This window comes from Lichenostomus cassidix, chromosome 1Aa (genome assembly GCF_008360975.1).
Source record: "Lichenostomus cassidix isolate B80296 chromosome 1Aa, HeHo_3.0, whole genome shotgun sequence".
In the NCBI taxonomy this organism is placed as follows: domain Eukaryota; kingdom Metazoa; phylum Chordata; class Aves; order Passeriformes; family Meliphagidae; genus Lichenostomus; species Lichenostomus cassidix.
Window position 1 is genome coordinate 21,099,596 of NC_139480.1, and position 60,948 is coordinate 21,160,543.

General features: G+C 38.5%; 4 protein-coding genes across 8 annotated transcripts; 2 read left to right on the forward strand and 2 right to left on the reverse strand.

The window, feature by feature from the left end:
* Window positions 1-2,637: 2,637 nt before the first annotated feature.
* LMOD2 (leiomodin 2) lies at window positions 2,638-29,081 on the reverse strand. Its single transcript, XM_085042108.1, has 4 exons — window positions 28,841-29,081; window positions 8,561-9,456; window positions 3,409-4,755; window positions 2,638-3,060 (listed from the first exon to the last, which is right to left on the reverse strand). Exons 2-4 carry the CDS (start codon window positions 8,831-8,833, stop codon window positions 3,034-3,036), a joined length of 1,647 nt encoding a protein of 548 aa, XP_084898234.1. The 5' UTR covers window positions 8,834-9,456; window positions 28,841-29,081; the 3' UTR covers window positions 2,638-3,033.
* On the reverse strand, window positions 19,098-20,472 carry ASB15 (ankyrin repeat and SOCS box containing 15). The gene is given in 7 exon segments (XM_085080030.1): window positions 19,098-19,253; window positions 19,817-19,865; window positions 19,867-19,975; window positions 19,978-20,016; window positions 20,019-20,146; window positions 20,148-20,222; window positions 20,224-20,472. Coding segments are annotated over 7 exon segments (756 nt in total). The 5' UTR covers window positions 20,424-20,472.
* Window positions 29,082-29,096: 15 nt separating the features above from the next.
* NDUFA5 (NADH:ubiquinone oxidoreductase subunit A5) lies at window positions 29,097-33,717 on the forward strand. The gene is made up of 5 exons (XM_085042119.1): window positions 29,097-29,210; window positions 30,202-30,246; window positions 31,787-31,903; window positions 32,874-32,939; window positions 33,495-33,717. The coding sequence occupies exons 1-5, from the start codon at window positions 29,136-29,138 to the stop codon at window positions 33,594-33,596; spliced, it is 405 nt and encodes a 134-aa protein (XP_084898245.1). The 5' UTR covers window positions 29,097-29,135; the 3' UTR covers window positions 33,597-33,717.
* A 148-nt stretch (window positions 33,718-33,865) lies between these two features.
* Window positions 33,866-57,250, forward strand: IQUB (IQ motif and ubiquitin domain containing). 5 transcript variants are annotated; one of them, XM_085042070.1, is made up of 12 exons: window positions 33,866-34,222; window positions 38,379-38,590; window positions 39,422-39,544; window positions 39,650-39,825; window positions 40,066-40,221; window positions 42,118-42,328; window positions 46,044-46,219; window positions 50,563-50,733; window positions 52,137-52,313; window positions 53,716-53,964; window positions 54,379-54,564; window positions 56,761-57,250. In XM_085042070.1, the coding sequence occupies exons 2-12, from the start codon at window positions 38,413-38,415 to the stop codon at window positions 56,920-56,922; spliced, it is 1,965 nt and encodes a 654-aa protein (XP_084898196.1). In that variant the 5' UTR covers window positions 33,866-34,222; window positions 38,379-38,412; the 3' UTR covers window positions 56,923-57,250. The 5 variants fall into 5 exon arrangements, with proteins under 5 accessions (XP_084898196.1, XP_084898203.1, XP_084898187.1 ...); XM_085042077.1 differs by lacking the exon at window positions 33,866-34,222 and adding an exon at window positions 37,751-37,827; XM_085042061.1 differs by lacking the exon at window positions 33,866-34,222 and adding an exon at window positions 37,863-38,154.
* Window positions 57,251-60,948: the final 3,698 nt, after the last annotated feature.

Consider the following 60,948-nt stretch of genomic DNA (forward strand, 5'->3'; position numbering starts at 1 on the left):
CCTGAGCTGCCTCCTTTTCTCCAGGCTGAACATCCCCAGCTCCCTCAGCCACTCCTCATATGACTCATTCTCTAGACTCTTCACCATCTCTCTTGTTCTTCTCTGGACATGCTTCAGAACCTCAAGGTCCTTCTTGCACCGAGAAGCACAGGATTTGAAGTGCAGCACTGTAAGTTGTTCCATGTTACACACAGAACACACGGATGATGGATTTTGATGTGTTTGTTTCTCTGACTGGTCTTTCAGAGGAAATGGATGGCCACCTTCACTGCAGGAGCCTTATGAATTGAACCAAGGAGCATACCTGCATCCTGGGGCTCCTGTGTCCAACTCTGATGGGAGCACAGCACAAGATGTGCAGGAGATGACCCCAGAACACTTTTCCTACAGGTCAGTGAGGCAGTCAGGCCTCCAACACAGATCATTTGTCTCCCTGTGACCAAAAAAAAAGTCAAGTGAACCGAGCTTACAAGCAGCACTTGGGCCCCAGGGGAAATGCCCCAGGGGTGTCTGTTCCCAAGGCAGAAACACATTTTGGCACCTCCTGCCTCCTGCCTCCTGCTAAACCATATTAATTTCCAGAAAGGCAGCAGCACTGTACCTCCCAGAGGGGTTTGGATGGTTGTCATACAGTGCTTGCTTGCCTGTTTGAATGGAAAAGGGATTGCTCATTGGACACGTGTGAGGGAGCTCAGCACCACAGGCAGCAGAGCTGACAGCCCAGAGGGAAGGGGACTGGCTTCCCTTCAGCAGGGCATCAAAACCTTAACAAGGTGTTTGGGGGGGCTCTGCCTTGTGGCTCTGCAAATAGGAGCCATGCCTTGAAATGCCTCCAAGCTGTGAAATGTATGTAGGCAGAAGGTAATTGCCCAGATTAGACTTTGGCTAAGGCACAGGACTTGACACTTGGTGAGGGAGTGTGCCGCAGGAGCTTCGATAACTGCACGTGGCTGCTGCTTCCGTGACTGTACGACACCTCAGAGCAGGGCTCACACCTGAGAGGGCTGGTGGCCACTTGACAGCCACCACAGGCAGCAGCACTGGACAAATCTTCATAGGAGCTGTGCCCATCATCCTCGCCTTCTGAAAAAGGGTACTTTCAATAGCTCTACCCACTCTACTTCTTTCCTTAAAAATATGGTAGTGCTTTTTAAAAAACATTTTCTTTTCTTGTCCAAATCCTCTCCATTGTGCTTTTCCTGAGTTGCCTCATTGCCTTTTATTTTCCCTTGCAGCTGCTTAGCTGCTTTTGCCATTTGATTAATCATCCAGGATGTTTCTCATCCTTCACAAGTTTCTGTGGACAAGGTCTGGGGCCACAGGTCTACTCCTCACTGTGGTCTGCATTCCAGTATTGCTTCCATCCTCAGAAGATCCCAAGCCCAAACTTCCATTTGGTCATGGGAGACTGACCATAGGTTGATTTTTATTCTATGGGAGCCTATACAATTTTAAAGGCAGCTAAAGACCAATTGTGCATACCATATTTCCTGTAATAGTGGGTCTAGAAATACTCATGAGTTGTGATCCTGAGCAGGACGAAAAATGTTAGAAAGTGTTTCAGTTAGTTATAAATTGCTTTTGGTACGCTCTAGTCAACAAATACAAATAAAAAACAGTGTCTTCACTGTTTTCTTGCCATGGCAATAACCTTTCTGACAATTCATTAAAAAATATGCTCTCCATTAAGCTTAATTTCCCTCCAGCAATTTGATCCTATTTCTGGGAAAATCTGTCTCATTAATATCTGCAGGTACAAGCTTACCCGTATTTTTTCAGTACCACTACTGAGCAACCCAAAGTAATTCTCTTTGATATGGCTTTATAGAAAGGAAATACTAATTCTGTTATTTATAGTTGCAATGAGCAAACTAATTAATACTTAGTAGTGCTTATGAACATATCTCTCTTCTCACCTTTCAACATTTTGGCCATTACTCAGTTTTCTTCATGTTATCACTGCCTTCACACTAGCTGAAGCACCCAGAACCATAACTAATCTGACAGAGGGAGATGTCTAGTGCTACATGAAGAAGGGCTATTTGTGCCATTGCCTGTGATGTGATACCTCCAGTCGTGCACCTCCAAATGATGTTGGCTCTGCTTCCACTGTATCATATTGACAGTTCACACCCTGCTTGTTGTTCAACTGATACCATAGGAAAGCCTTTTTCCACCTGGATAGCAGACTGCTTTTCAAGTTTCTCTGTCTGACTGGATGTTTGCACTGGGGTTAGATCTGAATATAGATAGCACTTGTACTGAATGGATCTCACTTGAATAGCTCTGCTGCATCCTTAAAATGTTGACATTAACTTTCAGCCTATAAGTCAATGTGAACCACAGCTCTATTCATCTCCCAGTTCTTCCCTTAGGCCAAGGTTTAGGACCTGGTGTGCAACACTGGTGACCTGACACAACCCATAGCTTAGTTTTAGTTGCATATAGCCTTATGAACCATTTTTTCTAATGTCAATAGCAAACTGCACTAACATCTGGGCTCAGATACTATCCTCCACATAGGCTCAGGTGCAGCTAAGAAAGATCTCAGGTTCTTTCCCAGGAGACTTCCCCAATGCTCACGGACTTGATGCAACCAGCTGGTGGTTTTCACTCACAGAAATCCAGGACTATGTGTCTGCTTGAAAGCTTCAAACCACATTTATTGTAAATTCATGAAAAAAAAAAAAAGAAACCACAGGCTGGTAAACTATTACATCTCAGTGTAAAGAACTTGTCCAGTGATGTGCAATCAGATATTGACAAGAATATCTAAATAAGCAACAACTTCTCAATATAAATCTCATTAAATAAAAAAGAAAATTATTTCCATATTTACAGATTACAAGGCAAATGGATCATTAAAGCATTATTTTGTATTTAGCGGGTTTATTTCTTTGAAATAAAAGAGAAATGGCTTGAATCTAAGAGTGTACTTTGGAAGCAGCTTTCTAGAGAGTCTATGTTACCACCAGTGAAAGGACAAGCAGCCTCCCCTTCATCACTGCTCTGCTTCTTCTGTCATCCAGGCTTTCACCGAAGGGCTTCTGGTACCTCCACCTATGAAACAGGGGCAGGAAGGGCATTCATTACATTTTCTGTACAGTATAGATGGCAACGTTCCTGAAATTCCTGCCCGACATACACTACCAAGTGCTGTGTGCTACACATCATCTCCCATAACAAGACTGAACCTGGGAAAGTACCCCACTTTCTGTCAAAATCACAGTCAGACAGAAACCACTGTGCTGTGGAAAACCTAATCAGAGGGAAGCCTCCTCCCAAGTGCTTTATTATGCTCACATTTTTAAGATTTTTATTTTTTTACTAAATGTGTGTACTAAAATTAACTGAGCTTGTGCTATATTTGGGCCACAATCAGTTACTGAACTAGGATCTCTTACATACCCGCCGTAACTGCTTCATGCTGCTTGCCCGAATTGCTTCCATAAGGTTGTCATGGAGTGACCTTTGTGGGGTGGATGGTCGGGTGGAGGGTCGTGAACCTTCCTCTGATTTTCTGTCTGAGACTGATTTTAGAGAATCTTTAATTTCTTTCAATATGTTGTTCTCATGTTTTCTGCTCTTTTTGCCTTTTTTCTTTTTCTGTCCATTATCTAAGGCTTTTCTAGAGCTTTCTTGCTGTTTGATGACTTCAGCTATATTCCTGGTTGGTGCCTTCTTCTCTGGAATAAGCAGGGGAGGGGGAGGGGGGGGAGGAGGTGGGGGTGAGGGTGGAAGGGGAGGTGGAGGTGCAGGAGCTGAGGGCTGACATTTCACTGGCAGTGCTTTCTTAGGGAGCTTCGGGGAAGACCATGGTGAGCTTTTAGGAGACACATAAGGTGAGGACCGAGGTGTCCCCTTCTGCAAGACTTTGGTCTTTGGATTGATGGCTCCGTCACAACCTGACTCTTGTCGCTGCTCCTGCATACGCTTTTGCCTTTGTTTATCCATATTTCTTGTCAGGATACTTGTCATGCTCATTCTTGGGCCAGCAAGGTCAAAGTGGTACCCCAGCTTTACCAGAGTGGTGTTCTCTTTCAACAGTTTGACTATGTCCATTTCCACCTGGCTGCCCATGATGTGCCTTTGATTGTGGAATCGCAGTTCTGTTAGAACCTTGTTGTTCTGCAAAGCTCTCATGATGGCCAGCACGCCTTTGCCTGTGATAAAATTTGACTCAATATTCAGACTAGTTATATGCTGATTTACCTTTAACATACCAGCAATAGCTATTGCCACATTGTCATCAGCATGGGTGTTAGCCAAGCTGAATGACTTAACCACTGTGTTGTCCCTCAGGGCTTGAGAAAATTGTATAAGCATCTGTGAAGTGATGTTTTCAATGTTGTTCAGATTGACCTCTGTGGTGTCAGGGTCATTGCTCCTAACTTTTTCCAAAGCATCTTCAATAACTGTTGGATTTCCACAAGGGTGGATGGCACTGCTTTTTGAGCTCCGATTATTGCTATCTTTTCCATCATGGCCATTGAGGAAGTTTTCATTGTCCTTTGCACCATTACACTTTTTGTGTCTGATGTGGTCAGAATGCCTGCCATTCTCAGGTCTTTCACCAGCTGCAGCATTCTGCTCTTCCTCATTGTCATCATCACTCTCATCTTCATCTTCCTCCTCATTTTCTTCTTCTTCATCATCATCCTCTTCAGTACATGCCTCCTCAGACACTTCACTGTTGCTTTCTGTGAAACATTCTTCTTGAAGTTCTTCGGAATTGTCTTCTTCTTGCTCGGAATCCTGAACAGGAATGTAGGTGTTGGTGTTAAACATGACTGAAGTAATGTAACTACTGCCTTTTAGCATAGGAACAATTATACTGCAACTATAATAAGTTAATGTTGAAAGCTAAAATCAAACAGATGCAGTTAGGAGAATAGAAAATGTTTCACCTAACACCTTTTTAACATTATTTCTTTTACATTCTTTAGAATATGCTTAGCATAAATTGCAACCACTTTACCAATGTCAGTGATTTCTGCCAAGAGAAAACTTGATACAAGGCATTACAACATGGACATATTTCATGATTTCTATGTGTTGGCATTTACACGAAGGGATATAATTTGGATCTTTGACAGCAGAAACATAAGACAACAATTTCAGAATGGACATGAGCAACAAGCTTCTTCATTTCATGAGGATTAAACATCTCAGACTCCTTTGCTTATGTTAGTATGTCTAAAAAATTAAAGGTTGCCATGATTTAAAATACAAATAGTGTCTGCATGTTTAATCTTGTACACCAGCATGCAAAACAATACAGAATTACAGAAGTCATGTCAAAAATACTCTGGATGTACTTCACGGGCTGTACATACTAATGAACTATTTGTGAAGAAAGCATTCAGAGGCATTCCCACAGGTAAGGTGTAACCACAGGTCAATAACCCCTGAATTTCTTCATGTTTCTTCAAGAGCTAAGACGGTGCTGTCACAGGTCAGCTGCCATACTGCAAATTGTTATAACTCCTCGTCTACAGAGCAAATGCATTGTTTTTCTGAAAGACAAGGTTATTTTAGTGTGTTTGGTGGGTACCAGGAAGGCAAATTTGGAACCATGCCCCAATGCTCTGCTTGTTGCCTTTAGCAGTTATGGTGGCAAAAGAGAATTCTCTGCACAGGAGCAGGAAAAGGTCTTCACCCCAGGAAAACCTCAGTCTCCACATGGAGAACTCCAGTAGCATGGTGGGGATCTATGGGGTGTGACTGAACCCAGAATCTACAACCAACCTTAAACCTCTTGTTCAAAAAAGATCTTCCATGTCATGTTTTGTCTACAGGAAAAACTATAGGTATATATTTTTCTTTACAATTGAAAATGTTTAAAAAATTTTGGACGAATTATAATTGTTTTGTATGCACTACTTTAGCAACATTTATATTTTTGTCTTTGTAAAACACTAGAGGGTATTTTCCAAAGTGAGTACACTCTGTAGAGACACAGTGATACTGTTTCTGGAAAACAAGTGTTACTAACAGGCCAGCCTGTTTTCAGACAGCCTGCGCAGTTTTAGGTTTGCTTAATTATCCAGCTCTGAAAATAGAGAATTGTTAAAATGCATGCTATTGTTTCACAATCTTCAACGGAATTCTGTATTGGGATATATGAAAAAAAGATGCTAATTGTAATGTTTGGAGAACTGTGACTCCTAATGAAACACGACACTGAGCCGTTTCCACCTGATGTTCCTGAGCATCCAGTACGTGGGGGGCTTGCAGGGTCTGATTGCATTGGCCTGCACACAGAGATCTTGTGGGATACAGCCCCACTGCTTCTCCTGTAGAACATGTGCAGCAAGGCCCTTATGGTGACAGATACTGTGCTACCTACAGGCTTATGTGGGACTAAGATTTGTATCTGTAGCTTCTATCCATGTGTAGGGTTTTAAGATCTGAAAGCACTCGCTATCCAAAAACCTGTTTTCATGGCTTTGCTTTTACATCTCTAGGAATATATAAAACAGATGAGCAGAAGGAGGCGCCTTTAAATGTGCTGTTAATATGTTTAGTGATGCTAGATTAATAAAAAAAAACTTGGCCTTTTTTTGAGTGGCATTTCTGAGGTCAAAGGTGAAATTTAGTTTCCTGTCACATACATTGTCTGGTGTCATAATAAACTGCATGATAATTTCAAAATTGAATATTCTTTTCCTTGCAGGTGAACAGAGATGTATTCTTACTGTGGCAGCACTGTGGTGCAGGACTGCTGCAGGCAGCCTGCGAGGCTTCACCTTACTTTGTAGGAGTAATTTGATTAAAAGTTAGGACTAAGATAGTCAATGCAGAGGTAAATATCTCTGGAGGACAAGTTACTCACCCTAAAAGGCTATCTGCAAGTTGTTTGCCTTTTGGAGCAGCTGATCACTCACCACTAACTATAGAAGAAGCATGAATATTCATCCATGATAAAGGTGTATAATTTCCAGACAGTTGAAAGCAAGAAGAAAAGTGCTTTCAAGGAGCTTTCTTACTGCCCTTGGGGAAGAAAGCCTTTGTGCCCTCTATATCAGCATATCAACCTTTTCTAATTTAAGGATGCATTAAGAAGTATTTTTTCAGACCAAAAAGTATAGAGCCTTTTGCCAGGACTTTGAGGTTTAGCCAGTACCCATCATTAATGCTGTATGTACATGGGAAAAGAGAAAAAAAACAAAGACCCTGCAATTATATAAGATACCAAACTAGACCTGTTCAGCAGGTTTTTTGGAACTGCCCAGGTTTCGAGTTCCAGGCTAAGCTGGAAATAAACATTAATCTTGCCATTGACTCTCTAGGACTGACAAACAGGGGGTGAAGTTGATGCCTGCAAGCTGATACTAATGGTCTGATGACAGCTACTGGTCTGTGCTCTTGCCTGCAAAGACGTTATACCACCATTCATGAACAAGAGAAAACACATGTAAAAACATCCTGAATATTGAAAGGTAATTTAATCCACCTGACATTCCTCTAGGTGGATATTTTATCTAATGTATAAACTGCAATTATTTCCTTGCAAATGACCCAAGCTCCAGAATCAAGGCTGTTAGAGGTTATGAGTGCAGTTGTCTTTGCCTTTGTTCTATCTTTCTGCTAAAAAATGGGAAAATGTGTCCCTATAAAAAGAGTGAGAGCTTGGTATGAAGCACTGCTCAAAAATCCCCAAGTCCCCACTTTGCTTTGAAATTACATGGAGCCATCATGAAAATAGAAGTTGCTTTGTGGTTTGGCTCAGTCTCACAAATACTTTTAGCAAGGATCAGGGGTGCCAACATGGACATCAGCTGAGACTGAGAGTGCTCACTGCTTGCCAAGACTGAGCCCTTCACTCCAGGCCAGCTGTACTGTTCATTTGCAGTTCAGGAACTGGCCTTTATTATTAACATTTTTATTTTGGGGGATGAGTTGCCTAACAAACACTACTGGCTGTTTTTTTGGGAATGCAGTTAAATTGTCTGACTGATGACTCTCTCCCAGGCCACTTTTTAAATAATGTACAGTTGCCCTCTGACAACAGTTGCCAGAAGACTCCTGAACCATGCCAAGGATCCTCAGCAGGGACAAAGCAACACAAGCTGCTGACTGCAACACAGCTTTCTTCCAGCGACCACAAAGCCTGGCATCCACTTACTCAACTTCTGACATAACACATTCAAAATTATCTTCCTGACACACTTCTCAGCAGTTAGTACTGGCTATTTTTTAAGGAAAGGAAAAGGCACTTTCTGTAGCTTTCTTAAAACGTCAAATGCTATCCAAAAGCCCACATTTCTACCTATTAATAATTTCTAACATACCCTTTAAATTTTTTCCTATTTTAATCACTAATGATAGTTTTTATGGCACTTTCTTCTGTCCTAAATGGAGCATTTAAGGTACCTCCAGAGAGAGCAAAAACTCTCTGAGCTAATACTCAGCACTTTAGCAGGCGCAGAGGTATGGTTAACAATGTTCTTTAAAATGCTACAAGAGACTGAAAGGAAATTAAATGAGTCAGTTAGATCATGCCAAGGAAGCATAACCCAAATATTTACAGGAAACAGCAAATGGCTCAGCATCTTACCTTCTCGCATGCCCCCAGCCTCTCTTTTTCTAAGAGTTTCTTCGTCTCCCTCTCCCAGTAGGCCATCAGCGCTTCCCTGCTGAAAGTCCCTGTTGGTGTTTTCTCCGTCAGGCTCTTCTGCCGTTGTCCCACTGGAAGGTTGCGGTCCGGCTCTATGTCCTCCAGCTCCCGCTCCAGCTCCTTCAGCTCCTCTTCAGTGAGAGAAGCAAGGAGCTCATCTTCATCTATGTCTTCATATTTACTGAGCTCTCTTCTATACCCAAAGGTAGACATGGTCCTGCTTGGTCAGGCTGGTACAAAGCTAAAGTGACCAGGCATTCAAGAAGGCTAAAGCAAGCAAGCTGTGTCTCGTGTGGTCAGCAACTGTTTCCCTGCATAGCCAGAGGCACCCTTTTAAGAGTAATCATCGGGGGCTTACGACAATGCATGAAGGGATGAAAGCATGCTCCGTTTTAAGCATCAGACGTCAGCTAGACATCTGAACAGCAAGAATGTCCCAACACTAATGTTTGCAGGTCCCTTAAAGAGGGGGATTATTGACACACTGGCCATGGCCATATTTAGAGCAGGCAGCTAGTGGGAGAATACCAGCCTTGCAGACGGGGGGGCGGCACCAAATAAAACCCTGGGTGCACTTACACTGGCATCATGTCCAAATTGCAGTAGGGAAAGAACAATGAAAATCCATTTAATCCTGAGCTGTCACAGGGGCTGGAAACAAAACACCCTTGCCGTTGTTCAGTGACTTCCTCTCACTTTCACGGTTTTCTAGTGGAATGCTGTTATCCCGCCAAGGTGTTTGCAGGCAGTTGGGATCCGTGGAAAGGCAGCCAAGGGGAGGAGGTCGGCATGCCAGCACCTGTAGGGAGCACTGCTCCCACAGTGTCACATGTTTCCTGCAACAGATCACACAATTGAATTATTTATTAACTCCCTTATTTTCTCTAAGACTATCAGAGCGATAATCAGCTTGACATGTCCATTTGGAGCACCTGTGAGATTTTTTTTCACATGGAGAATTGTGCTCTGCTGGGGGAAAAGGACAGAGTCACCCAGAGATTTAGGGGTAATGAGCTCTGGGTGGGCAGGGGGGCTGTGCCTTCATCACTTCTGACAGGCTGAGGAACTGAAGGCCTCTAGTGGCTATTCTATTAATGGCTGTTGCTCACTGTCACTGACTGATGTGCAGTTGGAGAAGTGCCCTTCAATTCTTTATTCTAAATGTATAGGTACATTATAGTTTCTGCTAATAGATGATAAATTATTCTGATATTTTTATAGACAGGTATCTTTCAGCAGGAAGAAATTACAAAAAGAAAGATTAAACTTTCCATTATTAATTGTTTTGCTGTTGTGGTTGTTGTTTGTTTTTTCTTTTTTCTATTAGCAGTGAATGATGGTGAACTAGCAACATTTTCTGAAACGTGCAGGCCAGCAATATCTGCCAACCTGTGTTGTAAGAGAGAAGGAGGAAAGGGGAAGAGAGAAGATTTTGGTACAGGGAAGTAGGAACGCATCTACAACAACATATATCAACCTTCTAAAATAATAACACAGAGTGTTTTAGACAGTCAATATTTAATGGAAATGTAAGTGAACATAATTTGAAGTATTGCTCTTCTCCAACATCATCTCTTTTTGGTCTGTATGGATTGGACACCTGAACTATGTATGTTGTTTAGCCTAATTGTGCTTTCAGTTTTATTATTATGCATATTGCTTTACTGACAGTCGAGACAGGAGCTTGAACATGATTTTCATAAAGATTTGATAAAAAAATTACATTTTTCCTTTGATCATTTGTTTATATGAACTTCATGCAGTTATCTTGATCAATAAATGGTATGAAAGCTTGTAACCTTAGTCTTTTGTAACCGACAAAGTACATTAGATAAAGGAGACATAAGAATATTGTACACCTTAAATGAAAAAAAAATATTTGCAGGTCATTTACATTGACAGAACCTTTGGATAAAATCAAAAGGAGGCAGATGCTTGGCTTATGGAGCTAAGAGCATTACTGTCACAGGGTAAGGTACCACGATGGGCCAAGTGCACACACAAGTCAGTGGGTCCACAGGAGTTCTGTTCACTCTTTCACCTGCACCTGCAGAGTGAAGCCTGCACCAAATTCTGTAAAATGTGAAAGACTAGGAAAATATCATAAGTACCTTTTTTCTTTTAACTTTGCATCATCAGTGCTTTTTGGTAGAGCATTAATTATATGTATATAACTGCACTCCAAGCAATTTTATTTCTTCACTCTGTCTAGGACAATGGTTCACATTGTTATCATTGGAGTTAGTGAGAGAAGCAGCACAATAAAGTTATCTTTCTTGAGTGCATTTTTGCAGACAACATTTTGTTGCAAACACTTTTTGATGGAGTTAGGAAATTTTCACTGAATAGATTTTCTGTTGGAAAATGCTAATTGAAACTGAAATGCTTTTAGAAATTTTCTGTATTTTATTAGTATAATGTTGATATGTACAACACTGATCTATACACTATTAAAAGCAAAAATATGCTGTTAAAAATTAAATCTACTCAAATACACTGTTTCCCAGAAAAATCTGAACTTTCTGTTTTTCCTTTTTTTCTCAGGTACAACAAAATTTGTAAGTTTTTCAATTTTCCTGAGCTAAGAGTCCATAATACAAAGTCCAAACATACAGATACCTGAACTGTCTATTTGAAGTTTTCTACACGTAAACCAAATTTTCCAAATTCTAAGTAACTTCAAAAAGCAACATGTATTATTCACTTCTAAGATAGTATTCCAAAAGAAGATTTAATGAATATTTAATGAATATTACCTTCAGTGCTACTCCTTGCTGAGGTATGATCCAATACTGGGCCAGTGGTGACGTTTTTCTACACATAAAATGCCAATGATGCCCATTCTAGCCATAAGATAATTTAAAGATGTTACTAAAGAGGGACAAGGTATTTCTTGTACCTTTCGCCCCTGAAGCAGCGGGAAAATTGGCAGTTGGGTGACATTATGAGAGGTTTGTGTCCCTTCTTGATCCTCTATGACACTTGTAATTTAGGACCTGTTCTTTACAGGGGAAATGGCCAAAGATGAAAACCCATGAGCACTTTCTAGGACAATTTTAACAAAAATAATAAGGCTGAAGCACATGGCAAATTACATACACAGAAGAAAAAAAAGATGCTAAAACTTAAAGCTACATACTCACAGGTCATAAAATGTGGAATAGTATTTGTTGTTGCCTGCTGATGAGAACTGAAACACTGTCCTTAGTACCACAGTTCTGTAATCACATACTTTGATCCTAGACCCATGAGTACTCAGGGCCTTTACTCTTTTTCATTGCATGGGAAAGATCACACATATTTAATAGCCTTTCAGGTTTTTATTTTGCCCCTGTTCTTCAGCACAGTAAGGCTATCAATGGTTTTAATTATCCAGTAGCCTTTTCAGAGGACATTAAGGTGTTACCACTTTTTTAAAGAAGAAGAATAGAGTACCTTAAGACTGAAAGTACCCACTAGTTTGGAATTTTGGATTCCCTTTTCGGCAGCATTTGACATTATGAAAGCATTTCAGCTTTTCAACGGATCAGGGTTCAGCTCCTGTGAGTATCAGCCATGGCTGAAGCTTCCCACCACTACAGCATTTCAGATCATAGGTTCCAACTTCCAAGAGGAACTCTTGCAGCAAAGACAGGAATGATTCTGTTTTCCTGTTATTAGCATTCTTGCCTGAAACATTTTGTTCCTGTTTCATAGTCTCCTTTCTCAGGCACTATACATGTTCTGATTTCTGGAAAAAAAGATAAAAACCAAAAACCCCAGCAGCCTGAGCAAACTATTCTGTCTCCCAGGCTATGTTCTCAATCACATCATTATAAATAGTTGAGGGAGAGTCCATTGTGTGTTAGTGAGGTGGCACAGTGAATTTCCCTCCATCACAGGAGGCAGTGAAAAGAGCATGAACCATATGTAGTACAGGAGGCCAGATTTATAATGGCTACATTGTCTGCTGTTTATGATGAATCCTCCAACTGGACATTGTTTAGAAAGGAAAAATTTCTTTATGGAAAGTGTTGTCAATTATTGGAATGAATGGTCCAGGTAGGTAGCCAAGTCACCATCTCTGCACATATTGAAAAGATGTGTAGATGTGGCACTTAGGAACATAGCACCTTTAGTTGTGGTCTTAGCAGTGTTCTGTTAACATTCACACCTGATGACCTAAAAGATCTTTGTAATGATTTGATAAAATGCTTTGCCACCTCCTAACAGAAAACCCAAACTCACCTCCCTAAACCCCTGCTGAAATCCTGTAGTCAGGAATTAACCATTTCACCAATAGGTCATGAAAACTCATCACTCATTTGAGAGAATTATTAGAAGTTTTGTTCACTTCAGAACCTGAGCTGAGACAAAATGAGAACTGGAAGCACCCATTTTATAGGAAGAGGATTCACTCTGTCATTGTAGATCTTGGCACCCAGGTTCCTGGCTTTCAGTGGCTAGGTATCAGACAAGACTTTCAATTTTCCTAACCAATTTTAAAACCAAGATCTATTTTCTTGGTTTTAAAAGAGGAAACCCTTCTAAGTGTCCTTTTTTCCTTTCCAAGCAATAAACTATTTCAATCAGCAGCCTAAGGAACTTTGTTCTGCTTCTCACTTTTCTACACGTGGGACAGATTGGCACAATCACTGAAAGGACACAAGCAGCACGTGGCAGATGGTGCTCACCCCTCAGCAGGACAAAGCCTACAGTTAAATGTATATTTCCACTCAGATGAATGCAGGGAAAACTACAGGCAGGCAAAAAAAGGGCCGCACAACCTTGTCCTCAGGCACGGGACAGTGGCTATTTCAGTCCCGGCTCCCGAGGACAGCCTGTCAGACAGATGCGTTGGCTCATACTGAGCTCAGTCCCACGCTGCAGGAATGGGTCCAATTGCCATAGAGCACATTAAAAACAATGCACCACAGCACGTCTGGGCTTTCCCCATGTCTCCTGCTGCCCTTCTGCAGTGCTGCTTACTCCTGCCTCCCACCACACTTTTGCAACCCTCATTGCTCGACCAATTTCCCTCCTGCCGTCCACTCAAGCAGACTCTGAGGCACCAGCCCCTGAGCTCTCCCACCTCCCCCTTTCATGCCTTATTGCTACTGTGCTGCCTTCTCCATCCCTGGCCCTGCAGGCCCCCCTCTCCTGCCTTCCCCGCAACCCCTCACTGTTCTCAGCCACCTCCACAGCCTGTTTGCTGACCTCTCCTTCCTACTCCTCCTTGCACGTCCCCTCTGTCCTGCCTCCATGTTCCTCACTGCCTGCTTTTCCCCTCCCACTATAGCAGTATGTATATATATCTATCTCAGTGTGTGTCTAAGTTTTTGCGTGCTGCGTGTACAGGCCTAGGTTGAATGCAGAATTCAAACCATCCTGGAGAGACACAGGGTCAAGCAGCCTGGCAAGTACACATGGCCACGAGGCAGACTGATGGGACAAGCTGCAGCTCTTTCCCTCGGGAGACTCGCACAACTTGTGAAAATCGTGCACACGGTACTGTTCCTGAAAAGGATGTGTCATCACCTACATTTAACAGTGCTATCAGCAGAGCAAATGGGATGAAGCATGCACTGAAGGCATGTGAAGGAACAATTTTCAGCTGCTTTTCTCTATGCCAGATGATTCTGTTCAGTCCATCTCTCTGGGTGATGCTGTAAACAGGGAGTCACACAGAGGAGAAAGATGTTTCCTGTCATCCATACAACAAAAAGTGGGTAAGTGCAAAAGATGACCCTGATTCAAAACCAGTCTTTGCTTGGGAATCAGATTAAGCATCCTAGCTTAAAGACAGATTTCCCCCTTGAATTCACTGCAACACACTCTAGGCTACCAGGAGGAGAGACTCCAGGTCCAGGTTGTAGCTTATCCACTCAGATCATCACAAACAGTATTCAGCTTTCACTCAAAAACATGTGCATGTGGGCTGCCTTATTGCTCAGATTAGTTTTGAAAACAGCTTTCTCAACAGTTGCTGGGGACATAACTGTACACCATATACCAACAAGCCACAGGGCAACCATTAATCTAATGTATTTCAATGGTGGGGGTGCTTGGGCTGCCTTATTTATGAAGACAGAAGGGTAAGAGGGAGTGAAGAAGTGAATAGGCTCTGATAGCGCTGCTGATGCAAAGACAGTAATGATGCATCCTGGGAGGGGAGTCAAGAGGTCAGCCTGACCGCAGGGAAGGACTGGGGGAGGGAAATACATCTGAGTGCAAATAAGAACATTCCTGAACTAACAAATTTCTCAACCTTTAATTAAAAGAAAGAAAACTAACTGCTCACATTGCACAGGCACCTTTGTACATGGATCGTGGGAGTCTATTTTATTATGCAGAGAGATGCAGCTGGGTGCCAAAGGTGTAACAGATCTGGGGTTTATTGTTCCTTTTGCGTACCTGAATCACACTAAAAAAACGAAGACAACGGAAGACAAACATAAATCTTATTGAATAAATGTCATTCCCATTCCCCGTTTTCTTTCCTTCCTACACAGCCAATACTTTTTAATCATCTTGTGGCAGTACAATGTCATGTTCTGTAATAACAGCATGAGATGAACCTGCTTATCTTTGACAGCACAAACTATTCCTTGCCAGGGTTTTGCCCAAAGCAATTGCTTCTTCTCATCTCTGCAGACTGGCCATTTCCTCAATTGTGCCACACCAAAAAGATAAACTGCTTTGTACGCAAGGATGGTCTTAATGCTCTTGCTTTCATATAACTGCTCTTATTCCTCAGGAAGAATCTCAGTCTGCTTTACAAACATTGCCAACAGATTTACAAACTATATATAGAAATCATTTCACTTGCTACTGATGTACAGACATAGGGTGACCACAGCAGCTGTTTGGAATTACATCGCAATATTGCTCAACATGTTTGGAAAGGAAGTAGAGGCCGCTGTATTGCAAAGAAAGTAGCAGAGGAACTGCTGTATGCACAAAAAATGTGGGGTTTGGAAGGGCAATTTCAATGGGATGCAGTTAGCTTACTCTTTAAAATATGAAGCATAATAAAATAGGTAAAATCTACCAACATAAGAACGACATTATTTGTGGGGGCATTTGCAAATACACTGTAATATGCATGTCCATATCAGGTAGTTATTGAATTATAAGTGATTATGAAAACTGCATGGATTTCATCCTTCATTAACACCAGAGTCCCAGACAATTCTCTCATATAACTTAGCCAAACCTATGGTTTGTCATTCAGTTTAAAAAATGGCTCTATTTCTTTATACACAGAGAACGAAACAGGTACTTACGTCTATATTTAGCATTTCCTTTGTCACTTTTTAATAGTGTGTGAAGTTTTTTTTTTTTAAAGTAGATGCCAGCAATACAAACAAGTTATATACTTCATAGGGAATTAAATACAAGCAGCAATACTAACCAGATAAATTCTCTACTTTACTGTCTTTAATTACATCAGGGGGTTTTTTGTTGGGTTTTTTTGGGGGGAGGGGATGTTGGGGTTTTTCTTTTTTGTTTTGGGGGTTTTTTTTTGGTTTTTTTTGTTTTGGTTGGTTTTTTTAGATGTTGTTTTGGAATAGTTTTGTTCATTTGTAAGGGTTTTGTTTTGTTTTTTGGGGGGGAGGGGTTGTTACCCCATATTAATGATAACAGGAGCTCTGGGCATATCTACCTTGCACAGAATATGTCGACAAATAGCAATGGGTTTGCCCAATTAAATGTAGAGATTTCTTCTGAATATTTGAATTTTGAAAATTAAATGTAAATACATTTTACATGTTACCAGAACTACACTGTTATACAGTCTTATGACTACTAACCATTCACTAATATATTTTTATAGCTTTTTAGGAGAATCCCAGCTCCCTCAGCCACTCCTCATACGACTTATGTTCCAGCCCCTAGGAGTGATGGAATAGCAAGAGATAAGACTTGTTCTACAGAGATAAGTGACCACAAATTTATGTCCATACAAGTCACAGCCAAACCATGGATATTTTAGAAGAGTTTTTTTCCTGCCTCAAGTAAGGGTCAGAAAAAATCCCTTTACCCTACCCTGAGGCAGACACAAAAGAGCCTGTGACTTTGTGACTGTGTTTTTCCATGCGTGACTCCTGTACTAATGGCAATAGTCTGAGAAAGGGCAGCTCAGGCACTAGGAGCCCATGCCAGAACACACACTGCTGCAGTGAAACAGTGAAATTGCTGCCCACCTCCCCAGGCTCACCCCCACCTTGATACCCAGAACTAGCTCTGCTGTGCCAGCTCCCAAAATGAGATGGTAGTCAGTGCATGGAGTTTTGTGGATGACCCACACAACAGTATGGCTTCCACAGGGAATAGCTGGTCATATACAGGACTCATGGCTATGGTTTGCCCCCTCTTTCACTGAGCTCTGAAAACACTCACAGCTACCAAGTCCATCCCACGGGTGCTGAAAGGGCTGATGTAACCACTGCTGAATGTCTGGCTCCTTGGAGAGCTCATCAGCCTGGTGCAGCTGCTTGTGTCAGATTTTATGAGAAACAGAAACCAAATTATACCTCTGATTTCAAATATTGTCCCCAAATCGATAGGAGTCCCTATCCAACAGCATGCCTGAATTAGAGCCAGGGCATTTAATTACTTGTAGACAACATTGCCTGGGGGTGAGCATGCCATAGAATTGGGTTGCAGTGGAGCAGCCTGTGTGACACACCCAAATAGTCGAGAAAATTAAATCCTAGTGTTGCAAGGGTTCAATCACAGTCCAAGCAGGGAAAATAAAAAGTATTTTTTCCCGAGGAATTTATTCTTTCAACAGGTCTGATTCCTTTGCCTCTTTTCACACAACCAGCAGTTCTGGCCCAGTTACATTTTCTGCTCCTACCACCACCTCATCAAGGCCATAGAAGTAGTATTAAATGGTCTGTCTGCAAAATATGGGAGTCAAAAGAGCTGTGTTCAATTCCTAGCTGTGCCATAATCCTGACCTGGGGAAAACAGCTCTCTCTCCATGACTCTCTCACCTCATATTTAATTTTAAATAAAGTTTTGCTTCTCCCTCCATTCAGTTCACAGATGCCTTAAAAACATGAAAGACACTTTCTTATATTGCTGTAATTGCTTTAGTATTTGGGGTGGGCAGAAGTCTTCAATAAACAAATACCAATAGTGAAGGACAGAAAATCCTTAAACCAGTATCAGGGCATCTCCTATAACAGGCAACCAAACAACAGAAAGGGCCTGGCTGTACTGATTAAAAGACAAACACAATCAATACCATGTCTTTTTAGCTTACCTAATGATATTCAAAGGACTAGTTCATGGTATTTTAAACACTTGGGGCAATGCTCAGTGCTAGATCAGAATGCTTTGATGCTGCAGGCAGTGTAACTATTGCCTGATGCATGTATGAATTTCTAAATATAAACCTCTGCCTGTGAACTAAAATTACTAATGGAATTTGGCTCTAGCCACAGAAAGGGTTTAAAATCTCCTGTCTAAAGCCCTATTTGATCATGTTTCCTTTGCAGGTTGCAGTATACTGTATCAGATATGCAATCACCCAGACTCTTACATTATGGTCACTGTATTCATTAAAGCAACCACAACTTAAGACTTACTATGATTAAGCCCGTATTTCTGATTGGGAATTCCCACAAAGAAATATTAGTTTATAAGTTATGAAGCATACCCACATTTTTCCTGGTATGTCTAGGATGTACTGGGCAGTGCAGCTTCGACCTGCAGTCAGCCATAGTTGTGGTTCAATGCTGGCCAAACGCCAGGCACACATGACAGCTGTGCACTCGCTCTCTCCTGCCACAGCTGGGCAGAGGAGAGGGAAGAAATTAAACAACAGGGTTATGAGTCGGGAGAAGGACTGGGAGAAAACACTCCAAGGGCAAAACAGGCTCAACTTAGAGTTACAAAATGAATTGATGACTAACAGAGTCAGAGGAGGATATTGAGAAGTAAAATAAGCCCTTAAAACACCATTTCCACCCCCAACCCCTCCCTCCTTCCCACTGGCAGTGCAGGGAACAGAGCATGGGGGGTTTTTTGGTCACTTCATCACTGACATCTTCTTCCACTGCTCAGGGAGAGGAGTCCTTCCCCTGCTGTGCCATGGGGTCCCTCCCACGGGAGACAGTTCCCAATGAAGAAGAAGAAACTATAATTAAAGTTATAATTAAAGTCCTTGGTATTTCTTAACCAAGGAGATATGCTGCTTGATTTCCTGGTTTATTTGCCCATCAAAATCTACTCTTTGTTTAAAAGAGCCTACCTAAAGTCCTTTAAATTTTTCAAGCCTTGAAACATGCACACACAGAAGCTGTACCTGGAAGCAAACGCTTTGCCAAAATACCTAAAAATAATTTAGATGTTTAAAGAATTTTATATAGGACCATTATCTTTAATGTACAAAGTATGCTACAACACTTTGGATGAATGTGACCTGACATATGCAATTAAAATTTCATATAATAAATCATAATATTATTAATTGGAAGTTAGATATTTATGCAGTCTGCGGTATCTCTGTTCACTCCTCCTGTGTTTCTATGAAAAACTTAATTCTTGTGCTTAGAGGAACATAATCCATGTAATCTATAAAAACACAAACCACTTTTCCAGCTAAATGTTTCAATCACTGAACAGCAATAAACTCCCAGAACTGAAAGAGAGAACACATCAAGTCATAATTTTAAAATCTGTGCATAAGAACGTCAAAAGAACACATTTTAAAGCAATTACAGAAGATAATTTAAACAAAGTCCTAGCAATGGCCTTCAACAGTCAAATTGATATCTAGGTAGGTTACTTTAAAAGCCATTTCCTTCCAGGTTTAACTTTTGTGAACCCTTCATTTATGCAAACAGGTCTGAAGGAAAAAATTATTGCTGTAAATTGTGGCACTGTTTTGTTCAACAGAAATATTTCTTTGGAAGCACATCTACTCCACTGGTTAGGAAAGGAACAGAAATTTCAGAATCCTGCCTCATGATTTCTTAACATTTCCTTCCTAAATCTCCAATATATGAATGCAAATATAAAATCACACTATGTACATCCTTTTCTCTATCTCAGAGTAGAAACTGAGAAATGGCTATTTTATTTTCAGAGTGTTTTCAAAAGGGATTTTGCCAGTATGTTAATCTTAATTCTACGCAATAAACTAGCATGTTTAAATCCGGCTAATGAAAAGAGCCAAGTGAAGCAAGGAAGGTGTGTATTTACTAGTTTATCCTTTATTGAAAAAGTAGTCCAACTGGGGATAAGCTGGTCACAAAAAAGAATTTTCAAAGATACCCTGACTCATAAAGCCCAAACAAATCTCCACGTTATATCCATGACTGAGCAACAGCCTCAGCATCATGTCACCATTCAAAGAATACCAAATGCACTGGGAAAATGCATCTCATTAGGCAACAAAATTAGCAGTTGACATCTGCTCCATAAGATAGCAGTAGCTTTACAATTCCATGGCTGTCAGCTCCCACTGCCACAAGAACACAGTTTAAAGGATCCTTGTTTGGATTTGCTCCTGCTTTGAGCAGTATTTTGGTGTAAAAAAATCTCGTGAGAAACAGCACAATAAAGTGCAGTTTTCCTACTGTCATTTAAGGGTGTGAAGTTATGTGTTCAGACAAGAGACATCCAAACCATTTTCAATGATGAGCTCTAGACACTGGTTCTGGCCGTCTACAGCTGAGAGAACAGTGCTTAACCCACTTTCCTGGATTTTAGTTTGGGATGTGGCTGCAATGAGACACTTCCTGGCCCTAAAAAAACTGAACAAAACTAGGCAGGTGTAACTTCCCTGTATGAAGAAAATAACCCTCATCCAGCTACATTCTGAATTACCAGCTAGACATTTTACAAAACACAGAAAAACCAGTTTTGAGCACTGTCAAACAGGATGCTGTATTCAAATTGTTTCAGTGGTTTTCACTTAATTCTAAGGAGTGTGTTTTGCATTTTGATTTGTTTATGCTAAGAAAAAGTCAATTAAATCTAATCTAACACAGGTACTTCTGAAACATAAATAAGTATAAATATAAATATAAATATAAATAAATATAAATATTTGCAAGTTTACTACAGCCATCTTCTGTGTGACCTTGTGCCACACTGTTTCTTAGAGAAACAAACCCAGAGTACTTTCCTCCTAATTTTCATATCTATTTAAGTTAAAACTTTAGTAAAAGAAGAATTATTTTTTGTGGCAAATATAAAACTCAAAGGCAAAATAAGAGGTGTACCAGATGCAAGTTCAAGTGCTCCCCTGAGTGGGCTCTGCTTTGACTGTAAGAGTTATAACTCAAGACTCAAACTAGCAAATTTCAAAAATACTTCATTTCATTAATTAATACCAATATAATTCCATCTATAGAAGGAAGGATAGGAAGGAGGGAGGAAGGGAGGGAGTATTAACATTTCTACTGAAGCATCCTCTCATCAGTTTTAAAATTAAAAGGAGTAACTAAATCATGAGCATCATCTATTAAGTGTTAAGCAACTGATCCTTTTTCACAGAAAGTAGGATTGAAGTATATAATGTACAACAATATCTACATCCACATTTTCAGTGTTAACTGACAGAAAAACATAAATAGCATCACATAAACAATACATTGATGAAAGACCTCACTTTCAGAAGTTTGTATCAAGAAATATTTAGGAAACTAAATTGTCATTATAGGGCTCTGGTTAACTCTTGGCAGGATTTATTAAAAACAATGGCTGAAAATAGCTGGAGTTTCACAGAACAGACTTACAATTACTGAAAACAATTGAAAGCAAGACATTTCAGAAGAACCCCTTATAAGTGCCTCAGGGCCTTAAAATGGTAATACAGTATTTGCATCTGATGAAAGTTAATGGAAAGTCATATAGCTGAATATTTCAATACTGATAATTGCATTATATATTGTATTTTCTCATATTAATTTCACAGATTTATTATCTTCTGAATCATAAAGATATTTTGATATTTAACAGAAACTGAAAGCTAATAGAGCTAAATTATTCATGTATAGTAAAACTCTACCAATAGCATAAAATCTTCCAAAGAAATCACCTTTTATTAGAGTGGGGTATTACAGTGCAGTTGAAGCTTGTTTTCAGCACAAAATGGGAAGGAAATGAGATGAGAGGTTTTTCAAAACACCTACCTACTCCTCAAGATACCATCTGATAAAACCAAAAATCTCCACTAACATCCAAATCCCCAGGAAAAGCACATTCCAGTTAAAACAATAGCTTATTCTTGTACAGTAAGATAGTCAAATAGAAACAGGTTGATAAAGGTAGCACCTGAACATACTGAAAATGTACCTTGAACAAAAAAATAGGTTCCCTTTTCTTAGAGACAGCTCATTAGCCACCTAACCCGTAAGGAGCATCTTTAAGTTCAGCTCATCAGCTGAAGCATGAGGAGTGCTGAACAGAATGCTGGGTACATTTCCTCAGCTGTTGGGCATTTAGTTTCATTTAAAATAATGACCAGCACCTGAAGCACACAAGCCAACAGGAGTACTGGGGTGAGTAGTGAACAGAGAGGAACTTCTGCCATTCATGTTGCTTAAACCCAGAGAGACAAGGCAGTTATCAATTAGAAGTGGATCTTCTCCTTTATAATTTGCAGTATTGGGATAAACACCCTTTTCCAGGATCATCCACACATCTTCCACAAAGCCAGCTTTTCCTGACAAAGTTAATGCTATTTCTCCATTGCATGTTTTGTATTCCCACACTGATTCCCACATAAGACGCTAGAGGTAAGACAGTGAAAAAAGATGAAACAAAATTAAAACACAAGGCTGTTAAAACATACACACATACCAGAAATCCTTAAGTGTTTAGTATTCATGAAAAGTACTTGTAACTATGCTAACCTAACTAGTATTGCCAAGCCCACTGAATAGTAAGTTTTGCTTTGCCTGTGAGTTTTTGAACAAAATGTTAAAAAATGGCTCAAGTTATTCACTGGTGTAAATTGATGCAATTTTTCCAAAACCAGAAAATTTGCCTGAACATTTAAACAACATAAGCAAGATGCTCCATAGAGGACTTGATTATACTTTTTTAGTAAACAGTTCTGGCCTATTGGTGTGTTTATTGTTCTATGTTTCTTTGCTACTCCCCTTATCCTATGGGATATTTTAAACTTACTTGCTACCTAAAGTGACTTCAAATATTTGTAGAATTGGGCAAGCTGCAGCCTCAGGCAGTGGAAATCACTCTCTTTGATCAGTTTCCCCCAAAGCACATATCAGGTTCACAGGTTCTTGAAGCCCAGATACTTGACTTCAGAAACTTGAACAGATAAACATGATGCAGCTGAAAAAAAAATATGCCAAAAGCTCAGATTTGCAAAGGGACTAATTTACTTTATTTTAGGGTTTTTACCTTGCTTCATGGATGTTATAATTTTCCTACTGTTCTCACTAGGTGATACAATGAAATGGTCTCATCTCGTGTATTAATTATCACTTTTAATGATCCTTAATATGTTAAAAACCCCCCAAAACAAACCACAAACACTCACAAATATTGCTTTATCTTTATACTGGCAAGGCACAATCTATTAAAGAAGTCAAAGGACTTTGAACTCTGCACTACTTCTGCAGTCATGAAGTTTAATGGACATCCACAAGAGTTTGGTACACAAGGTCGGGTGATGGTCAAGCCATGCCAGCTATTATTTTCAAGGTGTGAGAATCATTCAAATACTCAGTGGATTAGTAACAGAGTATGTCAAACCTTTTCACTATAGTCATCAACTTAAATTCAGTCCACTCATATCACCAACTGTAACTGTGGCTTATGTTCACTGTGCTTTTTCCTCATGATATCACATCAACCAACCATCTTACTAGTAAATTCTGATTATAGCTGGAAGGTCAGGAATGTTCCTCTTTACAACTTCTAGGTTTTTGAAGTGTAAAATGCAATCTTTATACATTGTAAAACATACATAAGGAAAAAAGCCTTAAGTTAATATATGCTTAGCTGTATGTTTTGCATTTTTCCATGTGAGCTTTTGGTTTTGAAAGTTTCTCTGTTTGATTCAATCTTAGTGGCTTAACACATTTGTCTTTTAATCAGACTGATGTAATTTTTTTCTAAACTTTTAAACTACTACTCCCACAGTTTGTGCACTCATGTGCTCTTTCTACCACACTGAACAGTTATCCCCCTCAAAGTGTCACACAAATACTAAACAGTTATACTAAGCACCTGTTGTATGTTTCTCACAGAAAGATCATTGTTCTAGTCATTTGCAAATAGAGAAGGAACATTGGAAATGCCATTTGCAGGAAATCTTCTGAAATTTATTTTCAAGGGAAAGTGTTAATCAACTTTGTTTTTAGGCTAATTGTATTGCTCTTGTAAGCAGTAAGTCAGTCAAAGTACCATAGCCAATATTATAATCCCATCCACAAATACCTTACTACTTAGTATATTATGATAAAGCTTGCGAACCAAAATTAAATTAGTAAGGGCTTACAGTCAGATTGACTCAGAAACTAAAGGTCTCCAGGATTCAGATTCCCACATAATACAGTTTCTCACCTCTTTCAGTGTGTACTGGAACCACAGCCTGGGTTTTTAACTGCAAGGAAAGAAATCTGAAGGGAAGTGTTAAAAATCTCTACTTCAATCCCACTGTCTCTGAAGGAAAAAATATACAGCTTTGGTCTTGAGTGCTACCTCTGAACACAACAAAAAAAAAAAAGCATTAAAAAAGGAGTCCAAGAATAATAAAAGAATATTCACAGACGCATTTTCATTTAGGGCTTAGAAGAACAGATCTTCATGTTGTTCATAAAGGAAAAGCTTCTCTGAAGGTTCTCAGTTCCTTCCTATTGTGTCCCTAGTCAAGGTTTCAGCACAGCAGTCCAAAAGAAGATTTAACACATAAGTTAGACTGATTAACTGGTCATCACAATGTAGACATATGTACCACCCTCCCTCATCTCTTGTGGGCCATGCACTCCACTGACAAGCAGGAGAATTCTGAGGCAAGGTTCTTTCACGCATTTTTCCTCTCATTTTCATAAACACTTATCTAATTCTGATGGCACCTTAAAGCTTCAATCATTTAAGCCATAAATATACTCTTGTTATGAACACTCACAAACCCTTTAGAGAGCAAAGATAAAATCTCTCCAGGACTAGCAGTGTCAGAAGTATATATCAATGAACGTAACTACAACCTCAGCTTGCCATGAGCTAAAAGGCAAGTACATTTTAGGACACATTAATATTTCACTGGCAGGTGAGAGGTGGTCCTAATGAAACTGAAACAGTTAATTTACATAAGATAATTTATTAAGGAAAAAGTTGTAACTTTCATAAATCTCACTTCCTCCACAACAGCTTTATGACAAAAGTTGCCTTCCCTTTCTTCACACCTTTCATTTTGAAAACCCTCCATTTGAAGGCTTCATGGCATTGGTAAAACTTTTTTTAATGAATCATGATCATCCTATTGGGTCCACATGGATGGACCTTCATGGCCTGCAAGCCTTACTGAAGTTGCTGTCCTTAGGGGAATTGAGAACTGTTATATTACAGCCCACCATGTTATAGATACCACAGAGCCTGAACCAAGAAAGGCTCCTGAAGATTTATACAGGCCTTAGATCAGACCCCCACATTGGAAACTCTTTGAAAAAAGGTCTGGTTTAGTGTATCACAGAATCTTTTTAACAATGTTCACATACGGTCTAGTCCTGTGAAATGGTCAATATCCTCCCAACATCAGTGTTTTCATGAAGAGCTAAGAACACTAAGCAAGATAGTTCTTTAGTAATAAAATTATTTTGTTTTCATAAAATGTATTGCCTTTCTACCACTCTTTTCCCTCCAAGAGATCAGAGGAATAAATCAGTTTAGAGGCCATCACAGAACATTTTCTCTGGTCATGTATTTTCCCTATCTATGTGGTCAGCTTTCTCCTGCTTTGCTACATCCCCTGACTGATTATGCCACAGGCATCATAAAGCTCTTTTCAAACACGAACTTAAACAGAAAGGTCTTAGATGAGCAGCGTTTCAGAATTGCTGTGTGGACTTTTTACAAATTATCCCACAAAAATTCATATATTATAAAATGAGAAAGTTGTCACAGGTGACTGTGACAGGGTAGAGTGAGGATAAAGCACACAGCTCCCCACAGCACAAGTGCTGGACACACTGCCAAGGGTCTACACGCGCTTCGAGAGCCTGATTTGCTATATCACCGCTGGTAATACACTGTGCTGAGGTGACAAGGTCTGACCAAAGCAGGGATGTTCCACCAGGATCACAGGGGAACATAACAGCATGGCTGGTATACTGAGCAACACAAACATCCCTGCTACATTACGTGATGTGGCAATGAAAAAGCTAAAAAGCTCAGCAGGAAAATCTTCTTCCATTCACCCTGGGCAGTTTCTCAATTGCCAGACCCACATTTTAGATCAATGGAAACAACTGGAAATGCTTACTCTAAATGAGTTCTAGTTTTTTGCATTACAAAGAATATATTCCCTAAACATTATGAGTAGCCTGATATTTTTCTGATTTTTTTTATATTCATGCCTGAAAAACTAGATATTACTTCTTGATATTTTCCTTTAAAAATAAAAAAAAATTGCTTTCTAAATTACTGGTTTTTTCATTAGAAAAAAATATTAACTACTTGCTAATCATGGAAGTTGCATTTTTCTTTGGAAAGAAGTGTGTCAAGTATTCATCACATTTAAACACATAAAGTTATGTGAGAGTTAATGTTATTCTAATTTCTTATCCTTAAAATAAACTAGACAATCTTAGCTTTACTCTATAAATAGAAGGCCCTTAGGTATGCACAGAGTTTGTTAATAGCAATAAAATAATTGATAGCTATCTAAATTTGGACTCAGTCTCTTAAATATTACATTTTTAAACTATTTCTCTGTTAGTCTAATTGGCGAGCATACCACAGAGTCACCATTTCAACCCATTATCTTGCCAGTGTTACTCTGGGGCCTGCATTTTGAACAGCCAGGAATGGTGTCCTGCAAGCTGAGGTGTCCTGTGATACTTCTAAAATTAAATACGCAGTTGCTAGATAAATTAAGGCCTGACCTTGTACAACTGTAACATAAGCAGACTCGACCCACAGGAAAGTATTACACATGACTTCTCTAAAATCTCATCAAATGTAACACGAGGTCTGGGAGGTATAAGAAGATTATCTGTGCCCCCATTGGTTAAACAACTCCCATTAAGAAAATTAATTATTAGCCAGTTATTCTCAAGGGCTACATTAACAAAATCTGTGAGCATATTTACATAAATCACAACAAATCTGAGAAGGTTTAGCCTTTAACTAGTTGCGGATCCCACCATATTACATGACCAAACACTTACCTCTCTCTCTGAGGCTGACATGATGGAAAGCTTTATAGATTCAATGACAGACAATTACAGAACTTATTTAACTAGTTTAATAACTTGAAACTGGACAAAGAAGCAGGAGGCACAGCACCACAGACAGCAGTGATGCAAAAACAGAATAACCCCAGAGTAACATCAACAACAGCAGTATCCAGCAAGTTAAACCCAGGCATGGGATGAGGAAGAAGCTGGAAACATCATTGACTCAAAACCTCTGTCTTGTTTTGGTATTAACCAATTAGTTACCATTTTTAACATAATGATCAGACAATAAGAGTACACAACAAACTGAAAAAAACTCCCAAACTTCCAACTTCACTTTAATTGTCCTAATGAAATGAAATTTTACACTGTGAACTCTCCCATGACCCTCAGTTCACTTGATTTATAGAACCATAAAAGTGCAAGCTTAACTGAGGCACTAAATGCATTTCAATCTTTGAACACAAAATCAACAAAAACATTTAATTATGATAAATAATATTCACTGCAACATTTTTTGCTTGTGCAACCTAACTAAAAGCACCATGACCCTAAAAAAACCCAATATAACAGAAGCTCTACTGTTGACTGGGATGATACAAACAGAAATATATTATCTAATTAACAAATTAAAAATACATGTTTATAATACATATAAAGAACACAAATGTTTTAATTATTTACCTTGAGTTCTTTCATCTCCTTTACATAACTAGGACACCATCAGAACTAGTACATATCCACATTACAAACATGGTATTGGTTTGATTTTCAGATATTTTTAATAATGTTCTGCATAAAGTGCCTGATTCCACTCTTACATAATTATTACATATGAATCCATCAATTATGTTCCATGCAGAATAAGTAAGACTTTTGTTCAAATACCAAATCATATGGCAATTTGAGATATAATAGAATGAGATAAATTCATTGGTGAGACAAACATGGGATGAGGAGCTATAGCAAAGCCTTTGTAGGGTGCCTACATACTGAATATTAACACACAGGATAATACTCCTAACAGAATCCCCAGTGTAAAACAGATAATAAATAAACTGTGAAATGCTACGTGCGTAGTTTGGGGCTTTTTTTTTTTGCTTGTTTGTTTTCAAAACCAGGTACTTGGTGATTGTACACTGATAATACTTCATAGGTCTGGGCTTTGTTATGTTTTAAAATAAATCATGTATTGAGACAGGGTTTGACCAATTTGGAGAACTTCCCACAGTATCACTTTGGGATTAATTTCACTAACATTTCCATCAACAGGGCCTGTTTTTCACTCTTTGTTAGGAGGTAGCAAGGACACCTGCATGCTTACACTGTCTAAACAGTCAGAACTACTGTCTGAATGATGCTGTGCTAGAAGCTCGCCTGGCACAGAATGATTTGTGCTGTGGTCTGTTAGTGTGATCAGGAGATAGATCATCTGGTTGGACCATCAGAGAGAAGGGAAAATACAGGAGAGATCCAATTAAAAAAAAAAAAAAGGCAGAAACTTTGTAAAGACTGTCATTTTGGAGAGAGGGTTTCAGTACCTTGGAAAGAAACTCCAGGTCTTTGGGATGCAACTGCAAAGAACCCAGAAGTGGGGAAGATAAAGCCCTGAATTCTGATATAAACAGTATTAAGCACTTTGCTTTAGTTGCAGACTGGGGGAAGTGAAGCTTTTATCAACGGAGTGCTTCCAGAGAGAACTCAATACTCTGAAACTCAAGTCTGTTGAGTTTGTTTACCAGTTCAGAGGAGCTCCAGAGCAGAGCAAAGGAATTAAAATATTCTCCAGAATAAGACATAAACTTCCAACACAACTATTATAAAGTATTACTCACTATGCAAAACTCACCTTTAAGTTGGCAAATAAGCATAAGACTTATTAGAGGGACAACTGGACCTTCAAATGAACATCATGGTCACCTCTACCAATAATTTAAACTGTCTCTTCGTTGCTCTTTTGTCCCATGTCTCTACCTCAAGGCCCGTGATTAAGTTTACTGTTTTCTGCCTATTTTTTGCCTCAGTAAGCGATCCCATTACCGGAGAAGCACCACGCCGTGCCCAGCGCTACGCCGAGCGCCTTTCCCACAGCGGCACAGCGCATGCGCGGTACTGCCGCCCCGCCGGCCCGAGCCGCTTGGCGCATGCGCAGCCCGGCGCCCTCCGCTGCGTCCTCTGAGGGCGCCGCGAGCGCAGCCATGGCGGGGGCGCTGCGGAAGGTGAGGCGCCGCCGAGGGCCTTGAGCCGCGTCCTGCTGCTGCGCGGGGTTGTCCTTTCTGGGGAGAGGGCGGGGGGTGTCCGAGCCGCGGGGTGAGAGCGCGGGAAGGGCCGAGGGCAGCGCAGGGCCCGGGTCCCCTCCCCGGCCCCAGGGGGTGACGGGCCCGCGGTGCGGGGCGGCAGGAGGCGGGGGCGCCGGAGCTGCCCCAGCACACCTGGTGGGTATCAGGCACAGCATCGCCCGCCGGTCGCAGGCAGGGATTGTCCCGCTCTGCTCTGCACTGGGGCGGCCTCACCTTGAGTATTGTGTGCAGTTTCGGTCACCGCGATATTAGAAAGACACTAGAAAGATACTGCCAGAGGGCATCCAAAGGAGGGCAACGAAGATGGTGAAGAGCCTTGAGGGGAAGCCCTGTCAGGAGCGGCTGAGGTCACTTGGTCTGTTCAGCCTGGAGAAGAGAAGACTGAGGGGAGACCTCATTTTAGCCTACAGCATCCTCATGAGGGGAAGAGGAGGGGCAGACACTGGTCTCTGTGGTGACCAGTGACCGGATCCGAAGGAATGGCCTGAAGTTGTCTTAGGTGAGGTTTAGGTTGGATATTAGAAAAAGGTTCTTCACCCAGAATGTGGTTGGGCTCTGGAACAGGCTCCCCAGGGAAGTGGTCACAGCACCAGCCAGAGCTCAAGGGGCATTTGGAGGGTGCTCTCGGGCACATGGTATGATTTTTCAGGATGGTGCTGTGCAGTGCAGGAGTTGGACCCAGTGATTCTTGTGGGTCCCATCCAACTCAGGATATTCTATGATTCTGATTCTGGTAAGGTGAGCTGCTCCCTCTGGCCAGAGCACTGGGACTCTGGGATTGCAGGCATATGGCACGAGGCAGGGTTGGTGTCACAGAATGGTCCCTGTCGGGTGTATATTGACTCAAAACAAAACAATTAGTGTGGAAGTGGATGCTTACTTGTGTTAAGTATGTTTATGCTCTCTGCAGACCACTGGACTTGTAGGATTGGCTGTAGCTGAGAACCCTCATGAGGTATGTCGTGTCTTATTCTGTAGTTAATGGAAACTGTCAGTGAGATCTAACGTTTTTGCGATGGGTTTGCATGTGTAGGTATGCTGTGTACCTTAATCTGGTGCCAGATTAACTAAACCCTTAAAATTGTCCACAGTGATAAAGGTTTAATGCATGTTGTTATAAGTTGTTTTACACGTACTTTTTGTAGCATGCACTGATTTCAAAATCCTTTCTTGTGTAAGTACTTTTATGAAACAATATTATTCCTTTTATTATATAATATAATATATATATGTATTACATTATTATATAATGTAATACAAATTTCTTTTATTACATAATACAATTTCTTTTTGCCTTCACAGGCAAAAAGATTTTTGCTGCTTTGCTATGTTGTGTATCCAACAAGTACTTAAATAGCTTACACCAAAAGGATTGTCTAGTCTTAGATGATAGAGGCTAACCATGTGGTGCAAAGTCACATCAAGGCCTTGTGATGGCAAGCAGTGTTGAGATTGGAATACTTCAGTGGTACTTGGGAACTGCATTGGGTGTCTCTTGTAGCAGTATGTGGCTTCCTTTGTACTTCCTAAGGCTCCGTAATGTTAGCATGTTTGCCCCACATTATGCTTACTCAGGAGGCATTAGCTTTAAAAGATCTTTAGTAATTTTTGAAGTTATTCACTTTGAAATTTCTTACTATACAGCAATTCTATTTCAAAAATGCTTTTGACACCAATACTTAAGAATGCGGTCAAAAAGAGCCATTGGAAAAATCACTGCTCTTTTGTAGAAATTATTCTAGCTTGGTCTACAGCCTTGTCAGACATCTTCTGGGTGAACTTACTAAATTTTAGTTTTTTCAGTGACTTAAAGCCAAGAGTAAAGAACTGGACAATGCTTTAGTTGAAGTTTAGATTCTTTGCCAGTCTTCTTTTTGTTTCCTATTTTTCCTTGTATCTCTTCCAGTATTCTGCTTCTGTTTCTTATTGTTCCTATAGGACACACAGTCCTTGTCAGTTAGATACAATTACCCAGTCCAAGCATGTCAGTTTTTTCACCACAATGTGTCTTTTATGCCTGCATTTAAATCTAGCAATAAAAGTTTCTGGTTTAAATTAAATCTATTTGTTACTCAGAACTTTGCACCAGCATGGGGAGAAGTGACAAAAACTCCTCCATTACAATTTTTGTGTATCTTCCTCAGGCAAATTTTCAGTATCTGATGAGTTAGACATGAATTTGTCTGTCTTGGTTTTCTTCTTTTTTAGAGCACTTTTCAGCCTTTACTGTTTTTTTCATTTTGCATCAAATGTATTCGGGTTGCAACTGTCTTTGTTTTTTCCTTTTCTTTTTTTCTTTGAGGAATGTGACAGTGGTAATTTTTCAGTCCTGATAAATCTGTTTTACCAAAGATGAGTACAGTGGCTCAATTAATCTTGCACTTCTGGATTGAATACTGTACTTCGTGTGTAGACAGTAAATTAGTAGGTTTGGTAGGACAAGAAGTTAAATAATTGCAGTTGTGTATTTTAACCATGTCTTGTAATCACTTCAGCGCCTGCGAATACTGTACACAAAAATCCTTGGTGTCCTGCAAAACATTCCCAAAGATGCAGCTTACAGGAAATACACCGAGGAGATTGTAAATGAGAGATTTGATTTGGTGAAAAAGGTAAGTACAGTGCTATTTCATTAGTGTTGCACATGAAAAGATGGTTTAGGATGAGAAAAATTATTTTTTCTTTTTCTGGTGCACATGCAACTTTTGGGTTATCAATTCAGAAACAATTGAAGTATTGAGGCTTATTTTTGTTATTGGCTGGGATTTTTTGACGGCATATGAAAAGGATTTGTAATTTTTTGCTGATTTTCTGTGAAAATTAGTGGCAAGTGTAGGTTTTTTTGAAAGATTCATAGAAAAGTGGTAGTTTTCACACCCTTGCACAGAAAAATGCATGTGCTCTTGCCAGTGTAGTGTGGCTAGCACAGGTCTTTCCCATGAGAATTTTTTCTGTGTTTTATAAACAAAGATAAAGTTTGGATGTTATTAAAAACAGTGTCTCGAGATTTGGACAGTTCAGGCCTGGCCAATCAGGCCTAGGGGGAGGTTTCTGACTGACCAATCTGAGTGACCTGAAAAATCTATATATGCTGGAATCAAATAATAAAAACGTTCTTTTTCATGCCACGCTGAGAATCCGGGTCTTTTCTCTGCTAGTGGCTCAACAGCAACAATGTAGTATCTTAGCACAATCCTTGCCTTCAGTATTTAAAACCACATTTTGTTATATTAAACTATGCAATACTTTTATTGTGTGGTTAAGGTGATAATTGAAAGGCTGCATATAATTTTATAAAAATCCCAGAACATGTCTTTTTTCCAAGATATAAACCAAAGCCCTTATCTGCTAATACTTCTTTGGATGCATTAAATGGCATTTATTTTTTGTGTTTATTATTGAGGGTTTGATGTTTGCTTTTCAATAACAAATAATTGTGAGATTTCCTTAATAATGTAAAATGATATAAGCCAGTAGTTCTGAGGAAGACTAGAGTGTGATCTGGTTAAATTACTATTTTCATGCTTTTTATGGACTTTTTTCTTCTCAGTAAACTATCTTTTTATGTATTTGAACACACAGGAGACTGATGTGCAAAAACTACAGGACAAACTGAATAGCGGTCAGATAGAAGAAGTCATTTTACAGGTAAAGAGGGAAAATTTAAGATGAGGTTCAAAATTACTGTTTTTTAGCTCTCCTTTGGCTCAGCTTCTCTTTAGAAAATTGGCAGTTTTGCATATCTTCCTTTGCTTCAAAACACCAGGAAAAATAACCGTGAAGACAAATGGCTGTGTAGTGATCGGGATGGCCATGCTAACAAATTAATCATTGTTTCTTGTATTATGCTTACAGGTATGCAGGTATACTTACATTGCTTCTTACAAAGTCTAAATGAGTGAAAAGGTCAGGAGAGGATTGAATAATATTGGGGGATAATCCAAATAGATTGAAAAACATCATGAAGTTGTCATTGGGAATGTCTCGCTGAACAGAGTGACTGTTTGGGTATTTGGTGGTGATTCAGGTTTTTCTAAAAAACAAATGCCCAAAACATACAGTTCCTTTGATATTTATAGGTGAAATTTGTGGTAGTCTGTGGTCATGATAGTGACATCACTGAGATAATTAACTGAAATAAGTAATTTAATATTTTGGCAATTGTATAGAATTTAAGACTTTGTGTATGGTGTTTATTAACAGGCTGAAAATGAGCTGTCCCTGGCAAGAAAAATGATGCAGTGGAAACCGTGGGAGCCTCTAGTTGAAGAACCACCTTCTGACCAGTGGAGATGGCCAATATAAGTTTCTAAATGATGTAATCTCTTCAAAGTAAAAAGAAAAAATTAATTATTAACCTATTGTTACTGACAGTTGTCTTTAAATTAAAGATAATCACTTCATTAAAATATATTTTGTCCACTTACATTTAGCAATCTAATGACCACTGCCAATTCCTTGCAAAAATGGTTTCAAGAAAATTCTTTCTGACATTTCTACAACCTCTGGTTTATTTACTTTTTTTCATTTTATATGAACAGGGTATTTATTTGTGCCTCACTCTGAGTTATTTTTATAATCAATATCTGTGTTAAAAATACAGACATTACAGGTCACTTGAAATCACAATCCGAGTTGTAGAAAAGTATGATGATTTTTGTCACACATTTGGTTGTGTATTTTTGCTACCCCCTATAGGGTCTTTAGAGCCGTGCAGATACTGCCATGAGGGATCTAATGCTTCCCAAAAATAACATGTTTTTAGGTTTCAGCTGAATCCCTGTCCTGGACTGGCTGACCTTGCTGCCCACATAACTAAATGCTATTTCTGACTTGCGGGAGGTACTGGGAAGGCCCAAGATGGGAGAGGTGAGGGAGAGAAAGAAGACTACTACTTAAAGTGATGGCAGCAACAGGTTTCTTGTTAGCAGGTAGGTTACCATACTTGACATAACACCTGTGGCACAAGTTTTAGCATTGGGATCTTACAAAGTCTTTGTGTAGACTTGTATTGGTATATTATTGAGTCACACTTGAGTGTTGTGTTGCACTAAATGGGGTGACATCAGGCTGGCTACTGGTCACTAGTGGGGTCCCACAGGGGTCCATCTTAGGCCCAGTGCTCTTGAATATCTTCATTAACAACTTAGATGCAGGACAGGAAGGGATACTAAGTAAGTTTGATGATGACACTAAATTGGGAGGAGCTGTTGGCTCCCTCAAAGGCAGAGGGGCTTGGCAGGGAGACCTTGACAAATTAGAGAGATGGGCAATCACCACATAAAGAAAGACAGGTGCCAGATTCTGCATCTGGGATGGGGCAACCCTGGATGTACAGACAGACTGAGAAATAAGATACTGAAAAGCAGCGCTGCAGAAAGGGACCTGGGGGTCCTAGTAGATGGAAAGTTGAATATGAGCCAGCAGTACACTGGCAGCCAGGAGGGCCAACCCTGTCCTGGGAGGCATCAGGCACAGCATTGCCAGCTGAGCAAGGGAGGGGATTGTCCTGCTCTGCTCTGCACTGGGGCAGCCTTGCCTCAAGTGCTGGGGGCAGTTTTGAGCACCACAAGAAAGATAAAGAGCTATTACTGGCTGTCCAAAGGAGGGCAAGGAAATGATGAAGCACCTTGAGCAGAAGCCATATGAGGAGTGGCTGAAGTCACTTGGTGTGTTCAGTCTAGAGCAGAGGAGACTGAGGGGAGACCTCATTGTGGTCTTCAGCATTGTCACAAGGGGAACTAGAAGAGCAGGGACTTAACTGGTGTCCAGTGACAGGTCACCAGGGAACAGCATGAAGCTCTAACAGGAGAGGTTTAGGCTTGCTATTTAGGAAAAGGTTTTTCATCCAGAGAATGGTTGAGTATTGAGATTAGCTCAGTTGGCTAAAGCATGGGGCTAGTAACACCAAGGGTGTGGGTTCAATCCCTGGATGGGCTATTCATTTAAGAGTTGGACTTGATCGCTATGGGTCCCTTCCAACTCCGAATATTCTGTGACTTGGGAACTCAGGATGTCCTGTGATTCTTTTGAAAGCTTTTGTTTAGAGATTTAAGTGTATAAATCCCAATTAAAATATCCAAACTAGATCTACGGGTACAATGCAGGCTTGCCTTCACTCATGTGTTTTTCAAGACCATTAGTAACATTCCTGCAAGTTTAAAGACAAGAATATAGCTATACCACAAAAACCTGCAGTTTAATAAACATTTATATATGCACTACTTACATTACACAACCTACCTGGTCATAGCTGTTTTTTCATAGTTTTTAAGCTTATACATTTACCTGTGACATCATTATTATAAATGATTAATTACAGATTTATGTAATACTTCATGCAATTGGTATGGGGGAGTAGGTCAGTAGAAGAGAAAAACAGTATTCCGAGGTATTCACCAGAAACTTATTTTCACTGCATTCTTTAGTATTGCATCCCCCCAACTATTATAATTACAGAAATTTTTATATTTTCAAAATTGAAAAAGTGAAAAATATTTTGTTTCATTGGTTGATTTTGAAGGATTTTTCAGTCTTGATAAAGGTAGAAGCTGGTCTATTCCTAAGTAGAACCACTAGATGGCAATCCAGAAGAGGATTTTGCTGAAGTTAAAACCAATTTTCACATGAGAAATATTAAGAGATTACAGACTTGAATGAGGGCCAGTGCTGTCACATGAGTAATGAAAATTAATGGATTTAGGTAATAAGTATTGAGCTGACCTGAGGTATCAAAATAAATTAAAAAATCCCCAAAGTCTGGTATGAATGCTACTGGCATGAAATACTGGAGTTGGGGGTGAAGGAAAGTTGCCAGAATATGGTGGCAGCTATTGGAATTCTTTCTACTCTTCCATAACTGAGACATTTGCTGAACGCTTGTTATTTTCTCCATTTCAAAAGATGTATTTGTCATGTTACTTAAAACAGCTCTCCTATAAGCTCATTAATTGTGCTCCAGGGGAGAGGAAGTGCTTTTCTCGGCCCACTGCTGCTGAAATTTGATATATGGCCTTTTAAAACTGAATTTCACTGAGAGACGCACACTCTCATCTTGCTTTCACAAATGCACATCTATGTCCACAATACAGAACCTAATTTATTTCAAGACAAATATGCTAGCAAGGCATAATTTGAAGACTGACTAATGATTTTGCTTGATTTTCTTCTTTAATTGTTGGAAATACATAATGATGCAAAAGATTTTATCATCTGTTGTATTATGGTAATGCTTAGAGTTAACAAACTTTAGATTTTAAAAACACTTTGAGCTCATCTCATTGAAGTCATCATGTGAGTGTAAAGTTATCTGCAAGGATGGGACCTAATAGAGACAGAGCCTGTTAGAGCAGAAAAATGACTTTCCCATCAACAGAGTAAAGCAGCAAGTACTGAGGGTTTTGTCATTCCTAACCTGCCATCAATGCTGCTTAACCTATCCTGAGTAGCTGTGTTCTGAACCCAAAACCAATAGGAGATGAGTGAAAGCTGCTTTTTATTATTATTTTATTATTCAAGGCTTATATGCCATTTTATTAGAAAAATATTGAAACATCATTGCAATTTAAAAATTTAATTGACTATATAATAGTGACAAAGTGACACAAATGACAGTAACTTTCTATAGGATTAATGGTGATCTTATTCTAGGAGTTCAATCTAGGTTTTAGAAAAAAGAGCATTAGCAGTAGTAATGGAAAATTTCTGTCCTCTTGATGGGGAAGCAGGCCTGTGTTCAAGTGCCTAACAATGTTTGTGAAACGTGGTAACAGAGACCATGGCATACAGTTATTGAATATCAATATAAATTCAATGCTTGCTGAAATGCTTTTTTTCGGGATTCCCTGGAATTGCAACAGAGAACTGCATTTCACATCTGAAAGTTGTGTGAATTGATTGTGTCCCCTCAGTTTTCCTGTAGCATGCTGAAACATTTGCAGGAGTTGTGTCGGAAATGGCACCTCAAACACCAGGAAATTCAAATTCATATGGTTTTCATTCTGATTTACGTGTCTTTAATTTCCACTTAACAGCTGCAGTCCTCATGCCACAGACCTTCCAGGGAGAACAGCACAATTGGGCACAGCCCATGTCACGGGTAGGCACTACCACGGAGCTCAACACTCACACAACACTCTTTCACGATATCCAACAGTTCTGGGGGTTTAGTACAACTACTGCTACTATCTACAGTATAAACTGAAAGGAAAAACGGGGTTTTCATACATTAGTGCCGCTATGGGCTGGTAAGAGCTCATCCTCGCCCTGCTTAGGGTCACAGCGTAGGCACTGGTGGCGCTCCAGGCTTCCGTCACGGCCTGCTGCAGGTGGTGTGGGGCTGGAGGAAGCCAGAGGAATTGCTCGTTTTGTCGCCCTGCTTCCCTTTCCCTCGTCCCTGGTGCGGTTTCCGTCGGCCCGGCCCCGCTCCGCAGTGCGCACGCTCGTGCTCCCCGGCCGCCCAGCCCGGTTGCCGTGGCTACCGCGCCGCCGCCGCCGCGGCGAGCAGCGCCCGCCCGGAGCGCCGCGGGCCGGGGAGGTGCTGCGGGGCCGCGGGGAAGTGACGGGGGCGGGACGGGGCGGGGGTCCCACCTGTGCGCCGAGCGGCGGCCGCTCCCCCGGCCCCGGTGCGCACCGTGCCAGGGACCGCACGCCCGCCCGGGCGGCTTGGCATCAGCCGGACTCCTGCCGGGAGCTGCGTCCCGGGTCGTGAGGGTTTGGTGGTGGCTTTTTGTGTTCAGGAGTATGGGCTCAGGACTATTCCAGCGCGTGTCATTTCGGTGCCAAGTTGGAAAACCGTATAAGGCGTGCTGTCTCTGGGTAATGATCCCTTGGACCGTCCTGTTCCATAGGCAGAGAACGAGAGGTAAAAAGAACTGTGCCGGCTACCAGCCTTGGAGTATTATGTTTGGTAAAGACCAGCCAGAAGTGCTTTCTGTTTGGTGGAAGCAAAGATCTCATGCTGTTCTCAGTAGGCCTTTCGGGACTAGATACAGGAAAAGCTTTTCAGGATAGTAAGTTACCCATAAATCTGGTAGGAGAAATGTGCTAGTATGCAATTTTTAATAGATCCTGTGATTATTCTTACAGAAAGGTTAAAAGCGTGCAAACAATGCTTTAGGAAATGGAAAATGCATCAGATAGTGGCCTTGAAGTTGTTGCATCAGAAGGGTCAGGTGCAGAACAATCACAAGGAAAAACAGTTGGAGAGGCCAAGAATGGCGACCCAGCAGAAAAGCCTCTGCTTCCAGAACCTGCCCCAATCAGCCCATCAGAGAATACAGCAGGTGGGACAGAGACAGGTAAAGAAGTTGCTAAAATGTTAGGCATTAGTGCTTTAAACAGAGATTTTTTTCTTAAACTTGGTTATAGCTTTGTGCACCCCCACACTCCCATTGTGTTTATGCTTGGTGGGGTTTTGTCGTGAAGTAACTTTTTTAATTCTCATATAAAACATGCTCCAAAGATAAGAAATGTATTCTTTATCTCAAGCTGTAGTAGTCATTTTATAGAATGATCCTTATTTCCAGAAACGTGTATGAGTAGGTACATGTATTTTGTATGTGCACTTATATTAACAGTTTAGACTATATCCTAGAAATCACCTTACTATTTTACCTTTCTTAGATTTCCCTGTAACTTACTTGCGACCCTTCTTTATCCATGTCTTTCTTCTGCAGTCCCCCAAATGCTCCATCATTTCTTACACGTGTTCCTTAGTGTTCTGGGTGTCTTTTGTCACTTCCTCTTCCCAATACAGGACCCCATTTTCTTAGTTCTTCAGAGCAGAAGGCAGCATGTACTGTTCAGCACGTGAGCACAGTGAATAACAATTCCTACTATGGACCTGCTGACTACCTTCCTCTTGGCTGGGCTACATTCGGATGCTCTCATTCTGAGTCGATGGCTAGGAATGTCTTTATGTGGTGACAGTATTACATGAGCTATCTCCTTTAAAATTGTATGATAATACTATTTCAGCTTTCAAATAGACTGACTTTCCAGCTCAAAAAACTATGATTATGCTGTGTTGCAGTGTTATAATAAAATCATCCTGGGGTAAACTTGAAAGAGTTATTTATTTGTTTGTTTTGAGAAGCTTCTCAGGAATGAATTTTGTTTTTTTTTTTTAGCAAGCATGATTGAGCATACTGAAACACTCTGTGCAACTGTCCAGTCTCAGAATCAGGGACATTTTCGTGGAGTTCAACAGGATTACCAGATGCCTGATGTCATAACTGTCAGAGTACAAACTGGTAAATGCTGGTTTTGCACATTTATTTACATATACAATTATGGTCTAATCTAGATGTGTTACTAAAAGAAACAATATTTCTATTTTGGAACTTCCATTTTAACAGATTCGGATTCATTTCAAGAAGTAGTTGTAAAAATTGAAAGACCTACATATAATAAACCTTTTCTGGGTGGATTTAGGAATGTGTCAACAGGAGTGGAATTTCATAATGCACGATCACAAACAAAACCCAAAAAACGACCTGACAAAGGAATTCAGTTATTTTGTAAGGAAACACAGGTAAAGGCTTTGTACTGTTTTTTAGAATGTTGTTTTTGCCAAATGGAATAGAATGCAGACATTATTTCTGATAGGAAGGAGGAAGTAAATCCAAAATGAGTGTGCAAATGAAAGTATTTAATGGATAAATATCATTAGTCTTGTGATCTTTATTACAAATAGCTGATTTTGCCACTTACCATAATGAGGAAAAAAATCTCTGTGTATTTTCTTCTAATCTGACATGCATTTTCTCCCCAGACACTTGTGGAAAAAAATAAGCTACAACAAACAAGAAATACAACATCAACACAGATGACTAAAATTGGCCTTTATGTGTCAAACATGACTGACAAACTAGTAAGTCCTGGAAAATATTTTACAGCGGAAGAATACCATAAACGTAGACTTGAAGCAGTAAGTCCTTTTCTGTTTGAAACTATCTGTAAAACAATGTATTATGAAGGTTATCTGAATATTTAATGAATATTCAGATTGTTCAAAGATTTAATTTGAAAGTGAACTGTAAAATGTCTTCTATCCTCATCTTTTGTAATCTTTTAGACACAGGCGAAGCATGTGTTTACTCTGTGGTTTTAATGACATTTGACACCATGCAATCTCCTACATATTAAGAAATCTGAATTTATTGTTTTTTATCTTACACTGACAGTTAAGTTTCCATGTAGAGCATTAAGGATTAAAACAGGCTTCTTCCTACAACATTCTCGTGACCTCTTTGGAAGAACCTAAGCTACATGCTTAATGTATGGCCTGAAATAGATGGAGTATTGGGTTAGGATTTAGGAGATCTGCATTCAGCTTTTGAGTTTTGTGGTTTTTATCTGTTTCTTTGGTTGTTTTTTTTTTTTTAATCAGACTTTCTGGGTTACCTTGGGCAAATCAATCCATTTTGGATTCTGTTCAAGCTCCCAGCTTTGAGACTTAAGGTAGAAGCAGGCTGTTCAAACACAGGCAATGGGTCTGTGGGGTTTTCTGGTGCAATGAGTTGCCTCATGAAGGCGATCCAGATTACAGATTCTGCATGTTAATTGTGCAGAAGATATCATTTAGGCATTCCACAATGCTTTTTGGAAACCATGTATTCTCTGACTGCACATCTAACTCAAGTGTGCCCTAAAATGTGTTAGGTGAAGCACTGCTTTGTAAATGCTCTAGTTACTAATTTGATTGCTGAAAATAAACAGTCTGAATCCAACTGAATGGAGAAACAGCTGATTCCCCAAGTGTCTAAGTAGAATTTGTATTGGTAATTGTATTGACATGGTTGGCAAGATCTTTGAAATTTTCTGGGTAGAAGTTTTCTGTAAGAACTTCTTAAATCTGTCAGCTTCAGCTGATGGCAATAAGCATCTTGTAGAAGTGGAACCCAAGTAGGGAATCATTTCCTCAGGGCTACTGATATGTTTTACTGTGGTCCTTAGTGACACTGAAATCTGCAATGTATCTATAGGTAATTTATAATGCAGAGTAGGGAGACACCAGCTTGGTGTTAGTTCATGTTGATGGATTCACACAGTGCAGTTAGGTCCGTGTTGAAATACTGTTTGAAGATATATTCAAGAGAAGTTTCAGATTAAGATATTACTAGAGACAGTGTAACTGTATTGGTATGATTTTGTGCTTGATAGCTTTCAATGCTGAACAATGCTTAGTATCTCATGGTATTGATCTGACCAAACTGGTTGTAGTGCAAGTGCTAACTCAGCTGGCAGAAGGTGATGCTTGTGCAGTATTTTCTCTAAACACATTGTAGACACTTCCCTAGTCCTCAATAGTCACAGCTTGGGAAGGTAGATGATATAATTTTCTTTTTTAATTTCTGTCACAACAGCATTAGTAATTTCACTTTCATTATTTGTTTACAAATAAAATGCAGTTGATTTTCTGTGGCTAAAAGAAGTTCTGCAAGTGTATCTACATTCCCACTATGTAAATTGGTAGTAAGGTAAGGAAAAGAATAAAACCAGCACAAAGCAAAAGACATTTTTTAAGGGAAGATTTGAAAAAGAAAAATGGATATTTAAATGTAGTTTATATTTTGATTTGATTCTTTGGACCTAGTTTATCCACGGTACTCACTGGTTAAACTCCTGCAGTTACGTAACTGAGTAATAATACTAGTGCTTAAACTACTAGTACTTGACTGATTTTGTAACATATAAATTAGTTTCAGTACAAGACAGATCTTAGAAAATGTTGTTAGGGAGCTGGAGAAAAGAACAGTTAAGAACAAAATATTACGGTGTTTTGTTTTAAATTCACGATTCTTTGGTATTGAATCCCATATAGGTAATAGTATTACAGAAGTATTTCCGTCGTTGGCATGCTATACGTATAGTACAAAATCTGAAGGAACAAAAGAGGTTAACACTGGCATGGGAGGCACAAGAAGAATTACGTAAAAAAAGGGAGCAAGAAGAAAAATTCAGAAGGGAGTATGAGAAAAAACTGAACCCTAAAACAAAAGAAGACTTTGAGCTACTGTTCCATGACTTGGCATGTAAGTTTTCTTAAAGGGATATCCTTAAAACAAGAAATCGGTACAGTCTGCTTGAAACAAACTTAAATTTTGTACATGTTTTTATAGATACTTCCTTTTTTTTTTCTCTACTTACAGTGGAACTTGTTTCAGTTTAAATAATTATTTTACTTTCATCTATTACTAGAAACAGAAAGGCCTTGATGCTCTGTAAGCACTGTTCAGCAATAATTAAACATCCCTGTGTTATCAACATCCAGCACCTTGCAATCTACTCTGAGTAAAAATTAACTCTATCGTAGCCAAAACCAATACACTTTTTTAGGAAATAACTGGCTTGTAGAATAGTGCTATTTGGCAGTTTTATTAACATTTTTTTATTTATGTCTAAAGTTAAGGTCAGCTAGAAGAACGAAAAGGGCTTTTTTTTAGATCAGTTACTTTGATCTTTTAATCTACATTTAAGATGCTGAAAACAATTCTGTGAAGAAATTAGTATTAAGATCCATAATTCATCATTAGCTATAGACTTTTTTATAATGGATTAAACTTTTGCACAGAATTTTACAACATATGACAGAAGTTATTCCTTTTGTCTTACTTGTCTTTTACTGATGTTTCTTCTCCTTTCCAATTCATTCTATGTTTCACAAAACTGTGTTGTCAAAATTTTAACAATCTCTTAGGAGCTCTGCAGGACATGCTGAAAGACATACTTTTCCTGTTCTTGGAGAACATGATGTCTAATACAGGCAAGCACCTCTCAACTTTTCCAGAAGAATAATGTGAATACTGCAGATAATTGGCATAAAGCTTTACAGGAAACTTATGTTGCAAATTGAACAAAAAAACGAGAGTATGTCCTTTTGGAAAAAATAAAAACAATCAAAAGCTGTGGACTTGTACCAGTATATAATGAAACAGCAAGACAAATTTTGGTTTTTTACAATGTCTCTTTTAAAGCCAAAGGCTTGTACTGTGACTTGTAAGAACTTTTACATTATCTAGGCTACAGTGCTTTATGGTCTAGCTCTTTGACAGTTTGGATATTGTATTCCCTGTAGCAGGACTGACCTAATGGATTATTTCATTGCAAAGCCACCTGCCCTACCTTAAACCATCTCAGCTATTTCTTCAGTGGTAAACTGAGTATAAATTTGGTGGTATGTGTTATTCATAGAGCTTAGGATCACGATTCAAGAATTCCCAAGTTATACACTAATCTTTTACTGCTGTCATATTTTGTGTGGCATTGAATAAATTGCTTTGTCTGAATTAGTACATGATTTATAAATACCACTGTTCGTGACAAATGTAAAAATTATTGCTTGTCTTGAACTTTGCAATTGTTGGAATGGTATCTTAATGAGATTTGTGCTCTGGGGTTGTTTACCCCCTCCCTTTTTCTTTGTAGATAGTTCACTTTTCACTTCCCAAGAACCAAGCCTTTTTAAAGGTGTATCTGACTAAGTAATCAAAGTCAAGGCACTCAAATATTTTTTTTTCCTTGCCACTTATGAGAAGTCTTAGTATTTGGCAACTGATTTCCAGCAATATTTTCTTCGAGAAGGTGCTTCCAGGCTAATGTGCTATCAGATGTATGATCCTTTTTTTTTCCTTTTTTAAGTGTGAAGAGTCTTACTTGCAATAGAAACAGCCAAGTTCAGTTAAAGTTATGGAAGAGTGCTGATTTTCACAATATTTTTAGATTTGAAACTTACAGTTATGCAAGTGTCTCTTGCTTAATTTAATGGCTTTGGATTCACAAATAATGAAACTTTCAGCTAAGCACGTTCAGGAATTTCACATCTAGGCAACCTGAAAAAAACATGTGCCACTGCAAAACTGAACAGAACAAACCCCAGTATTTGAAATGTTTTTTTTAATATTTTGTTAAAAATAATGGTCTGGTATCAATCTCACTGTTCAGTTTTTGTTTACTAGTGTTGACTAGTTGCTTCTCTACATGGAGATTTGCAGTCATGCCCTTCATTTTAATAGAGCTTAGTGATTCGAGGAAGTTGAGGTTTTTTCCCTACCTGCATCTGAAACAACTTTTACATTCTTATAGTGCCAACAGTCTACACAAGCTAAATCATTGTGACAGTAATAGAATGAGACTATTGTCCTCCAGGGATCTGTGAAGGTTATTGCTGCAATCACAACAGGGTTACTACTATAGGGTCAGCCAGTACCAGCAATTCCTGGTGGTACAAAAACTTGCCTGTTGACTATGTGGTGCAGTGGAAATCTAGCTATGTATTCAACACATCTGCATAAAGGCATTTATTATTTTTTTGAAAAATATGAACTATTTTGTTTTATAAAAACTGGAAAAAAAATTGTAATGAGTAAAATTTCTGCCTATAGAAGAGATAGAGGGTGTTTTAACAAAGAGGGGTGTTTTAACTTGGTTGCATGTATATGGGGAATCAAGAGGTCATGGTGAGTGACAGCGTCTTCATTTCTGAAAGTATAAAATTGCTTACTGTATTTATTTTCTCCACCCTAGAAGTTGCTGCCCCCTTCAGGCATTATAAAGTTTCATGTAAATTAATTCTATATAATGCTCTTGTTTGCTGAATTGGCTTTATTTAAAATACATATCTTTGGGTTCTCAGAACTTGTCAGACAGCTGTCATATTACAGCTTGAAGAGCCTTAAGAAAATGAATTGAAATGTTTAGAAATGGAAAACATAAGGTATTGTAGATAAGAAGCCACAGGCAGAAAATAAGCCTTTCCTTCCTTTCCCTCCTCCTGCCTCTAATCTTACCTGATTCAGGACGTTACAGGCTTTTTCAGTGCATCTCATATTGGATTGTTTTCTTTTATGCTGGGTTTTGCTTTTGCATAACTGTTCTGGGATGATAATAACACTTTCAGGTATTTTTCAGGAATGTTGATGATTTGGATCTTATAAAATTTCCTACAAAACTCCAGAGGTATTTGAACTGGAGCAGGCTCTTCAGAGAAGCCAGGAATTGTTACAGGATATACAAAGGCAGTAGATACAGTTTGATTTTACAAATAGATTTCTCTAAAGCCATGTAGTCTGTGTATTGGCAGCATAAGTGTCAGGGGTCAGATTCTGATGTTGCTGTCATGACCATCCTGTGCCTTCTTCTGTGGCCACTTCCTCCCACTTGGAGCTTTATGTTGGTGAAGAGGAAAGGCAGAGTAAAGCAATGACTCTCTAATTATTAATGTGCATTCATCTGCCTTGGATGGCAAAAGGTGATACCACTGCAATATCCAGTGTAAGAGCTGTAGTGCTAAATGTGTCTGTCAATCAAGTTTTATTTCGATTTTGGAGGACGTCAAGCTTCTTTAGATTTTACTCATTTATGCAGGGAGAAGCAGTAATATTTTCAGCATTGAGTACTAGTGGTACCACAGAAAGATGCAGCCGTTTCATCACACATTTCCACAGGAGCTAAATTCTTTTCTCACATAGAGCTCCTTTTTCTCCTACTCATTCTTGAGTTTGGAGTACAATTTGGCAGTCTGGAATTGATGTACACACACATACTCTCACAGAACATCTGTAGAATTTACATTCATTTCTGGACCTACTTGCATGTACTGAAAATAGGCATAACAGTCAATTCCCTAAAATGGAAACTGGTTTTAGTGAATATTGAAAGAAAAGTTAATTATGTTGTTTTTTAAATATGAAAGCAGAAGTTTCACTGCAAAGAATCTGTAAAAAATAACCCAAATATTTGTATCTTCAGTATGGATGCAGGAGGAGACTGAGCGAATTAACCAAACTCTTACTGGAGCTGAAAGGAAGGCAGCGCTTTGTGCACTTCTGGAAGAAGAGACAGAGCTCATTGCTTGCATTGGGATGCACAAAATAAATGCCAATGTGGAGAATCAACATAAAGCAGTGCTGCACCTTCTGGGTAAGGTCAGTAATTAGGCTGACTATAAAGAATACCAAAGTTCAGAAAGAGAAAATACACCTGCAAAGTACCAAAAGTAACTTTTGCAGCTTTTAACAGTTAATCATGTGAATGCTAATGTTACAAATATCCAAATTATGTGGTTGTTCATGTCAATACAATTCAGTAAATTTCTTTTTCCAAGCTGAGAATCTCATAGCTTTCAGATTGTTTGAAGGTTGAACAGTGCATCATTAAGACTGTTAACTATAAAAAATATAAACAAATATAAAAAAATATAATAGAAATACGTTATTTTTTAGAAAGTAAATTTGTCATTAATTTCCCAGCTGAGCACGAGCCTCTGGTCATTAAGAGAAAGAATTTATTCTGTTTTCATGTATAAAGAAGAACTTTGAGTCTGATACTGAACTCAAGTTATTAAATCACTAACTTTATTTCCATTAGAACTTTAACTTGAGATTGCATTCTTCCATTGTCTTGGGGATTATATTTAAGGCAAGTGTTCTTCAGTCTTTACTCTATTAAAAAAAAATGAGTGTTCTTCATTCACAAAGATGATTTAAAATGGCATTAAATTCAATGGTATCTTAATGTAAAATAAAAACCCCTCATCATTTTAGGTAGACATCTAGCAATACATCTCCTTAGAAAAAAGTAATAGTTTATTTTCCAGCTGTTTTCAAAGTATGTGACATTATTTTGAAAATAAATACTGGGACAGAAATGGTTTTTAGCTATCTAATCTTTTTTATTATTATTTTTAAATTTTGACCATTTAGCGCTCAAAAGTAAAATGATGGCTTTGTCCAAAAGAGACTTTTTTTCTCTTCTTTTTATTACTGATGCAGGGGAACCGTACTGTACATGTGATTTGATAAAATCTATTACATTTCTAATTATGAACAAATTGCTTATCTGAAATGTTGGTGGAACTGTTACCACATTTATTGCTCTGGTCTGATTGTTTTCTTTCTTACTGCTTTCAAGAATGAAAAATAGCCTGAAAACTAAATAATTAGGAATATTATCAGAGCCTTAAATCATTTCTATGTTGAGTGTTTGCTTTTACAATCTATTCTGTTATCTTCTAAGAAAAAGAAGCCTGGAACAGTCAAAGCAAACATATTTCTCTCTTAACTGACTGCCTTGTTACTTTTCCCTTAAGGACTGATTTCCAATGTCCTACCCTATACAGATTACTTCCAGCACATATTCTGACAAGCTGTACAGTTTTCTTACATCTAGAATCAGAAGCAAAATGTTCTTCAGTACAAGAATTTTCAGTGACAGTTGATGTTTGGAGATTCAGGAGACACATCAGGGACAACAGATGTTCCAAACAGCGGACATTTTTCTGAAGCAGTTACTACTAACTTATTTATTCCTATTTTAAATGTATAAATTATGTTTTTCATGAAAGAGACTGCATTCTTTTTAATTTTAAAATCTCATGAGCTTCTGAACTAGTGTAACTTCTAGCATTTTTTTATCATGTCAGCTGAAGGGTTTTATGTGTTCTGAACTGTTGATGTAGATAAATAACAGCTTAACTCAGCGGTAGAAAAAGTAATAATTTCTGCATTTTTAAAAAAGATACATATAATTTTGTAGATTTCAAAATTGAATGGATGGTTTGCTATGACTGTAACAGTGCGATTTAAGCACCTTAAATTACAGTACAAAATGTATTGTTGAGTGCTTGATTGGCAATTAGTAAATTTTTTCTTGAACTTTGAGCTGGTCATGTTGATCTGGACACTTGCCAGTTAAAGCTGGAGTAATACCTTTCACATCTGAAGACTGCAAGCTGCAATAGCCAACGTGGTATGAAACTTGCTTTTCCATGGAAACCTTTGTTCCCTTCTTTGCTACTTTAAGCATGTACCTCCACAGACATGTGTGCTCTTATGAACGTTACTAGTGCTTGTGTGTCCACAAAGTTCCAGGCAGTTCTTTAGGCTGAGCTCATTCTTTTTCAGCATTTGTACTTTGAAGAGGAAGTATTTGATTAAGCTTTTATACAGCAATCGTATTTTCTTAAAGAAATTTGTATAATTTTTAACTATCACTCAGTTCGTACCTTTCATGCTTTGTGCTATTTCTGCACATATCCGACGGAGTTTTTTTTAATTTTACTTACCTTTTTCTCTCTGTCTGTGGGGATGTTTCTCTCCTCAGGCACTTTTTCTGCTTTCATGCATTGGCAGCAGAGTGTAGTTACAGTCGCCTTGCTTTCTGAAGTAATGCAGATAACAGGATTATTGTAAATTCCACAGCACTGCCAGCAGACTAAAAGACAAGAAAGTGCTGGAAGAAGATCTCAAAGTTTTAGTTTTTCTTGCATCAGTCTGGAGTACAGAAAAATAGTTCTGAAATCAGAGAACTTGGAATTCTTTCTTTTTTCAGTAAAAGCTGCATATTTTTACATCTTAAAATATTTTTATGTCATACCCAGATATGACAAGGTAGTAAGAAAAAATACAGAAGTTACGGAAAGAATTATTTATAATATCATAATTCGTCTGTGTTAAGGGTTATTTGCAGAATGGGATACCAAGACTGCTTGCACATATTTAGTTCGCAAATTTATCAGAAGAATGTAATTTTACTATTTCCTAGGGTATACTCTGGCCACTGATTCTTCCAATAAGCAAATGACCTTTCTGTGTTATTTTAACTGATTTCATTGAAGAGGATCAAATGTGGGTACTGAATTAACTACTATGTGGAGAACAGTGGACTATCCCAGTGTAACATACACGGGATTGACAGCATGATAGACCTTTTAAACTGGTGTCAATTTTATTATTTGCAAAGTGTGTGGGGGGTTTGTTTGTTCAGGGTTTTTTGGGGGTTTTTTGTGTTTTGGTTTGTTTTGGGGTTTTTTTTGGTTGGGATTTTTTAAAGAATTTCTAGTATTGTACAAAGATAGTGAAACAAAATGAAGATACAGTAGAATGTTCCCTATTTATGACAGAAAATTGCCCCATTACAGTTTAGCAGAAATTCAAAGATTTCACTAAGGAATTAAGAGTTTGTTTTACTAAAGTCTGGTTTTGTTATTGCATTTCTTCATTTTGGTTCTGAAATGTGACCTCTGATTAACAATATCTCCTTTAATTATAGTTCTACCCCAACTGGTAATGCAATTAAATGTCAGTAATTCAGTGTTAAATCCATTTAAAAATTATTTTGTCTTTCTTTTGCCTACCTAACTTTATAATTTATTTATATAAAAGTGAGGAAAAGTCTATTTTGATTGTGGTGATAACAAATCATATCTCTTCTAGCTATCTAATATTCTTGGTATTTTTGTGACATATAGCACCACAGCAAGCCTATTTTGTCAAAATAATGATTACCCCTGCCAATGCTGGGGTAATGTCCAGAAAACTACTGGGCATGTGAATGATGCATGAACTGTTGCTTCATTCAGTCACACCGAGACTGCAAGGTGAAGTATGTGAGTGTTAGTGAACACTTAAGTTCCAAAAATAGTGAAAGAGGATAATTAATACACAGAATGAGGTTTCAAATACCTCTCCCAATCAAGAAAAGGAAATGGAGTTAAGTAATGATGGGAAGGAAGAGGCTTTTGAAAGCTAACTCTATTGGATTGGATACCTATCTCCTTATGTAACAGAGTGATTTGCAACAAAAACCAGTCTTCTGGAAAGAAGAGAATGGTTGGACTTTTCAGACCCAGTGGGGCAGTACTTCTTACTGTCTGTACAAGTTAAAGATGTGCAAAGAGACAATTGAAGCATAAGGATTATGGTATGTGGTCAAGTTAGCAAACAAGAAGCTAGATGAAGTATCTGATAGACTGTAAACACATACCTCGCCCTAGCTCTAACAAGGTGTACTCCTATCTGTCTCTGCAAGTGGCATAACTAGAACAGTTCCCTGGAGATATTTTTTACTGCAGTAGACTTTAAGGTCTTAAATTTGCAATATTTACACAGTCAACAGACCTATTGATTTTTACTGATAGTTTGAAGGGATTTATGACTGCAAGGTGAAATACAGAGCAAATGTACTCTAACACTACTGTCAGTAAATTCAGTTTAAAGAAGTAGAGCATATCCCTGTAGGAGAATATTATTTGCTTTTAATATCCTGTAAGTCAAAATTTTCATGACCTGCAGCTTTAAATAAAGTGTGCAATTGAATACTTGCTCTGGTGGAAGAGGTGCTGTATCAACATCAACAACAGAATTAGCCTTTTGCATTAATCAAGCATTAAGTCCCTATTTGCTGTGATGAAACTTGATGTAACATAATGCAATTGTCCAGCTGGTGGTCAGATTTTAATAGCTTAGAGTTCTAAAAATTGTTTCTGAAGTGTGCACAACCTAGGAGATGGAAAGCATATGATGGAAAAATCACTGAAATGAATACACAGAGCACGCTGCGTGGCAAAGAGCTACTCGAAATCTACCGCAGCATGTGCACAAAGGACATCCCAAAAGATGAAAGAATAGCTCTGCTGTTAACACTAAAATGTACACTGAAGGTAAGTTTTATTTTTCTATTTATGTTTAGCTTGAAGCTGTACTTTCCAAAGATACTGTCACTTAATTATGCTGACATGCAAGCAATGCTGCTGCTGGCAGACAAGTGCCACGATGATGGGCTGGCAGCAAGAGAGCCTTGTGTACTGTACATGGCATGAGAGTGTAATTTACGTTCCAGACGCACTCCAAATTCATATTTCACTTTGTCATATGCGCATTTTTCAAGTTTTGTTAGAATTTTAACCTCATGGTTTTAGACTTCCTTGTATATTAATATATAATACAATTTTAGTACAAAGTTTAGTTTACATATAGCAATCTTACGAAAGCGTGGCAGAGATGTATGTGGCGATTACCATTTATTTTTTCTCAGTTCTTTGAAATACCTGTTTAGAACCTTATGTATCAGTTGGTTTGGACTACCAGTTTTATGGGTAGCAAATACTGATTTTTTTCTTCTTCTCTTTACCCCTCACTCCCCACCCCTACTGTTGCTGCTAGTGTTCCTAATGAATTAGAAGCTTGTTGTGGTTTTTTTTTTTTAGCCTTTTTAATTGGTTTTATTTATTTATTCACGTGCAAAAAGAATGAATTTCAAGGTCCTTTCAGGATGATACTCTTGACATCAGCCTGGAATAGAATGCTGCTTCCTGCTCTTATTAAAACAACCAAACATCTTGCTGTTTGCTTAAGTAGTGCTAGTGTTTGATCTAAAGTCAGGATGGTGTTGGAAATACTGCTGGTTTATGAACTCTTGCCCATCTTAATATAAGTCAATGTTGCTGTAGTGAACAAGTGAATTTCTGTACATTAGCACTCTCTTTTACCTGAGAAATTGTTGAACTCATTCACCTCTTACATCTCTCTCTCTAGAGCATCTCCTGTCAAACATTTGAGATACTGAAGTGACTAATTTCCATGCATACTGTCCAAGTCCCCCATGCCTTTTATGTGATGGCTTTTTTGGGGGTTTTGTGGTATTTTTTTTAAACCCATCCACATTACACCTCCAATCCTACAGCCAAAGGAAGCTTCTTAGGGAAATATTTCTTTGGGCTTTTGAAGACTTAAAATTTTGCACTTGTTGTGTATCTCTGCTAAGCATTTTTTTAGTGCTTCCGGGCTTACAGTTCTTCACAGCTTTGATATATATAAACACGCCACTTAAAACAGAATCTATAAGCATTCTCACTTTTGTAGTTCTTTACAGTTGTTTTACTGGAGATTGTTTCCCTGAGACACTAATGAGTTCTTCTGTGAACATATTCTTACATGAACATACAGAGGTATGAACGGTAAAGGGCACAGAATTCATAGTTTCGTTTCATATCTGCATTGAATTATTTTGTTTGTTTGTTTCTTTATTGTTGTGGAGTTTATTTTTCTTTTTCTTTTTTTTCAGGAACATGAATGTAAATTAACACAGGAAATAGTGGCATTAATTGACAGGGAAGTTGATCTTATGTCAAGAGAGGTGAAAGAGTGCAACTTGGAAGGACTGAGGCAAAGAATTTGTACATTATTTCTTCAGTATGTTAAAATTCCAGAGTTCAACCCTGAAGTTGCTGGATTACTTAAGGTATTATTCTTACTTTGCGCTCTGACATAGTGGCCCTTGAATTAATGAGAAGGGGAATGGAAAACTGAAAAAATTGAAAGTTTTTTTGTTTTACATTTTGCTGTAGAATTGGTGGGGGAGTTTCTCAAGGTGTAAAATGTAGCAAGTACATAGGCTTCACACAAACAAATAAATTTATACAGTCATATTAGGAAGCACGGAGCATAGACATGGTTATAAGAACCTGACAAGTGGCTGCTAGCACTGAGAGAGCCCAGGAACTCCTGTGTCTGAAATAAAAAATCTGAAAGGTATAATGGTAGATCTTACGGGATGGTGTCCATAAAATATAATAGCAAAGGGGTGCCAGTATACTGAGAGAGAGAAATTTGTGTTTTTTCCACTGCTCAAGAGGCAGCATGCCATGCATCCAGAAAGGAGGAACATTGCCCATGCCAAAGTGATGTCCAGTGAGCTTACACCTAAGCAAGAACTGTTCCAGACTTCTGTTGTAGACTCAGCAGAAGATGTTGTGTGAAGAGGATGTAGTTAGTTTTGTGTGACTGTTTTTCTTTTCTGACTACAGATTACAAATAAAAATATGATTCACCATCATATGTTGCTACTTTAAGTAGCAATGTCTATTCTGTATCTATCAGAAGAGGATTCCTCATACAGTGGTCAATGTTATCTCAGGAGTAGAGAATCTGCCAGATTTAGATGAAGATGTTAGATTTAGAACCAGCTAGCAGTTATTTTTACACTAGTTTTATTAGCAGATGCATCATAGCAGAAACTGGAAATTATCAGACTACTCAAACTATCCAGTTACAGACTTGGTCCCTCTGCACAGACTACGTTACATTCTTTCCAGAACCCAGAAGGAGTATGGGGATGAGGAGGTCACTAGCAAGTTTAGTTTATTTTCTTCCCCTATGTTGTTTTGGAACATGTGGTTCTGATGATTTTGTATTCTTATGCCAAAATATTAATATGCCCATAATCTCAGGGTTTTATCTTTGACATAAAGGGCAGATTCTGCATGAAAAATCAAATGCAGAAAATTTAATTTCTGTTTTCTCTGTGTTGTCATCTTTCCAGCATGGCTGACAATATGCATATATAAAAGCACAAGGAAGAGTACTGGAACATAATGTTTAGGATCTTCATATTGCTTAAAAATGAACTGACAGATTTATATAACTGATTTTAACTAGTGCAGTAAGAAAATACAGAGAATTTTGGTATCGTATCTAAGAAAAGTCACAATTTTTTTGGGTATTTTAAAATAAATGCTGCTAGCTTTTACATATTAAAATACTTGCATGAAGATATGTAAAATGTATTCTGACAGACTTAGAGTGACATGCAAGTGATACAAAGATACCTTGTGGTAAATTACCTTTTCTTTTTTAATTTTTAGGTTCCACAAGATCCCTTAAAGCTTTATAAAGATATTTACCTCTGTCATAGCTGCGAAAATTACTTACCATCCTCTGAGTTTCCCATTCCTGCGAATTCCCACACCATTGGCAGATGTCGCTCATGTTACCAGCTTGATAATGAGGCTCGCCGAAGAGAAACATATTTCAAGTACAGACTTATACTAGAAGATCTTAGGAAGGCTGAAGTTGATTATCAGGACGGTGCTAAAATTGTTTACTTAATTCAGGTACTGTTGGAAAGAGTACTGCTGATAATAGTAACCAGTGGCTTTGACTGTATGTCCTTGATTTTGTGTATGTTGTTGACACGCTGAGAAATAGCTAAAAAGCTACAACTTCTTCCTGTGATATGGGATGTTCCACACCATAAAGAAGCAGCTCTTAAGCTCTTGAAACATAGGTGTACTTTGGAAAGTGGTTTGCAAGCTAGAGACTAAAAGAAGTCTAGCTGACAGGTCAAAGAATCAGATGTTCCAAAAACTATGCTAAAAGTAGTTGTGTATATCTAAATGCTCTTTAATCAAGTGATGATATGACATATGGATAGAAATTTTTTTTTTACCCAAAGTTTTATTTGGATTTTTACATGGTTGCAAGAATGAAACATGCTTCTTTCTTTTTAACCGTGTTTTTAATTTCAGCTTCCAGATATGCAGTACATAATTGAGAACATATGGAACCGTCAGTCAGCTCTCAGTGCCCGCAGTGACCTGTATGATTTGGTTATGGTCAGGTGGAATAAGAAGTGTGAATGGTCTCCATGGAACACTATTCTCCTCACTAAAGAAGAGGCAGATGCACATCTTAAGCTGTGTAACCTTCAGAAGGTAAAATTCAATTAGCCTAATTTTTTGCATTATTTATGTTATGTTTTAATAGAATCCTGTGACTAATTATGTTGGGCCAAATTTAGTTGTTACACTTGTCCATGTTTAAATTGGTTCATTGTGACTACTTAAATGATTGCATCTGTACTATTAAAATGGACACTAATCCAGAAGGCATCTGGCATGTACAGCTCATTCCATGTACCTGAACGCTGTCTTGCCCTGATTTTTCCTCCTGAAATGCAAGAAGCTAAGTGGCCTCATCCATGCTGCCTACTGAAAACAGTGCCATGCATGCACTCTTCCCCCAGATCAGATCAGATCAGATCAGACAAGAGCTAGCCTGGATGAAAAACATATTCAAGACTAACCATAAATACAGTTACAGTTGTGTTCCTATGCTCTTGCACATGCTCTGGCCTCATTAGTTTCTGGTCTTATAAATTTCTAATCAAATAGCAGAATGGCTCTTTGTCTAGAGCTTATCCATTTGCTGTCATAAAATTTGTCTCTACTTTCTTTCATAGATGTCATCTAAGTATCCCTTACAATGCAATCTTACAGTTTGCAATTAAGCAATAGATACATAATTTCTCTTCTGAATTAAAAATACATAGGACTGTGTTGAAATCTTCATCAAAACTGTAATTTTACACCAATCCCCCCCAAATTACATTTCTAAACATGGTAGTCTGTTAAATATCTCTCCACTGAACATCATATGTTAAGAGTATTTAGTTCTGTAAGGCACAGGAGAATCCTGTGAGCTCTGCTTGTCCTGCAGTTAATAATGTATTATTAAACTTTTCAGCTCCAGGTTAGTGATTTATGTAAGTAGTGATCTGTAGTCATTGTTGCCTAGTGTTCAGGGTGTTCTTAATTCAGTTTTTAACACAACATTGTGTGCATCAGAAATGCAGCTTGAGCTGTTACGTATTGCCCTTCTTTCTGAAAGTCTTAAGAGGATGTGATAGCTAAACTGACAGCAAATTAATTGCTCTCTTGAAAGTTTTGCTCTATGGATGAAATATATCAGCAGAATCTAAAGGTAAAAGGAATTCTGCCATCCATTATATTTTGTCTTCAAGCAGACACATTCATGTGAGCTTTAGCTTTAGATGGTAAAATCAGTTTCAAGCTGGATATCCCTTTATTGACTCCTCTGACTGATGTGACTCAACAAGGCTATTCAGACAATCTGAATCTAGTGATGCCCATCAGAATCCGTCATTTTCTGTTACCGGCATTACAGCAGGCAAAGACGCTTATTAAGCACTTCTCTGGTTTGATGCCATAAGTCTGGATGTTATAATCAAAGAAATGGCATTAACTTGATTAAGTCCAGAGCTTCAGTGGATAGGGTAGTTAGGTCACAACAGGTAAGCTACACAAGCCTACCTAAAAATGATGAGGTAGTTTCTTTACCTCTTGCAACAAAAACAGAAGTGAACCAGCTGTAGTGAGGAGCCGCCTTTCTTCACTGGTAATGACCAAATCTTTGTTTCAAAAAAAAAAAAAAAAAAAAAAAGTGAAATAAGGAAAATGGGACAAAGATAGAATGTTGTAAGTTGAATCATTGTTTCTCATTCACTGAAACAAAAAAGGCCGCTCAAGATGTTTATTTAATAGCAATTATTCATAATGATGACTATAGCAATAGCAAAGGGTTTTTTCAACTAAATATTTGGGTTATTTATTAGATCATCCAACCTACTGCTAATCACTAGAAATTTGGGCAAATGTCACCACTGTATGCAAATACTGACTGAAATGGTGCAAAATACTTCCTGCCATGATTAGTTGTGAATAATAACTATGATTCTTATCAAGGAATATCTCTATAATCTTCACCATGCAAATGTTGATATTTAAGCATTGCCTTATTTAATTTCCAAATGTAGATACAAACTTTCTTACCTGAAAAAAAGAAATAAATAAGTTTTATCTTGAATGGATAAAAAAAGTTATTCTGGTTTTAAAACATGACTAATATTTCACAAGGAGTGATTTTCACTACTGGGCCGTAAGAAAGTAGTATAGAAATACAAAATATTTAATTATGTATATATACAAATAAATTACCTACATTAGTTGATTAAAGGGCCACTATTTATAATGTCTAAAATATGAAGCAACACATAGATTTCTAGATATTTTAATTGTATTTATGGGATTTGAATTTATTTTTCCTTTCAGGCTTATGAAGCTCCATTTATTGATGGAATAAAACAAAAGCATATCCGGGCACAAAAGTACTTTGCTCAGATTCCTGTGATGTCATCATTTTTGCATAGAAGTAACAATCAGGCTAATGCAAATTCCTACAAAAAACATAGTTCTTCGAAGTTAAAGAAGTGAACTAAGTTATTAATACCATTTCCTAGGTTTTAAAGAAATATACTTTTTCATCAGCACTTTAATTGTATTAACACAGATCAAAATAAACTTCTGAGGATAAAATAATTTGATCTCAATCAGTTAATATAACTGTATTTCATGTTTCATAATCTCATTAAAAAAATAAAGTGTTGTTATTGTGCTTTGCAAATTCTCAATTTTTAGAGCAATGATTATTTTTCTGTGTATTCCTGCATTGCTTGGAACATTTTGTCTATACTGTAATATTCCTGCTGGGCAAATTCTGTTAATTCTTTGTCACCCTTTAATTAGAAAAAATAGTACTATAGCACTGTATTAAATTTATTTTTTTTCTTTAAGCATGTCAGGCAGAAAACACCTCAAGCCCTGGATTCCTTCAGAACAACAAAATAGATATACCCTTGCAGATATAACTGCTTTGTTCTGCAAACATTTGTGCAAAAGAATAACTTTACTTTTTACAGCTCATCTAGATGGTCATAGTGGAACTACCAGCATGTAATTATTGTATCCAAGATCTTGAAATTACTGTAATTATTAAAATTTTAATATTATAATTTAAATACCATTATTTGAAATACACAGTTCAGACTGTTTGAAACGTTTATTTTTGAGGAATTTGTATTATTTGAAGAAGTAAATTCTATCTATAACTAAAAAAGCTTATGTTTGATTATAGTTACAGAGGAAAACATGGCATGATGTAAATTCAAAAATCCAACAGAAAGTTGCAAGGTTCTTCTAAAAACCTCTATTATGGATGTGTTTTTGAGTCAGCCTTCTGCTCTGACAAATGAAACCATCTAGGAAAAAGCAGTAACATTTGCAAAGAGAAATAAGCACACACTGGGCAGCAAACAGCTGAAAACTGGATTGACTCCCTCAAGAGAATATGACCTGTAGAACCAGTACCTTGCTGATCAGTGTCTCGAGATTTGGACGGTGCAGGCCTGGCCAATCTGGCCTAGGGGGAGGTTTCTGACTGACCAATCTGGGTGACCTTTGAAAAATCTATATATATGATGAAATCAAAACAATAAAGGTCTTTTCCTTCTTGCCACTGAGAACTGGGTTCTTTTCTCTGCTAGCGGCTTGACAGCGACATAGAACAGATTAAATTCTTTAAAAGCACAGATTATCATCTTTGCTTGTATTTCAGAGAGTTACTCAAAAGATGGTTTTAGACTCTGTTGGTAAAAAAGCCTTTTGGAGCATAGATCTGTCGCTGTTGAGCTGCTAGCAGAGAAGGAAAGCCCCGATTCTCAGCGTGGCATAGAAAAAAGTACTTTATTGTTTGAATCCAACATATATATAGAGTTTTCAAAGGTCACCCAGATTGGTCAGTCAGAAACCTCCCCCTAGGCTTGATTGGCCAGGCCTGCACTGTCCAAATCTCGAGACACTGTTTTTAATAACATCCAAACTTTATCTTTGTTTATAAAACACAAAAAGAATTCTCATGGGAAAGACCTGTGCTAGCCACATAGATCCTTCCAGGATAATGAGAAGAAATGACTACAAAGGGTCAGTACCTCTTCAAAGGAGAATAGACTGTGACATGAAATTCTAACCTTCTCTATTCATTTGTGATAAGTGGCTGAAGTGATAAGCTTATCAAGTCTCTTAAATCATAGCTTAGAGGTTGAGCTCATTAGGAATCCATACTCCTGAAACACTCCTGAAAGGCCAATGAGAGATACTGGGATTGACTCGTCCCCAGGCGTAGACTCTCACTCCGCGGTTAAGGGGATCAGCCCTTATGACATATGTCGCTGTTGAGCCACTAGCAGAGAAAAGGATTCCAGTTCTCAGTGTAGCAAGAAAAGGCATTTATTATTTTGATTTCCATATATATATAGACTTTTCAGAGGTCGCCCAGATTGGTCAGCCAGAAACCTCCCCCTAGGCCCAATTGGCCAGGCCTGAACTGTCCAAGTCTCGAGACACTGTTTGAAAAACATCCAGACTTTATCTTTGTTTATGAAACACAGCAGAATGTTCTCATGAGAAAGACCTGTGCTAGCCACAGACATGTACGGCTCCTTCTGCACTAGCAGAGAGATGAGGCCAATCAACACCTTCTCTTACCTCACAGGCCTCTTGTGAGCTGGAGTTTTGGAGCATGAATCAAAATTTGCCTTCTCCCCACTTCCGAGACCAGTGGCAATCCATTTCCAGAGGGAAAAGTTCTAGCTTTCTTCCCACATGCACAAGTGATTAGTATGGTAATTTGCAAGGAAACACACATGTTTTGCCTCCCCACTCTCAAGAGGAAAATTCAGGCTTTTTTCAGGATTTAAATTTCCCTATTTATATCTCAAAGGAAGAAGAACTCAGAGTAATTGTTTTCTCCGCCACACAAAAATATGTCCCAATGAACAAAATACTAGATCTCTTCTTAGATAATAAAATTATTGTAAACAGTGATAAAGCAGGGTTCTAAATTAAATATGTGAGGGTAGCAAAAGAGGTGTTGACTCCCATTTGGCGTATGGAAAATACTTTTTCATTAGGAAATTATACTAATAGTAACTGAGATGAAAGAAAATCATCCACATCTTGGCTTCTTTTAGTTATTTTTTTTAAGGACCTAAATTTAAATATGTCTATTAGCTGAGCCAGGAGAAGTTCTTTAATATGCTGCTGTAGTACCATGTTAGCTCCCAAACCTGTTACTTAAGGATCAAATTTGCATGCAAAATGGATGGGAGTTATTTCTGTCACCTAGATATAGATCTCCTAGCTTATCTTGTACTGTCAATTGTCCTTATTACAACAGTCATCCCTGGCATGTCTCGCAGGCCTAAATTTACCCTCATCATTCACACTTCTTTTTTGAATCTACATTTTTTACATCAGGAATGTAGAATTCTGAAGTTGAGAGTTTTGGTGAAGTTTTGGTTGCTTGTCTGAAAAGCAGTTCATAAGCAAAAGACATTAGGCTTCCATCATCTTGGTCTCTTCTCTCCAATTATTTTTTATGAGTTCCATCTTTCAGCTCCAGCAGGGTAAGAAATACAGATGATATGTGATAGGCATACAATTGTAAAAGAAAGCATGTGAAAATCCAGAGAAATGGCTAGAAGTGGAATGCAAATACAAAGTTTGTCAATATTATAGCTGCACCTAATAAAATTATTTTGGTTAAGTGGGGATGCATGGTATTAGAGGTATTTCCTTCTTCACTGGCATTTCATAATGATTTCACAGTAGTTTGATTTGCAGTATTTTGAACCTCTGCTGCATTTTTAAAAAATCTTCATAATCAAGCAGTTCTAAGGCTGGAGACAAGATCACATGTGAATTTTCCAGAAAAAAGCCCTGTGGAAATGCAACAGTAAACTGTGTGCTTTTGTCTATACTGACAGACATTAATAAAAACTGGGTTTAGGTTCCTGCTCACATATAAATAAACCACTTTGATCTTGTCTAATCTGAAATGAAAGAATATTTTTGTTAAAATCTCTTTGCAATATGTGCTTTTTTTCCCCTATAATTTGGCAAAAAAAAACCCCAAAACTTTATTTTTAAGAGTGAAAAAAAAAGGAGAAAATATATGCAGATATATTTGTGAGCTAAATTTACTGAGTGAGACAAATTTAAATCCCACTCGATAAGTTCTTCCCATTCCTTTTTTTTTTCCGAGCTTTCTTTACGTCAGTTGTTCCCAAACTGTTGGACATATTAAAAAGGAAAAGCCAGTTTGTTTTCAGTTAAAAGTTTGTTCTTAAGTGATATAGTAATCTGAGAGGAAACAATCTGGTTTTGTTTCAAGAAGTTTTAAGACTGTTTCTGTGAGGCAGAATACAGAGTATACCCAGCAACTGTGCATGTCTTGGAAGCACGTAAGGGTGAAGAAAAGGCGAAGCTCAGTAAGTGATGATGGGGTCTTTGGGGATCAGAGCACAGACAGAAACTGGGTGGAGTCCTGTGGTTTGTGTTGCATGGCCATGGGGAGGAACAGGAAGTCAGGGCAGAAACCATGTGGTTGCATTCTGCTTGTTG

Coding starts and splice junctions, on each gene's coding strand:
- LMOD2 (XM_085042108.1), bottom strand. CDS start 8,833: ATGTCTACCTTTGGGTATAGAAGAGAGCTCAGTAAATATGAAGACATA. Junction 4,756..8,560: donor GGCTGGGGGCATGCGAGAAG/GTAAGATGCTGA, acceptor ATTCCTGTTCAG/GATTCCGAGCAAGAAGAAGA. Junction 3,061..3,408: donor GCATGAAGCAGTTACGGCGG/GTATGTAAGAGA, acceptor CCTGTTTCATAG/GTGGAGGTACCAGAAGCCCT.
- NDUFA5 (XM_085042119.1), top strand. CDS start 29,136: ATGCGCAGCCCGGCGCCCTCCGCTGCGTCCTCTGAGGGCGCCGCGAGC. Junction 29,211..30,201: donor TGGCGGGGGCGCTGCGGAAG/GTGAGGCGCCGC, acceptor TGCTCTCTGCAG/ACCACTGGACTTGTAGGATT. Junction 31,904..32,873: donor GATTTGATTTGGTGAAAAAG/GTAAGTACAGTG, acceptor TTGAACACACAG/GAGACTGATGTGCAAAAACT.
- IQUB (XM_085042070.1), top strand. CDS start 38,413: ATGGAAAATGCATCAGATAGTGGCCTTGAAGTTGTTGCATCAGAAGGG. Junction 38,591..39,421: donor AGCAGGTGGGACAGAGACAG/GTAAAGAAGTTG, acceptor TTTTTTTTTTAG/CAAGCATGATTGAGCATACT. Junction 50,734..52,136: donor CACTAAAATGTACACTGAAG/GTAAGTTTTATT, acceptor CTTTTTTTTCAG/GAACATGAATGTAAATTAAC.